This window comes from Trichosurus vulpecula, chromosome 2 (genome assembly GCF_011100635.1).
Source record: "Trichosurus vulpecula isolate mTriVul1 chromosome 2, mTriVul1.pri, whole genome shotgun sequence".
NCBI classification, from domain to species: Eukaryota; Metazoa; Chordata; class Mammalia; order Diprotodontia; family Phalangeridae; genus Trichosurus; species Trichosurus vulpecula.
Window position 1 is genome coordinate 192,983,419 of NC_050574.1, and position 72,089 is coordinate 193,055,507.

The following is a 72,089-nucleotide window of genomic DNA, read 5'->3' on the forward strand; positions in this document are numbered from 1 at the left end:
ATATAAAGGAATAAGAGCATGATGGCACTTGTCCCATGACCATTTCTATCTAAACACCATCCAAAAAGATGAGGTTGAAATAATCATGATATACCTTGCAAGGCATAAGCTGAGGACATCAGTTAAACATCAGAAGTTTTCAATTTTTCATTGATTTAACAGGAGACAAATCCTTGGGCTGCAGATACAGACTTCAAAATATCCTAGAGAACTCAAGCCATAAATTGTGCAAGAATCAGCCTTTTATCATAGAATTCTGTCCTAGCTCTCTTCTCTTTTGCCTCTAGACTGTCTCACTTGGTGATCTCCTCAGTTCCCATGAGTTTAATATCATCTCTATGCTGGTGATTACCAGATCCTTGTATCCTGTCCTGAGCTACAGCCCTACATGCCCAACTGCTTTTGGAACGTTTTAAACTAGATGTCTCCTACACATCTCAAGCTCAGCACACTCAAAACAGAACTCATTGTCTTTCACCAAAAATGTTCCCCCCTTCCAAACTTCCCTGTTACTGTTGAGGATGTTACTATCCTAATCACCTGGGCTCCCTAAATTTCATTGTTAACTTTTGTTTCATTGTTAACCTCACTTGCCCCACATATCTATTTCATTGTCAGATCTTGTCATTTCTCCTTTCCCAACTCTTTCTCCCTACTCACACAGCCACTTAGTTCATGCCCTTATTATCCTTCACTTGGACTATTAAAATAGCCTTCTAAATGGCATATCTACCTCAAGTCTCTCCCCATTCAATCCATCCTCCAACCAACTGCTAAAGTGATTGTCCTGGGTCTGTCTAGGTTTCTCCCTTTTTTGAGGTTTTCTTGGCAAAGATGCTGGAATGATTTGCCAGTTCCTTCTATAGTTCATTTTACAGATGAGGAAACTGAGGCAGATAGGGTTATGTGACTTGCCCAGGGCCACACAGCTAGTAAGTGTCTGAGGTCAAATTTGAACTCAGGAGTTTCTGACTCTTAGCTCAGCGTTCTATCCACTGTGCCACTCAGCTTCCTAGCTTGGGTGCTTCCTCCATTCCAGTCTTCTTACACTGTATTTCTTTCTACACACTACACTCCAGCAGCCCTGGTGTACTTGCTATTTCTCACACATGATATTCCATCTCCTGTCTCTCTGCCTTTTTATTCGTTCTTCCTTTTGCTCATTAATACTCTTCTTCCTCACCTCTTCCTCTTAGTTTTCCTGGCTTTCTTCAAGACTCAGCTAAAATCCCACCTTTTGCAGGAGGGCTCTGCTGATGTAGCCTAGCTGCTAGTTCCTTCTCCTCTGAGATTATTTCCATCTACTCTGTGCTACATTGTATCTGGATTTTGCTATTTGTCTCAATTAGAATTCAGTTCCATGAAGGCAAAGGTTATTGTTGCCTTTCTTTGCATCCCACGCATAGCACAGGATCTGGCGCTTGGGAAACTCTTAATCAATGCTTTTTCACTTCCAATGATCCATAAAAAGGAACAACATTTTTAATAGATGTTGCCATAACAAAACTTACAGCCTTCATATGAGATGGAATGAAAAGCTTTCAAAAGAGAAGAGACCCATCAGAAATCAAAATAATGTGGGAACGGGATGAGGGACATGTGATCCCTCCTCTTGTCCTATCCACTACTAGACCATGTTTTCAGTCAGCCTGCAGAGGACGAGTTTACAGCCTAACATTTTTATTAAACTTCAGAAAGTAGTGCTCCATAGTCTATAGAAGATTCTGAAATATGAAAGAATAATAGGGTAGTTATTTGTTCCAAGACTGTTTCTATCTGAATTCCATCAAAAAAGATGTTTATAGTGAGTTATAACAATAAACATTAATGTTAAATAGAACATTAGCTCATCCCAGAACCATTTCTGTCTGAACTTTATTGAACAAAGTCAAGAAGAATGATTTTTCTATTACTACCAATAAAAAACATTCACATGGTACTTTCAGAGTGTTTCATATACATTATTCCATTTGAGTTTCACAACAGCCCTATGAGAAAAGTAGAAAGGACTGGTATTATTTTTATTATTTTGCATATGAGGAAAACAAAGCCCCCACTTTAAGTGACTTGCCCACAGTCACATAGCTAGTAAATAGCAGAGGTTAGATTTGAACTCATGTCTTCTTGATTCTGTATACTATATCACACTGCTTCTCAGGATAAGGGTACAGTTTTTTTTCTACCATCTAGCTCCCTTTCACCTTCCCAGACTTATCTCCAACTATTCCCCTTCATAAATTACCTTCAAAGCTTCATTCATCAGTCTCAATGTCTTCATCAATTTTATTGATCCCTTTAGTTTGAACCCTCACTTCAATTTCAAGGCCCAGCACATTTCTTACTTCTTTCATAACCATTTTGGCCTGAAAGTTTTCTCCTCCATTCTCTGAATTCTTATTACATCGCCTCCACCACCACATGCTATTTTTTCTGGCGTTTATATATTGCCTTTTAGTCTTAATTACTTTTTCATGTACATCCTTCTTTTCCTCCACTAGATAATATGCTCCTTCAGAGAAAGACCAGAGTTTTATATTCCTTTATTTCTCCCTAGAAGTTGTTTTATACTAAATGTTTTCTGACTGATTGATTTAATAAGTAGCTGAAGCACTTTCTTAGGTCTCACTCCAGCCATGGGAAGCAAGACAAGGGAAAGAAGTTTGTTCCTAACAGGAACAAATCACATAGTTTTTCATTGATTTAAAGAAAAAAAACTGAACTTGTATATATGGAGTGTGTGGGTTTGGCTGCTGAAATAACTCCAGGTTATTGGCATGGCCTTGTTTGTTAAGAAGGCTGGTTCTAACATCAGGAAGGAAACCATTGGCAAGCACAGGATGGTCAAAGGGAAGGGTAGGGCTGAGCCTGACCTTTCCCCCCAATATGAACTTTTTATGGGGGAAGAGGTGTTTTTCCATGCTATGTGATCCTCCAGAACTCGTTAGTCCACTAATATTGAGGGCTGGTGGTGAAGAGCACTCTGGGTCAAACATATACTAATTTAATATTCATTTAGTTACTGTTTTAACCAATGTATCTGTCAAGGGGTGGTGTGGACATATATGCACCTATAGACAAAAGTGACCAAAAACTAATGATATGCCCCTAGAAGATTTATGTAAAAACCTTAATAATAAAGTATTAGTGTTATTCTTGTGAGAATGATAACTGGAACAGAAGACACAGGGTTAAGAAATCAAGAGATGGTGCCTCCTCACTGACAATACACCCCGGTTCATGCTCCAGGGTGAACTGCAACTGTCATTAACAAAAGCACTACCATTAGTTTGTTAAGCATTGCCATAGGGCTCAGTTTATCTAAGGAAGGCAGAGTTTGGGGCTGGGGGCGAGCTGTTATTATAGTATCATAGAGCTAGAGAAGAGACTTTAGAAGTCATCCAGCCCCACACCTGAGTCCCAAGAAGGTAAAGTGACTTGCCCAGGGCCCCAGAAATCATACCCAACAGAGGAAGAACCTGAACCCAGGTCCTCAGATTCCAGACTACAGAGAACTTCATAGATTGCACCTGGAAGTAAGTGGGACTCGATCTCCAGGTGTAATCGGATGTCCATTCAGCACCCTTAAGCAAACAGGCTGGTGTGTTTAATCAGCTTGTTTTTACAGCAATCTGTTTGTGGAAGGTTAGAGACCAGCTGTTGAGTGGAAAGAGGCTGCTCCATATACTTCTTTGTTGCTTATTTTGGGGAGAAATCTTGCAAGAAATGCACACTACCAGAAAAATAACTGAAAATGACTGAATTATATAATATTGCCAGCTTGTGTTCACATGTTGAAATTTAAACTCAAATTTTTGTTTTCCCAAATCCACAATTCAGATCCATAGTCTATGAAGCAAAATGTTAATTTTCTTCAATTCCAACAGGTTTTGAAGGTGTATTGAGACAAAAGTTTTGTTTTTTCTTCTCTGTGGGCATTTTCACTTAGCAATTTGAACACATACAGGTTGTCCCAAAAGTATTAGTGCACTTTAAGCCTATTCATCCTTGGAGCTACACTAAGACTTTTGGGACACCCTTTAGCTGGATCAGGTCTCACTTTGTCCAAATTCCTCAGGTGTCAGGAAGGGCTTGAAGATGGTGTAATCTGTTGTAATACTTTTTTAAGTGTTTGGGATACATTGAAAGAAACTCTTTAAATAGATGTGTCTCCTCAAGTATCATGTCCCCTGCTACACATCTCAGTCATCCTAAGAATTCCATCCTGTTGTTCAGTCATGTGACCCCATTTGAGTTTTGGGGGGTTTGGGGCAAAGATCCTGGAGTGGTTTGCCATTTCCTTCTTTTTTATGGATGAGGAACTAAAGCAAACAGGGTTAAGTGACTTGTCCAGGGTCACATAGCCAGCAAGTATCTGAGATGAGATTTGAACTCAGGAAAAGGAGTCTTCCTGCACTTTATCCCTGCACCAGCTAGCTGCCCAAGAACTCCAGACTGGGAGAGTTCAAATTAGTGGGTTTACTCTTCAGTAATACTTTCAAGAGAAGTGAGCAGTTCATTCAGGGCCTTCAGAAGTATATGATTTTAAGAGTTTCCTGTGAATTATAAATTTAGTGCTCCTGGGGAAGTCCTAGAGGGACTACTGGCATTGACTGAGGTAGGCAAGGTGCAAGTCCCACAAAAGTAAATGTATGCATCCTCTCCTTCCCCCAAACTCCATGCAATTTAGTCTTGATCACACACCTGTTAACCTAGAAAGCCCGGAGCAGAATATTCCACAGCAGGCATTGGACAAGGCACCTGAGCAGCAGAATTCTCCAATGAGAATGCTTGAATCCTTGGCTTTCTCCAAGGTTATTATCATACCTACCCCCCAATGAGTTTGAATCTGCACTTGGTACTTTTCTTTTTGAGAGATTTTCATCCCTCCATTCTGTCTTAGCTTTATAAGTCACACATTTGAGTAAAATATTCCCAACTTGGTAAGAGATCCTTTCCTTCTTCTAACTTCGGGGCTCTGTGGTATCCTGAATGACACTAGCCAAGGGATGCAGTGTATTTATTTTCCAAAGATGCCCACTAGATTTTGATGTTGTCGTTGTTCATACCTTTGAAGAGGACCTAAGACTTCACAAAAGATGTCTTGACTTGCAAATGAATTGGATTTAAATGAGGCACTAAACTCTGAAAGTCTTAATTGTAGCTAGACCAAGTATTTGAATAGAGTGTTGGACCTGGGTTCAAATCCAGCCTCAGACACTTAACTAGCTGTGTTATCCTGAACCTGTCTGCCTACCTCATTTTTCTTATGTATAAAATGGGGATAAGAATAGCATCTAGTTCCCAGGGTTGTTGTGAGGATCAAATGACATATTTGCAAAGCATTTGCAAACTTTAAAGTCCTATATAAATGCTAACTGTGATTATTATTAATTACTGCTTTAGGCCTGTGGTTAGAAAAAAATCTAGATTAAAAGCTCTCAAAGATTGTATTTTCTGTATGATCTGTTACTAGTTATGCCAACCTCTCCACATAATGTGCTGTGCTGTTCACTTAGCTGGGCTATGGCTTTGGGGCTTTCATGCTTTCAATAATTAACCCATTAGAACCAAAAACTAATAATAATACAATAATAATAAAGTATTTACACTTTTAAAATTCATTTTTCACCTTTAGGCTCAGACTTGGAAAGATATTTGTAAGGATTATTCAATGACTTGGGAGATTTGATGAAATAAAATCAGCTGAAGTTTTTTAAGTAAACATATTAGACTATTGTGCATGTACTTTTTATAAGGTAGAAAATTATGATATTGCTAGCTCTTTCATTATCATTTTTGTAAAGTAATAAAGCCTAGACTTCTTGTGTTATTCTTTAGCAAATATGCTCCTTTAAAACTTTTGCATGGCTTAAAGGAGAACTTTTTTCCTTTAAAAAATATTCCTGTCTTTTGATTTTATATCATCGTTATGTATATATTGTTAGACAGATATTGTCTTATTGGAACCATATAACAACCCTGGGAAGTAGAGACTACAGGTGTTATTATCTGTGTTTTACAGATGAAGAAACTGAGACTCAGAGAGAAAAAGGTGCCATGTCCATGATCACACATAGCTAGTAAGTGTCAGAGGCTGGTTTTGAATCCAGGTCATTCTTTGTGACTCCAAGTCCAACATTAGATCGACTACATCATGTTGCTTTTCAGTTCAGAAGGAAAAAACCTTCAAAGTCAGACACATTAGTGAATCTTTATTTAAAAAAAAACTTTTTTGCTTTGTACTAAAATTTTGGTGGGAGGTGGAGAGGAAAAGAGAGAATTTCAGTCAGTAAACATTTATTAAGCACCTGTGCTATGCTACGGGGCACCTAGATGGCAAGGCAGGTAAAGCACTAGGCCTGGAGTCAGAAAGACTCATCTTCCTGAGTTCAAATCCAGCCTCAGGTACTTACTGGGTGTGTGACCCCAGGAAAGTCACTTAACCCTGTTTGCCTCAGTTTCCTCATCTGTAAAATGAGCTGGAGAAGGAAATGGCAAACCACTCCAGGATCTTTGTTTAAGAAAACCCCAGCTGGGGTCACAAAGACTCAGCTATGACTGAAAAAAAAAAAAACAACAAAAACATTATACTAGGGGCTAGGTATCCAAAGAAAGGTAAAAAACACCGTCCCTGCTCTCAAGTAGCTCAGTCTGATGTGGATGACAACATGATAACTAAGAACAAACAAGGTATAAACAAGATAAATTGGAGATAAAAGGCGCTAGAATTTGGGGGGATTGGAAAGGTGTTTTTTAAAGGTAAGATTTCAGATAGAATTTAAAGGAAGCTGGAGAAGCCAGGATGCAGAGATGAGGGGGGAGAACATTCCAGGCATGGTTTAAAACAACTTGAATTCAATTAAACAAACATTTATTTAAGTACTTTGTATGTACAAGGTACTGTGTAGGCATTTGGTATACCACTGGTGAAAGATGACACGATTCCTGCTCCCTTATGATCTGTTTGACGCAGGATATGCCTTGTTGAATGTTGTTTTTCAGTCATGTCTGAATCTTTGTAACCACATTTGGGGTTTTCTTGGCAGATACTAGAGTGATTTGCCCTTTTATGACTTTCCCAGGATCACACAGCTGGTAAATGGCTGAGGCAGGATTTGAACTCATGAAGAGGAGTCTTTCTGACATCAGTCTCAATGCTCTATCCACTTACACCACCTAGCTGCCCTTCCTGAATGTAATATTGCAAAAATGACTACTTACACATTAGAAAAAGAAGAAAAGAAGTTATTGTATGTTAATATTAGGAGGTTTTGAGTTTTAAATGAACATTTTAAAAATTCATTTTTCACCTTTAGGCTCAAGTTTGGAAAGATATTTGTAATGATTATTCAATGACTTGGGAAATTTGATGAAATAAAATTTGCTGAAGTTTCTGAAGTAAACATATTGGTCTATTATCCATGTACTTTTGATAAGATAGAAAATTACAATATTGTTAGCTTTTTCATTATCATTTTTTGTAAAGTAATAAAACCTGAAATTCTTAGTATTGTGTTATTCTTTAGCAAATATGCTCCTTTAAAACTGTTTGCGTGACTTAAAGGAAAATTATTTTCTTTAAAAAATATTCCTGTCTTTTGGTTTTTTGTCACCTTCATTTCCAAATATGTCCCCTTACTTTTTTCCTATCCAGAGGGCTGTCCTTTGTAACAACAACAACAAAAAAATAATAAGAGAAAATCAGTTTAGTAAAACTGCATTTTCTTATCTCTTCAAGGCCAGGTTTTTGGTCATTGTAATTACACAGCATCAGCTTTGAGTTTTTGTCGTTCTTTTCAGTGCCTTTTTAGTAGTCATTGTTTATGTTGTTTTCCTGGTTCTGGTTTTCTCACTTCGCATTAATTCATATGAATCTGCTGCTTCTCTGAATTTTTCATTTTCGCTCTTTCTTACGGTGCATCGATATTCTATATCATTCATGTACGACACATTTTTAGTCATTCCCCAACTGATGAAGATCTCTTTGAGTTTTTTAAAATTTTGTCACAGCAGCTGTTGGAGTTTCTAATGGGAGTGGCAAACACTAGATTTATAACTGCTTCAGTTATTAGCTTTACTCCTCTCACAGTTAGAAAACAAAGGTCATGAATTAAGGTCTTAGCCGATGAGTAAAGAGAAATAACCTAAACATGTCCCATCTAAAAATCTGTTTATTCTCATTTTAGATCCATAGTAGCTGTATAATTTTTTTTTTTAAATTTGAGGCTTCCCCGATTCCCCTCCTCCATTTAAAATCATTCAGTTCATCATTATACAAATGCTTTAATTATACATTTTCTTCCTAGACTTTATAAATGTTAAAGGTTTTATTTTAACCAGTTAACCTATTTACTCAGTAAACTTCAATAGTGTTTTTGAAGCATTTCCATCCAGTTCCTTGGGTAAATGATGCAACTTTTTCAATGGGGGGATTCAGGGAGGGAGAACTAATCATTCTATTTGCTTAATAGTCTTGAATGACAAATTCCAAACCCATTGCCTCAGGAAAAATATCTAAATTAAAGAACACTTCCTTTTAATATCTAATCATATACATATGACTAAGAAAAGCATTCATTTGCTTTAAAAATAAATGCTCAGCTAAAAGCAAATTTGTAGTCACGTCAGGATAAAAAAAAGCGCAAGAAGGCTTGTAACAGGACTACCAACGTGTTTTTCCACTTAACACCCTTTAAAGCCTTTTAAGCCAGCCAGAGTATGGCAGGAGTTAATCCTCTCGTGCTGTTAGTCAAAGGTGTTCCTTTGTCCAAATGAACAAGAAGTGGCTGTCTGCCTTAAGCCTGGAGCACCCAAGCAGTCCAGCAGCATGAGCCTCACAGTGTGGATGGTCTGGTCCCATTTCTTCTTAGATCAGATCACCTTGACACAGAGCCTCATATGGGGAACAGCAGCCATACTTTGGCCTCACCCTGACAGTTAATGAGGAGCTAAAGTCACCTTAATAGTGTAATCAATACTGGGTGGAGCTCTATGTATATGTGTATGCATGTGTGCTTGTGTGTTAATTGATTTTTTTTTCTGGGCAGGATAACTGCTCTTTAAAGAACTTGGTATCTTTGTGTAAAAACTATAAAAGAAGTGACATGAAGTAAATGAAGAATATGACATTAACATAACATTCATACAGCAAAGATGCTTATTGAGTTCATGGGATGTGTATAAGGTTCTGTGCTAGATGGTATATAGGATGTGAAGGTACAAATCCACAGTGATATACTCCACATCTTATTTTTCATCAGCAAAACAATGTCGTTGCTAACATAGAGGGGAAGGAAGGGGAAGGAGTATTGATTAAGCACCTACTATGTGCCAAGTACTATGCGAAGCACTTTACAAATTTTATTTCATTTGGTCTTCACAGCAACCCTAGGACATGAATGCTTATCCCCTTTATACAGTTGAGGAAACTAATGAAGACAGAGGTTAAGTGATTTGTGCAGGCTCGCATAGCTAATAAGGGTCTGAGAACTATCTGAACTCAGGTCTTCCTCACTCCAGGACCAGAATTTTATACATTGTGCCATTTTGTTTTTTATAAAGAAAAAATTGTTCTCAAGGGCAAAGTTCTTAAGCCACTATGCCACAGACAGTATGTGGCCTATTGTTGTTGAGTTGTTCCAGTTATATCTGACTCTTTGCAACTCCATTTGGGGTTTTCTTGGAAAATATACTGGAGTGGCTTGCCATTTCCTGGGCCAACTCATTTTACAGATGAGGAAACTGAGGCAAACAGGGTGAAGTGACTTGCCTAGGGTCACACAATTAGTAAATGTATGAGAACAGATTTGAACTCATGTAGAGGAGTCTTTCTGACTCCAGGCCTGGCACTCTATCCACTGTGCCATCTAGCCACCCTTTATGTGGGATGAGTGTAGTAAATCTGTCATGTCCACATGAGAACCCACAATACTGTTTGGTAAAGTGGAAAGAACAGCAGATTTGGTGTTTGGATCACCAGGTTTGAGTCCTGGTTCTGCCACGTTTTGCTAGCTAGGGGACCTTGGACCAGTCACTTGTTTTCCCCTCTGATCTTTGTTTTCTTACATCTGAAATGGGGATAATGATAACTGCCCTACTTGCTGCACAAGGTTATCGTGTGAACCAAATGAGATAATGTCTGTGAAAGTGCTTTCTAAACACTAAAGTCTATACAAATGAAAAATATTATCATTTGTTGTTTTTATTATTCAAACTCTATTGTAATTCATTGTGCTATTTGCCAGTCACACATAATTATGAATCTACCCACTATTAATACTGAATGTGGTCATTTATTTTCACTGATAGCAGTGAGGATTTATGCTGCACCATGACATGTACCCATGGTCTCTTTTAAGATCAGTGGCGTATTTAGGTTGCTCTGAAGTCAACTGATTCAATTCATAAGTTGCCACATTTGGCAAGAACTCATCTGAAAACTTAGCACAGGCAAAGGCCTGGACTACCTGTCCAGAAGCCAGTATTCTAACCCTTTCTGTCTGTCTTGACTCATCAGATGACACTGGGAAAACCATTTGGTCTTTCTTTGCATTCTCTTCTCCAACTGTAAAGTGGAAAAAACTGATGTGACTGCCACAGGGACCTAGTTAGAATAAATTAGGTGGATAAGAAACCCTTTGAGGTCCTTCTGAGCAAGACTCTATAATAATAACAATAATACATGTATTATTATAAAATATGTAAACATTGTGTGGAGAAGAAGAATTAATTAGGACCACATATAATGTTGAGTGCTACAACAAAACTACATTGTTCAAAACTGGAATAAACCATAAAAACCAAAAAAATTCCCTGTATTTTCTTTTGTTGTTGAGTCACCCTCAACCAAAATAAATAGAACCCCACCAGTTTCAAGGAGAAATGGTGCCAAAAGGTAATTATTTTAATAAGAATACCACAAATCAAAATGATATAATTATTAAAATAAAAGACAATAGTCTGCAGCTTTGGATGAATTATAGCATTCCATTTTTATATAATTGGTCTCTAGCATATTTTGTGCCAGCATTCTTTTAAAACTTTAGAACCTGGCCTTTTCCAGCGGACTGAAATACTTCAATAAATGTGACTCCACTTCTTGAACAGTGCATACTTAACCTTGATTCATCCTTGTAATGATAGAAATTATTTTAATTGGCAACAAGTAAACACCTGATTTCATTTTCCAGGGTGGGGAAGAAATGGGAAAGATGACTGTCTCCTTCACAAGCACCCTAAAATGTATGTGTAAAATACAAAAGAACCACACTATGTAATTGGGAAATACTTAGCAAAATAAATAAAAATACAGTAAAACATAGATAAAAGTACATTTTAAAACTAAGTCAATATGCAGCCCCTGAGGATGCTCATTATGAATTAGTGGCCCCATTTCTATGTGAGTTTGACACCACTGGTCTATCCCAATTGATCTCTTGTTATAGTCAACAACTTGAGTAAAATGAAGCCTTCCCACAGAGCACCCAGATTCCCAGGAACATCCCACTCCAAGGAATTTAAATGTGGTTTTTATTGAGAAAAGTTTGTTGATAAGGGCCAGGCAGTATGATCTACAGATATGAAACCAGGTCTCATCATGCCAGAGAGGCAAGTTCAGCAGTTGACTTAGGTCAAGTGTTCCCTTGGGTAGGTATGCTATCACTGCAAAGCATCCTCCCTGTGTGGGAAGAGGGGAATGTTGTTCAATACTTGGTCACACAGCTACTCGAGGGGTAGAAGAGGCTCTGGCTTAGGGATCTTATGAAAATAATATTCAGGGAGAATGTTTGGGTTTTCATTCACCCAAAAGGTCCTTTTAATTTATCTTAACTATGAAAATAACAATGGGGAGGAACTAGAGATTGAGTTTGGGGTTATGAAAGGAGTTTCTTTCTTATCCTTAGACACATTTTCACATGTGTGCGCACACACACGTGACAGATCCCTTTTCTTTTCCCTTTCCCCATTGGCTTCAGGGTTTTTTACAAAGACTGAAAAGAAAACATCAGAAATTAAAATGGAGAGAACAACAGAGGAGTCTTTCCCTCTTACTGACTTGAAACTACACATAATCATTTTGCATTATAGGAATGTTTGCATAAAGGAATGTTTCAACTCTCAGGACTCTATCTTGTAAGACCTTTTAAGTGTTTTTTTTTTAAACATCTAGCTATTCTATTAATTAGCTGGAGAGGAGCAAGAATTACACAAATATGAAATCATGAGAGTCAGATAGAAAAGAGGCACTGTGAACCATTCCCCATTATTTATTATAGCGAGAGAAGGGAGTTAAAAAATTAATTCTGACCTGCAAGGCATTTTTTGATTATACAAGTCATTACTGTATTGGTGGTTTCAGCTTATTGGAAATATGGAACCTTGAGACATCCAGGGGAGGGGAAGAACCTTACGCAAGATCACACAGCTAGCAGTGTAAGGTATTATTATCATCATCATCATTATTATATTTAATTATTTATTTAAGTAGTTTGTGGAATTATTAAATTAGCTGCATGAAAGTATAAGTTAATAGTTCTGATTGATAGAATATTATAATAAAGGGCCTAATACAGGTTCATATGTGAAATATTAGTAGAAAATTTTCAGATTCATTGTGAATTCAGTATGAAATTACATGTAGTTGCCAGAGGTAATACTGTCTTGTATTTATTTTAGGATTTTATTTTTAAAAGTTGAGAGTCTATTACTTCATTAACCCTTAGGGCTTCCCCATGATGCAAGTTGGAACCATCCCCTTCTAAAGAGAAAATTTGAAGAATGGGTAGTAATACTCAGTGTTATTATGTAATTATTGACATAAGTATTTAAAATCGCATTATGTTTTACTATTTGTGATCAAAGAGGAAAGTTTTGTAGATTAGACTAAGGCCAAAGTTCTAATTGAAAACAAACCCCAAAATACAATATTCACTTCAGTAAGTTACAAAAATTATCTTATTTTAAACATTATATTTAAAAGAAGTGTCAGAGAAGTAAATATTGATATTTTTCACTCTTGGCACCTTTTTTCCTGTGGAAATGTCTTTGATTGGCATAGAGAGGACCTATTATGTACAAAGTCCTGTGAAGGTTATAGAATTGTATAAGCTCCCATGAGTTTGATTACTATCTTTTTGCTGATGACCCCCCAGTATACAACCCTAGTGATCCTCCCATGCACCAATCACACATCATTAACTGCCTGACAGTTCACACTGGTCATTCCAATCTCACTATATCAAAAACAGAAGTCACCATCTTTCCCCCCAAAACTCACCCCCTTTCTGAAATTCCCTCATACTATCTAGAGCTTCTCCATCCTTGTAGACTTCCAGATGGATACCCTTGGTGCCATCCTCAACTCACTCTCACTCACCTTGCGTATCCAATCAATTGCCAAATCTAGTCCCCCATGCACAAAACTTGCTCTCTCTTCATCTCCGCTTCTCAGAATCCCCGATTTCTTGAAGACTCATTTCATTTACAAATTGTGTCTGAAGCCTTTCTCGATCCCACCAGCTGCTAGGGCTCTCCCTCTCAAAACTTTTCATTTTGTATATATTATGTAATATAGTTGCGTATGTACAGGTTGTCTCTCTTGTTAGAATAAAGCTGCTTGAGGACAGGTACCTTTTCCCTATTATCTTTGTATCCTCACCCCTTATAATAGTCCTTGGCATATCTTAAGTACTTAATGAATACTTGTTGATTGAAAGACAGTTAATTCCTGCCCTCAGAAAATTTACTCTCTAGGAATATCAGCATGGTGCTGCAGACTGGATTGAGAGTCAGGAGAGGTGTTCAAGGCCCAGCTTAGCACAGACTAACTTGTGGGCTGAGTATTAGACATGGAGTAAGGAAGGCCTGAGTTCAAATGTGGCTTCAGACACTTAATTACCTGTGTGGCCCTGGGCAAGTCACTGGTCTTCTGCTTGTCTCAGTTTTCTCATCTGTAAAATGGGGATAATAACAGCACCTACCCCCAGAGATGTCAGGATAGAATGAGATAATTGTGAAGTGCTTAGCACAGGGCCTGGCACAGAGTGAGCACTCTGTAAATGTTAGTTGAATATAATCCTTTCCACTTCCAAAATTTTCTGACTCTCATCTCCAGTACTGTGGCAAGTTCCATAGGAGGGATCCACACGGCTTTAGGAGTAAGAAGGATCATGCTCAGCTGTGATCGAGGAAGGCTTTTGTGAAAGCAGCAGAATTTGAGCTGGGCCTTGAAGATACAGAATTTTCAGTACATAAAGAGGAAAGGAATATCCTTCACAGCCCCTGGCTAGGCACCGGGGCCCAGTCAGATTGAGCTCCAGAGGAGGCAGTGTTAGAAAAGTCAGCAATGATGTTTTTCAGTATTGCAGGTCAGACCTTTTTGTCCCAGCTTCCTCTTGTGACCTGCTTCTTGGACTGCTTTTTCTCAGGATGCTTTCTAGACACCCTTTTCTGCCTCCATTATGCTCCCCATAGCTTAATGGGGACTTGGGGGGGCAGCATAACATAATGGAAACATTGCTAGATTTAGAGATGGAGGACAAATCCAGTGTCATACCACTCACTACCTGTGTGTCATTGGGCAAATCACTTAACACCTCTGGACTTCTTTCCTTATAAGGGGGTTGAACTTAATGACCCCTAAGATCCTTTCCAGGTTCAAATGTATAATCCTGTGATCTTTCTGGTTTTTGGGAGATTGCTAGTCTTCCTGTTGTTCAGTCATTTCAGCTGTGTCCAAATCTTCACAACCCCATTTAAGGTTTTCTTGGCAGAGATACTGGAGTGGTTTGCCATTTCTTTCTCCAGCTTGTTTTACAGATGAGGAAACTGAGGCAAACAGGGTTAAGTCACTTGCCCAGGGTCACCCAGCTAGTAAATGCCTGAAGCCAGATTTGAACTCGGGAAGGTGAATCTTCTTGACTTCAGGCCTGGCATTGGTAACAGGGTCCCCCATTTATAGTTCTATTGGACCCAAGCTGTCATGATTTTCTTCAGATGATACTTTATAGACCAAAGTAATGTCATACAACCCAGAGTTCCTTATGATAAAAAAAACAAGCAAAGATACAGAAGTGAAAAAAACCTAATGCATACCTGGGGAAAAGCAAGCAGCTCAGGTTGGCTGATCCAGAGGCTTCATGATATGACATAAGGTTGGAAGATAAGTTGGGGACAGATTGACATGGGCCTTGAATCCCAGGCTAAGGAGTTTGCACTGTTTTGGGTAGATGGCAGAGAGTCATTTGGAGGCTTTTGAGCAGAAGACTGATATAATCAGAGCAGTGTTTGAGAAGGATGACTTGGGAAGTTAAGGATGTGATGAATTGAATAAGAGTTTGTAAACAGAGAGACTAATTGATATTATTGAGATAGGCTGAGAAGTCAGGAGAGCTTGAACTAGGGTAGTGGCAACAAAAATGGAAAAGGGGAAATAGATTAGAGTTTGAGAGTAATTATAACCCCATACCATATTGGGACAATATCCACATGCCACAGATTTCCTTTTTTCATTCTTAATACCATTTGCTATTTGCTATGTACCAATGGTGTGTGGTATGCTGTAGATAGAATCAAGGAGAATTCATTCAACAAATATTTATTAAGCACCTATCAAATGCAGGGTGAGGTGAGGTGACAGGAACAACAACAAAACAGTCCTTGCATTCAGGAGCTTGCACCCTACTTGAGAGATATGTTATGTCCACAGATAAACAGAACTCAGTTTAAGGAGGGGGGAGAGAGAGAGAGAGAGAGAGAGAGAGAGAGAGAGAGAGAGGGAGAGAGAGAGAGAGAGAGAGAGAGAGAGAGAGAGAGAGCGAGCTCAAAACTGGGGAGATAAGGAAAAGCTTTTTGGAGAGGTAGTACCTGCCAGGCTTTGAAGAAGATAAGAATTCTCATAGGAAAATTTGAAGAGGGACTGGGTTCCACAGAAGATCCCTTGTGTGAAATGCTACAAGATGGAGAGACAATATTTGGGAAATAGCTGGTAGACCTGTTCATCTGGAATATAGACTGTGTAATAAGGCACATCTGCACCAGATCGCAGAGATCCTTGAATGCCATTCTAAGGAGTCTGCGTTATTTGTATTTTATCCTTGAGGGCATAGGAAGCCGATGAAGGTATTCCAGCCAAGATGTTTGACAATCTCAGAAAGATCAGCTGCTGTATGGAGGATGGATTGGAGGGAGGGGGAGAGAGAGAGAGAGAGAGGAGAGGAGAGAGAGAGAGAGAGAGAGAGAGAGAGAGAGAGAGAGAGGAGAGAGAGAGAGAGACTGGAGGAAAGGAAACCAAGAAGCAGACGATTATGAGGTTAGATAAAAGGAGGTGATTGCCTGAACTAGAGTGGTGTGAGTGGAGATAAAGGCATGGATAGAAGAGATATTGTGGAGGGAGAATCAACAGGACTTGGCAACTAAATGAATATAGCTGATAAGAGAAGGAAGAATCAATGAGGACACTGGGGTTATGATGCAGGTTATGACACTTGCAAATGGTTGCACTAGTTGGACCTAACTTCTCAGAGATTTTTCAGAATCTCTGGTTGGTTTTGCCTACTGCTCCAGTGTTTCAGCACAAGGTTGTATAGTTTTCTTATTTGATAACCATATCCATTCAAGTAGGCATTACAGGAATCTGGAAGAAAGCATCTGTTTTCAAGAAAGCCACTTCCTGATTTAAAAAAAAACATATATCCTTATCATAAATTGTAACATATTAGATTGAGAGCATCTTAAAGGCAACGACTGACTTTTGCCCCTTTTTGTATTCCAGTACCTGGCACATAGTAGGTTGTTAATAAATGTTTACTAACTAACTATTGACTATTTTGTTGTTCAGTTATTTCGGTCATAAAAACTTTTCATGATCCCATTTGGGGTTTTCTTAGCAAAGATACTGGAGTGGTTTGCCATTTCATTCTCCAGCTCATTTTACAGATGAGGAAACTGAGGCAAATAAAGTTAAGTGACTTGTCCAGGGTCACATAGCTAGTAACTGCCCAAGACCAGATTTGAACTCAGGAAGGTGAATCTTCTTGATTTTATCCAAGGTGCCTCCTAGCTGCCCTGTTACATGACAACAAGGCCCATCCCTTATTCAAACCAGAGGAAAACTCTCCCAACCTAGCATAATGCTAGATATATACTAGTACTTGTTAAAGATTTGCTGAATTAAATTGAATGACAAATCTGTACTGAACACCAACTATTTGCAGGGTAATACTTTTTTCCCTTGGGCTAGAACACAGTACTTGACCTCAAAGAGCTAGCATTCTAGCAGGAATTTTAAAGAAGAGAAGCCTTTTTCGAAATAGTTAAAGTGGTCTCTGTTTAATATAATACAAATGTTAACACAAATTCAGCTATATAGTTTCCTTCACATTCTGACCTCCTTCTTGTCCTTGGCACAAGATACTTCTAGTTCCATGCATTTTCACCTTCCTTCCTTCCTTCCTTCCTTTCTTTCTTTCTTTCTTCCTTTCTTCCTTTCTTTCTTTCTTTCTTTCTTTCTTTCTTTCTTTCTTTCTTTCTTTCTTTCTTTCTTTCTTTCTTTCTTTCTTTCTTTCTTTCTTTCTTTCTTTCTTTCCTTCCCTCCTTCCCTTATGTTCCTTTCCCTCTCCCTTTCCCTTTCTTTTTCCCTTTCCCTTCCCTTTCCTTCCCCAGTGCTTAGCACGGTGCCAATCACATAGTAGGCACTTCATAGATGTCATTGTAGTTATCATAAGATAGTCTATAAGACAGTTCGGTGCAGTGGAGAGAATGCTAGGCTTGGAGTGAGGAGAGGGCTAGGGTCTCATCCTGCATCTGGCACATACTGACTGTATGAGCATGAGCAAACCATCTAACCTAACTGAACCTCAGCTTCACATTCATAAAATAGCAATCATGCCTATTGAGCCTATGCATCAGGGTTCTTCTAAGACTCAGGTGAAATGACATCTACAAAATGTTTTGTAAAATACTAACATAGGAGGCAGCGTGTTATAGTGGAAAGAGGGCTGGACTTGGAGTCCGGAGGCCTGGATTAGAATTCTGCCTCACATACTAGCTGTGTGATCACACAACTGCTCAGAAATTCAATTTCCTAATGTGTGTGAGCAGGCTATTTGTACTAGCCACCTCATATAGCCCTAGGTAAACGTGAATCATTATACAGTCAATCATATTTAGGTAAATATTCAATTTATTACTCTTTGGTGGAAACATATTTGAAAACCAGAAGTAAAAAAGAGTTTTTTTATTGTTATACCATTATCTTGTTAACTGTATTGGGCCAAAAAAGAGTATAGACAGGAAGAGTTTGTCTTTGTTAAAGTTCTTTTGCTAAAGACAATGTTGGGCTGCATTGAGAAGCCTCACATCCAAGGCCAGGAAAGCGCTGATCCCACTATTCCGTTAAGACCAGACCTAGATTCTAGAGTATCGTGTTCAGTTCTGGACACCGTATTTCAGGGTGTATGGTGATAATGAAGAAAGCACTCTGGTGAGGGTGACCAGGCTGATAAAGAAACTTGTTTATGCTCTCCGAGAATCTGTTGAGAGATCTTCATTTTACTAGTCTAGAAAAAGGGAGAGGGATTAAAAAATTCAGAGTTGTTAATCATTTATGTTTGTATTGGACTTTATGAAAAACTTTCCAGTGTATTAATTCATTTGCCCCCTAAAATAGAACTGTGAGGTAGCTTGGGGAAAAATGAGAAAGAAGAGAGGTTAAATGGTTTGCTTTCCCTAGGTTTCATTAATAAATGAAAGTAGAATAAGAATTCAAACTCAGGTCTTTTGACTCCAAGTCCTTTTTTTTTTTTCAGTGTTCCACAGAGCCTCTCATCTACTAAATGTATCAGAGGCTTAATTTTTTTCCTCCTTCTTCTTTATGGTGGTAATATAGGAGGGTAAATGTAATTTTTCTGTTAAAAGACAGAAAAAAATTTTCTTTTAATTTTTTTCTTCCTTTCTTGAATGTCTTAGAAGCATTGCTTTGGTCCTTTGAATAATGCCACCTAGTCGGTTCCAGAAGTACTCATGGAACAACTGCAGGAAGTGAGGGTGTTTTGACAGTCTTCCAGATCTTTGATAAGTGCTGAGACAAATAGAAAACATGCCACTTGGGTGCTGGGGGGAAAAAGGGATACCGGATTGTGGATTCACCCTGGCCTCTCTTGATTGCAATGATAGAAACCTATTTAAAGGTAAGAGTGGCAGGTTTGTACTCCTGACGGCTAGATGAACTGCTTTGAGACAAAGAGCCAGCAGGAACTAATACGCAAAGGAGTTGCTTCAGGGTGGAAGCACCCTGCCTGGTCCAGTGGTTCAGCTATGATGCTGCCATCACAGAGGAATTTAGAAGTTTCACCCGTGCCATTCTGAAATGGACATCCCCTCCCCTACTCCCAGCAGCAAAGAAGCTGGGGGGAAAAAGGGGGGCTAGTGGTGCCACCTGCTTGGAGCTGTGTACAACTTCTGGCAGAGTAACCAAAGAGCTACATGGCTGGAAGAGTCGGAGGGGTAACAGCCAAGTGCCTGAGAGCAGCTGCAGATGAAGAATGAGAAAGGCCACCTGCTCGATGCTAGAGTAGCGGAGAATTGCAAGAGGAACAGTGAAAGAAGCCTTAGTGCATGACTGCTTCTAAGGGACTGAGGCCATACAGGTCACTGGGGAAGGGATATTCACTGGAGACTTTCAGTATTCTCCATGGGCTCTGAGAAAACAGAGATTTGTTTCCTTCCACCTATAAAGAATCTTTTTTTTTCCTTTTTGAGATTTATAAACTCTTCATTCACAAGGACAGTTAGTGGCAGCACCCTACCTTGGGGTTGCATGGTGATGTTCCCAGAATATTTGGGTGGGGGAACAAGGTAGAAGTGTGTAAAATCCTACAAAGTGTACCAGGTTCTTTTCTGTCACATAAGAGCCTCTGACCTAAGAATTGCAAGAATTATGCCAAGTGAATTAGATATTGGGCTTTATCATTGTAAAAGTGAATGAGCTATTTGCTTTGGGAGAGTATAGTCATTGACTCTTTCAGGCTCCATTTAGACCCTATTGACCTGAAACAATTGAATTTTCCACTCTAAAGAAAATAGGACTCATCGTGAAGGCCAAAGTCTGTAATCCTCTTGTATTTGAAGAAAATACATACTTCCTGCTTTGTCCAACGTGACAGCAATTTTTCAAATCACTAAGTCAGCCTTTATGACTAGAGAAGATGCCAAAGCCCTCGGATTGAAAAAGAGGAAAAAGGGAGACAGGAATGTCTGGTGGGAATCCTGACTTAGTCAGTGACTTCTGTAAGAGAGATCTTAATGGTAATAACAGCTAGCATTTATATAGCGCTTTAAGGTTTGAGAAGTGCTTTACAAATATTATCTCCTAATATCTCATGGCTCATTTTATAGAGAAGGAAACTGAGGCAGACTGGAGGTTAAGTGACTTGCCTACGGACACAAGCTAATAGTTTTAGCTGGATTTCAATGCAGATTTTCCTGACTCCAGGTCCAGTGCTTACTCCACTGTACCCCCTAGATAACCCAGTACTTAAAAACATATGTATTCTTATATATATGTGAAGGGGCCTATGTGATCTTATATATATAAGTGAAGGTGGTAACATTGCCCTATTCCTCCAAGAAGGGCGTAAGGAATAATTAAGTTCTTCCTAACGCCAAATAACATCTACTTGTCTTAGTTTAGTGTAGTCTGGAAAAAGGGCTATTTTCCCCACTAAATAGGAAGCAGAACAGGGACATTAGGAAATATGCTGTCTTCTGAATAAAGAAGTTGATCCCAGTTACAATTATAGTTGTATAACACTTTGTAATTCATATAGCACTTCCACATAGGCTCCTAACCTGTCTCATTAGATCTTCTTGACAACACTGTGCCTTAGACAGGGCAGGCATTCATTTAGGAGCCTTACAGATGAGGATACTGGCGGTCAGAGAGGGAACTAACTTGGTAGTGGTTTCAAGGCTAGTGACTGTCAAACCTTACTCTTAAGTATTCTGACTCTTAGTCTTGTGCTCTTTTCGTGAATCGCATGACTTCAGCATTTATCTTTCTATCCCATTATCCTAAATTGCCAATATCAACTTTCCAACATAGACCAAGGATGTTGTTTGGTACTGTCAGTTAAAGCTTTGGTACACTCATTAGTCAGGGATAAGGCTTCTATTTCTGTGGCCTTAAGAGGATTTATCTCGCCAACAACATGTTTGTGTTCACTTACATAGGCTCAGTGACCCATAAAGCCAAGTCATATGGAGGACAAAGCTTGCTCAGAAACAACCTAGTGAACTTTGCTTAATATGATCTCCTTGTAGAGTGTGACATAATAAAGGGCTTGTACAGAAGATCTTCTTGAGTTAGAGGAGTTCCACACACATTTACTCTTTTTGTGAAAACTCCAGATTAAATTTTGAAGAGTGGACCAATGTTTTCATTTCAGTTTGTGTAGCTTATGTTACATGCATCCTTTTATTAGAAGACTATATACATATATGTGGGTTTGTAAATCAAAACCTGTGAGAGATAAAAAGGTTGGCAGCACAAAATAAATTTTCATTTTACAGTGAAATTCACAAATGTTTCCTTTCAAGAATACATTTTAAACTGGTTTGTTTAAAAAACTAATCTCTTTTGTATATGTCAGGAGCTCATCTATTATACTATACAAAGTGAATAGTGGTTTTAGGAAAGGAGGGATGAAGGAAGGAAGGAAGTGTTCATCGAGTCATTATTTAAAGACCTTTAGTGGGTAGGAACCCACTCCCTCTCAAGGTAACCTGTTCCGCTGTGGGGCACTCTAGTTATTTATGAAGATTTTACTCACATCAAACTTAAATGTACCTCTCTACTGCTTCCACCCTAGTGCTCCCAAGTCCCCCCTCTGAGACCAAGCAGAATAAGGCCAATCTTTCTTCCCGTTGGAAGTGTTTTTCAAACTGGACTCTAACCTAAAGAATCATATTTACTCTTTTCTCTCCCCAGGATAAAATTTAATAAGAATAAGTATAAGTTTCTATACTTGGATTAAAAATAATTAACTTCACAAGGAAATGATGAGGAAGGCATTGCTAGACTACATAAAAAATAGGTATTTTACCAGAACACAATTTCGATTTCAGTCAGCAGTGTGACAGAGCAGCCAAAAGAACTAAATCATCTATCCAAGACTGCTTTCAGAAATATAGTTAACCTTTCATTCATTCAAAAAGCATTTATCAAGTGTCTACTGTGTGCCAAGAACTGTGCTAGGTTCTGGAGGTTCAAAGACAAAACAAAGTCCCTGCCATCAAAGGGCTTATGTTATTTTGGAAAATGGAAAACAACATAAACTTGGGTAAATACAAAATATATGCTATGTTACTTGTAAGGGAGTAGAGGTGGAAGGGATACTCCTAGCACCTTGGAAGATCAGGTTACATCCAACATAGGAAGGAGATGATACTTTAGTTATGGGCAGCTAGGTGGTGCAGTGAATAGAGCACCGGGTTTGGAATCAGGAAGACTTTTCTTCCTGAGTTCAAATCCTGCCCCAGACACTTACTAGCTGTGTGACCCTGGGCAAGTCCCTGAACCCTGGTTGCCTCAGTTTCTTCATCTGTAAAATGAGCTGAAGAAGGAAATGGCAAAACACTCCAGTATCTCTGCTGAGAAAACCCCAAGATGAGGTCACAAAGAGTCAGACAGGACTGAAAATGACTGAACAAAACTTTAATTAGGTCATGAAGCATGGAGTGGAATGGTTAGATCTGTTTTAGGGTTATCACTTAGAGCAGTGTGGTGAGAGGAGAGACTCAAAGCAAGAAGACCACTTAGAAGGCTCTTAACAGTAGTCCAAATGAGAGGTGATGAGGGTTGTGTGGTTGTGGTGTAACAACTAGTAACTGTGGGAGGTGATGGTTGCCAAAAAATACCATGGAAGTAGAATGTGGGGGGAGAATGAAAAGTTGATGACTCCAAGATTTGCTAACCTGAGAAACCAGAGGGACTGATTCACTCTCCAGAGAAGTAAGTTAATAATAGAATGTAAAGGTTTGGAGGTAAAGATGAGTTCTGTTTTTGACATGATGAGGTGATGTTGCCTAAGTATATTTAGTTATAAATATCCAAATAGAAGACAAGAGCTCAGGAGAGAAACTAGGGCTGGATATATATAGTTCTGTAGGTTTTCCGCATTAGTTGATCCCATGAGAAAATAGAAGAGAGTTTTTGGTACACCCGCATCTTGGGGTAGGACAATGATGATAATACATTAAAGAGGACTAAGACATTATGTCCAGACAGGTGGGAGAACCAGTAGGAAGCACTGTCACAAAAACTCAGGGAGGAGAGGGTACTCAAGGGAAGGGGGTGATCAGTAACATCAGATGCTGAAGATGAGTCAAGAAGAATGTGTCCTGAGAAGAAAACCCCTGATTTGACAGTTAAAGAAATTATTTTTAACTTTAAAGAGATGCGTTTCATTTGAATGATGAGGTTGTAAGTCAGATTGGAAGGAGTTGAGAAGTTAGTAAAAGGAAAGAAAGTGGAGACAATGAGTGTAGATGGACTTTTCTAGGAGTTTGGCTGAGAAAGAGAGGAGATATATATGGGATATATATTCAGAGACAGAAAGGCAACATTCGTGAATACTCTGTTCAGTCCTGGGTACCACTTTTTAAGGACAGTAAGAAGGCAGAAAGCATGGCTGCCTCAGGAGGTGGTGAATATTCAAGAAAAGAAAGATGGCCATTGTCAGTTATGTCATAGAGAAGATTTTGTTCAGTTAGAGAGGAACTTGCTGACCTGTGAAGTTACTTCCAATTTTTAGCTTGTCTGTTTGTAATTCATCCCTTACAACTAATAACTCACCAAGTCATATACCTTTCTCCTCACATTCAAACTTTCCTTTTCACTCCATCTACTATCACCCTCACTCACATACCCACTCATTCTTCTTTCTTCCCTTCACTATTTAATTAGTACCTCATTCTTCAGCATCCGTCTTAAACATCACTGCCAGAGTAGATCTAACCAGATCATTTTTTAAAACAGTTTATGCAATATAAAATGTTCTCTGAGTGTTTGTTAGAATTCATCTGATCCTAGAATTTTTGGAAGGGGGAATTCATTTAGAGATTTTTCAGTTTCTTTCTCTAACATTAGGTATTTTAAATGACATATTTGTTTGTCAACCTGGGCACTTTATATTTTTGTAAATATTCATCCATTTTCTTTAAGCTTGGTTATCGTGTAATTGGGTAAAATAACTCCTGTGAATTTCCTTTATTTCCTCTCTAGGTGCTGTGAAGTCTCCTTTTTCATTTCTGATACAAACAATTTGGCTTTCCTAGCTCTTTTTAAAATCATATTGGCTAAGAGTTTATCAAGTTCTTCAAAATAAGCTTTAATGTTACATATTTAATCAATTCAATGTTTTTTTTTTACTTTCAGTTTTTCAAATCTCTTTTTCAATTTTTAGAATTTCTACTTTGTTGTTTCATTGTAGATTTTTAATTTAGTGTTTTAGGTTTGTTTTTTTAGTTGTGTGCCTAATTCTTTTCTTTTGTTGGTGAAGCATTTAGAGATGTGAATTTTCCCTTAAGGAAGACTTTAGCTTCATCCCCTAAGTTTTGGTATATTGTCTCATCATTGTTATTTTCTTTGAAGAAATTTTCTATTGTTTCTATAATTTATTCTTTGCCTCACCAGTTCTTTAGGACTAACTTATTTATAAATGTCTCGAATTAATTTTTAATTCTTTTTTCAAAGGCCTTTTATTGAATATGATTTATCACTCTCCTATTTAAAGCAAGTTGCTCCCTACAGCTTAATAAATAAAATACAAATTTTTCATTCTATCATTTAATAAAAACTGAATTGTTCAGCCAACTTAACATTTACCAAAGACAAATTATCAAATATACTTACATGATAAGTAGTAGCATCTTACATAAAACCATTAATACAAAAGGTTGTATTAATACAGTATAATATCAATACATTAAACTAATACATGCAATCACACAATCCATTTTTATTGTTCGGTTGTTTCAGTCATGTCCAACTCTTTGTGACCCCATTTGGGATTGTCTTGGCAAAGATACCAGAGTGGTTTGCCATTTCTTTCTCCTGCTCATTTTATGAATAAGGAAACTGAGGCAAACAGGGTTGAGTGACTTGCCCAGGGTCACACAGCTAGTAAGTGTTTGAGACCAGATTTGAATACAGTAACATGAGTCTTTCTGACTTAAGGCCACACAATATATTCAGTACCCCACACTGTATCTAGCTGCCCATGTAATACATATTGTATTGTAACACATTATTGCACTCTCAAAGGGCACACATTCTAAAGAGGCAGACAACATGTAAATATCTAGCTACATAGAAGATGGTCCATAATCATTTCTCTACTATTAAAAAAATGTCTTCATGTGACCCCAGAGAATTCTCTATGCCTCTTTTTTGAACCAAAGAGACTTCCTTTCTCTTGTAAGACTTGGATTCTCCCAGTTCCTCAGTGGCTCAGCAGAAAGAGAGAAAAGCCTAGCGTCTCTCTTTCAAACATCTCATTTGAGCCAGGATGTTACTACAACCAGGAAAAACTTTCTCTTGGTTATCATGCTTTACGTCATTTCTCACAGATGTTTCACTGTGTTTCCTTCTTTAAGATTCTTGCTTATGTACAAGTTAGTTTTCAGGTAATGGCTGAATATTACTCTTTGAAATGTCAACTTCTATGGTTTTTACAACCCGGCTGTCTGATTCTTGTCCTTAAAAGCCCAGGGTTTTGGTTTTTTTTTCCCTTGAATATTTTAAAGTTCCATTTAAACACAACAGAAGTTTCATTAAAAATTATCGTAAACTTAATAACCATTTCCATAGACAAATCATCAAATACAAACACAAAATAAGGAGTAACATCTTATATAAAACCCTAAATATTTAGCAAAGTTAGAACCAAATGAATTAAACACCAAGAAAAAAAAAGTTTTTGTTGGATGTTCCTTTCTGGGAATGGGGTGGGGGTGGGAGTGAGGGTGTTGAGATAGTTTTCAAGCCTTTAGAGAGTGATCCTATTACCTTCCATTCTGAGCCCTGCAAATGACTGAGACTTTAACCTTTTCCCTTTTGGCACATATATCCTGACAGAAAACTTCGGGTGTCAAATTGCATAATATTTTACAGGGCTTTTTTTTTTCATTTTTTGTTTGTTTCTACAGAGCATAAATTGGCTCCTTTTATATGGAAGCTTCTTCCTGGTTGTGAAATTCCAATTCTCTGATGTTATCCTTTTACTTCTGCTGTTTGGGGGCCATTTTGTAATGGCAGAGCTTGTAAGTGTGGTATAGGAAGAAACAATAAAGAGAGACACAGATAAAAGGAGTAAGCAACAAAAAACAAGCCCCAAAACTCATAATTTCTTTTTTAGAAAAACTATTTTTTCCTCAATTACATGTGAAAACAATTTTCAACACCTTTTTTTATTTTGAGTTCCAAATTCTCTCCTTCCTGTCCTCCCTCCTTAAGACAGTAAGAAATATGATATAGGTTATACATATACAATCACATAAAACATATTTCCATATTAGTCATTTTGTAAAAGAAAAGTTGAACCAAAAAAAGTGAAAAATAATATGTTCTGGTCCGCATTCAGACTCCATCAGTTCTTTCTCTAGAGGCAGATAGCATTTTTCATCATGAGTCCTTTGGAATTCTCTTGAATCACTTTATTGCTGAGAAAAGCTAAGACATTCACAGCTGATCATCATACAATATTTTTATTACTGTGTACAATGTTCTCCAGACACTGCATCAGTTCATATAAATCTTTCCAAGTTTTTCTGATTATCCCACTCTATTTTTATTATCCCGCACTATATTTAATTTCTAAAAAAGTTATTATGGTAGAATGTATTTATAACTTTTCATTTTTTTCAAAGAAAAGCTTGCATACATCTCAATCATATTATAATGCTGATTCTTTGCTGTGTTGAAATAGATCTCTATTTGATGGAATGAGAGAACAAACATCCCTAAAACAAGCAACACAACTCCCTATGGCAAGCTCCTTAGGGCAGGGACTTTATATGTTTGGCACAATTACACTGATTGCATAGCAGTGTTATATAAATATTTAATGACAGCACCTCCCACACTTAAACCTGGCTTGTCTAGTCATCCCAATTTATCCACAGTCAGACCCAATGTGTATTGTGCATTAATCATCTGTGAGGTGATGCCAGTTTATAAGATGGGTTTATATGTGGGTTGTTTGTCTTCATACCGTCCTCTTTGGGGTTAGGTATAGAACAATTAGCAAAGACTATCTTTCTCTGTCAGCACCTCTGTGCTGTAGACAAAAATGGATCATTCTCACTACTGCCCAACCCCCCATTTATTTGAGAAGAATTTAAAAATCCTTCCTCTTAAAGTTTACTCTAAAAAAAAGTACCCCCCTTTTTTTTAGATAGTTGCTACTTCCAGGCATATCGTTTGCATTTATCTAGAAGAAATAAAGATACGCATTTTGAGATCATATCTTTTTTTTTAAGATCATATCTCTTAATGACAGTATAGGTCAGGTTAACCTTGGAGTCTGGAAGTCCCAGGTTCAGGTCCTGCCTGTGAAACATACGGGTTTTGTGACATTCAACAAGTCATTTAACTTTGTAAAAGATTATCTAACAGACCTGCTAGGTGAAGCAAGAAATAGAGCATTAGACTTTAAATCAGAAAGAAGAGCTGAATTTGAATTCCGCTTCAAACACTTTCTCTTTGATCCACCTCCCCCCAGGGTTGTGAGAATGAGGATTGAATGAGATACCATAGGCAAAATACTTTACAAACCTTAAAAAGCTATATAAATGCTAGCTATTACTACATTTCTGAAATTTAGTACTACAACAAACATAAACAGCCCTCCAAATTTTTTTTTATTTTTAAATAAAGCACAGCTCAAGTCAAATGTGTTCAGGATGGGCACCGAATAAAGATTATAGGGCTGGACAAATTCTGATGTTAATGCCAGTTTCTGCTTTTATGCTTCTCTCCTTTGGCCCTTGGATTCTCTCCTTCTGCACAACATTGTGTATACAATCTGTGAAAGAGGTTCCTATGTGTGTCTGATATTTCATATCTATGGATTTTTAAAACTAAAACAAAGCCCCTTGAAATGCAGGACAAATGCACAATCAGAAAAAGAATTTCTATTTCAGGGAGTTTTTTTTTAATTTCTCTCCTACCCTTCCAAATGCCATATAAATATCACCTAATTCCCAGACTATCCTGTTGACTTAGACAGGAAGCAAAGTCTATTATCATCCCTCTTAGCAAAATGATTGGTCCAGGGTGATTCAGTACATGAGGGAAAGTCTATAAAAAGCAACCAGGGCTCCTGGTTCCCAGACAGGCTTTGTTCAATAGACCAGGGTACCTATGGAAATTCTGTGGGTGTTTTCTCCAAATGGCTGGTTTAACAGATTTACAGCCATGTGGATATGTGTTTGTACCCAAAATGACAGTTTAAATGTTACATTTAAAGATTATGAGAAGATAATAGGAAGAGGAATTTCAAATAGTTCTCATTCCCCCTGAAGCCACTGACCTTTTCATATATTTCTGCTTCTGTACACCAAGATCCAAGTTTATATCATGGCTAAGCAATCTGAGTTTTCATGCATACAGAAGGAAGTAAATATGAGAGTTTATTTTTAGCCTTAATAATCCTAATTCATTAGCTTAACTTTAAACAGTTGAAAGTACCATGTGGAAGCCTAGTTTTTGGAAACTATTTTCAAAATAATTGAGATATGCTAACCCCTTGTTGAATTGTGGTGCAAATATTAAACATGCACCTAATAATTTTTGAAAGATAGGTTTGTATAATCTATGTAGGCCTTTATGCCAGTGGGAAGAAATTCTTGGCCTATGGAACATAACAAAGAACCAGTATGATAGAGGGGACATGAGAGCTGGGGTCATGTCCTGCCTTTGACACATACTAGCTGTGTGATCCTAGACAAATCACATTATGTCCCAGGGCCATTGGCAACTCTCTAAAATTGTAAGTTAGAGAATTTCTGATCCACATTAGTGGAAGAAGTTCCAGTATAGGGCATTATCCACAAGGATTAATCACAAGTCCAGGACAAAAAATTGAACATGAAAATTTTAGAAATGAGCCACATGACCTACAGATGATAAATCTCATGTGCTTCTGTAATTGGGGGAAGGAGGTGTACTGTAACCACTTGGGATGACTGGATCCTTTTCAGAAACCTTTCTCTAAAACCATATCCTCATGTTCTTCAGCAAAACCCATTAGACTTGATATCACCCTTGAGCATTACAAATTCTTTTATGTGCTTGAGTTCTCCGGGGGACAATACTACCTGATTGCACTGTTTTGGGATTTCTCTCTCTTCTCCACCATGATCCAAGAATCTCATCATTGGGAAACCTCATCATTCTGCAAGATCAAATCAGCCATTATACTCATACCACTTCCCTATCCTCTGCCACTATGATTGGAGAAAGACACCCCCAAAACTCCCATCTGGCTATATACTTTTAGACTTCCCTGACTTTTCCATTGTGCCCTGTGTCTTCCTTCCCACCCCCTTCAGCTTCTTTTTGTGTTTTGTCTTCCCTTATTAGACTGTAAGGTCTTTGAAGGCAAGGGTTCTCTTTTTCATATGTGTATCCCCAGTACAGTGCCTGGCACAAGTAGATGTTTAATAAATGTTTACTATTGACTGTTTAAATACTAAGCATCAGGTTTCCCATCACTATGATATCATTTCTTGAATGATGAAGATGTAGCCTAATATGTCAGCAACATATTACCTCCTCTAGAGAATGAATCAACCACATTCATTTTAATGTAGGCTATGATTCAATGACAATTTGTACTGTGATTTACTCATACTTAGAGTTATTTTTGCTACATTTAGAGGGGCCGATCTACTCACTGGATTATGCCTAAATATATTTTAGAATCCGATCTAAGAATTATTCAGAGGCTCAACCGTAGAGTAGAAGATCTTCTGACACCGCATTTTAAAAAGATTATCACACTGGGCATGCTCAGACATAGATCTTAGTTATCTCTGGTGAACTCCCTAGCTTGTGAAAATACTGGTTCAGATGATAAAGCTGACTCAATGAAATTGATTCAGATGATATATATGTGGGTGTAGATATGTTTATGAATATATACTTTCATATATTTGTATATATGTAAATTGCCATTTGTACTTGAAGTTACTGCTGTTTATTTTATAGTCATATTATGTTGTTGAAAGGTCTCTGTTGAAAAGTTAATTAGTACCCAGTCATAAGATCATAGTTCTAAAGCTGGACGAGACTCAAGTCTCACCTAGTCCAACTCTCATATTTTATACATGAGGAAACTGAGGCCCAGAGGGTTGATGTCATTTGTCCAAGGTCACATAGGTAGTTAGTAGCAGAAATAGGATTTGAACAGTGGAACCCTTGGCATGCTGAATCCCACTAAAGCACAACTTTTTCTTGAGGGAGATATTAAATGCATACAAGTGAGTACATGAATTTAGGGGGAAATTTCCAGCTCAGTACAAACTCAGAAATGCAATAAAATGACTTCTGTAGGTTGGAAATATGATCATCATTAACAATAACCCTAAAGACACAAGACAAACACATACTCTTGAATAAAAGATAGCAATGGACGATCTTTCTTGGACCCAGTCATGCAAGAAATAAGGAATAGAGCTTGGACTAAAACCCAAATCTCTTGACTCGATCCACTGCCTCTAAATATTTTTTTAACCTACCACCCTTTCCCAAGACAGGCTAGATAGAACCAACCAGAACAGTCAATAAAGCAAGTTGCCTCTACTAATTGTGCTGCAATAAATTGTCATTGACATTAGGCACAGAGGAAATTAATTGTAAATAATGTTTATTTAGAGGCGTCTATGTACTAGACACATAGGACCTGTGGGAAATGCAAAGCAAATAAGACATAACCTAGACTTGCCCTTTAGTAGCTTACAATGCAGGAAGAGAAAATTCTGCCTGCAGACTAGGTAAAGGAGTGTGTTTCAAGCATGGTGGACAGTCTTCAGAATAAAGCTACAGATCTAATAGCATTTGACAAGAAGTTTTCCTGTAAGCATAACCTCTTGGAGGTTGAGTCAAGATGTGCACGTATGCATGTACACACATGCATATACATGTTTATATGTATACATACACGCATACACATATGTGGTGTGTGTTTGCCATTTTCTGGACTTTCTACTCTTAGGACTTGGGCCAGAATTGTTTTTTCACAGGAATCACATCTGTTGTCCCACTGACACTCCATTTTTTTCTATGTCTGTGGTCCAGTTGCACCAAAGGCAGGTGGCAAAGACAGGACAATGTAGTTGAGAACAGTAAACATACTTTCTTCATTTGTTGTTTTGAGATGTAAAACAGCTGCTCTGCCTAAACCCACTTGGTTCACAATGTAGAGTGGGAATGTTGCATCTGTTATAACAAGCATGAAGACTTGGCTGTCCATCCACTAGCCTGAAGTTGGGGTGATGTGACTGGGCGAAAATGATCACATGGGGAAAACCCAAAGTGAAAAGTCACAGACTCCACAACATGTGAGTTACAGGACTGAAGAAGATGGGCTAAAGAGAAAGTTAAAAGAAAGTAGAGAATGGGAAGATGACAGAAACCAGTGCTGAAGTACAGGTTAAAAAACAGTATTTGTGTTTGTTCCATGGTAGGTTTTATAAGCTGGATTAGATATTTCCCACTTATTAAAGTCTTAGCCCCTGGTTTGAGTAGTCTTTCATTTTTTCCACTTAGTCTCAAAGTTTGTTTCCTGGTTTTCATAAGATTACAAAACACATTATTTTAAGACTTTCCCAAGTTAGGAATTCAGATTTTCTGACATAGAATATCTTCCTATCTTTTAGTACATCCTATCATTTCTCACATGTTACGAAATTTAATTTGAGGTTCATTTGACTTCAGAAATTCTGCCTGAAAATCCTTCTATGAGGTTAATTTTAGCATAAAGGAGAAAGTCCCCATTTGGAAAAACTCCTAATTTGTGCATTGCTTCATTTTTGAGTGATATCATACTACATATATGCACACACCCACACATACACAGAGAGGTACATACAAACACAACCGTATTTATATTATTTAATGGAGTTTAGTAAAGGACTATGGCATGCTTATAATGTCAGACTAAAGTGGGGCAGGAGAAGGTGAATGAGGGTTTATAAAGTGCCTACTATGTGTCAAGTAGTATACTAAGCACTTTTTACATATAATCTCATTTTAAAAGGCCTAGTCTGAACTTTGCCTCACAGAACCATATGTAGCTTCAAATAAACACTTTTTTTCATCAAAAGTCATAAAAGCATCTTTGAAAAATAACGTGACTCATTTCTATAGCTACCTTTAAAAGTACTAAAGTTTTAACCTTTTTTGTAATGTTGACCCCCTCTTAGAGTCTAGTAAAGCCTATGGATCTCAGAATAATGTTTTTAAGTGCATAAAATAAAATATATAGGATTACAGAGGAAACTAATTATGTTAAAATTCAGTCATCAAAATATATTTAAAAATAAAAACAACTTCACATACCCCAGGTTAAGAGCCCCAGTACTTTCTAGTACTAACCGTCCTCTGATCCTATGAACCCTTTCTAACAATAGTCATTTAAAATTTACCAAATGTGTTTTATTGACTGCCCTATCCTCCTGACAATTCCTTGAGGTAGGTACTTACTACAGGTGTCGTCAACACCTTATTAGAAGATAAAGAAACTGAAGCTCAGAAAAACTAAATGATTTGTTCTTGGTCACACAATTAGTAAATGTCACAAGGAGATTTTAAATCCAGGTCCCTCCTGACTCCAAGGCCAGCCCTCTTTCTATTATACCACACTACCTATAGTATTAGACAATTAATTAGATTAATTAGATCCTGAATGAATTAAGTCTTTATTATTTCATTAATCATAATAGTGAACACTTATATGTTACAAAAACCTAGTGATTTACACTCATTTCTGCTAATTATAGAAAATTTTATTTCCTTCTCTTCTGAATAGCACATTACTTAAAAGTAAAAGTTGCCTCTAGTCATAAGCATAACAATGTCTTGTATAGACAATAAATGTTTATTGGATTGAATTGAATTTGGGGTACAGATTTTACTTTTGAGAATGATAAGAAAACACACCATCCACTTCCTGCCAGAGAGGTGATGTACTTAAAATGCATTATGAGACATACATTTCCAGCCATGATCAATGTGAGGATTCATTTCGCTAGACTATGCATATCATGAGGTCTTTATCTTTCAGTCAATATATAAACACTTTTTAAATGCCTACTATGTGCTAGGCACTGTGCTAAGCACCTAGGACACAAAAAGAAGCAAAAGATGGTCCCTGCCATCAAGGAATTTACAGTCTAATAAAGGAGACTTTTTAAAATTATTTCAATGAAGGAAGCAGTGGCAGGGAAAGATAATAAATGCTTGTAAAATTAAACATTTTTAAAAAAATAAATAACATCAAACATAAATATTGCTTTATCATAGATGGTCTTAGTAAATCATGTCAGAGCTGTTCAGTGCAACCCTCAGTCACCTTTCAGTTTAACCATTTGCTTGATTATTTCAGGAATTGAGACACAGATACTGGCAAGGAGAGCACCAAGTGGCCCAGACAAGTCAGGTTTCTACAGTAGCATTCTATTCTGCTCAGATCATTTTTCTTTTAGTAAAGCTATAGAGGACTATTCCCTGGGCTCAGTTAATCTCTCTCTCCAGCATCCCTAAGCCTGCCCTATAATTTACATGTCCCCTGGCTTGCAGGTCCTAGAACTTAAGGTGTTCTGTGACACTGAGCTAAGCGGAGAATGAAAGAAATCGTGTTAACTGTCGTTTCTTCCTAGTTAAATGAGCAGTTCAGTGATTTGGGAAGATAAACGTTACCCTTACCGCAGCCCTCCCTGCAAACACATAATTGTTCTATTGTCACTGAAAACTTTTCCACCTGAAAGTTACATAATGTGAGGTCATATTGCCAGCACATCAGTGCTCTGTAATTACTTTACAAGCTTAACTCCGAAGGATAGCACTCAGAATTTTAAATCATTCGTGAAACAACTTTGCGAGAGCTGTGGGTTGTTGCTGTTGTCCTTGGGATTTTTTTTCCATTTTAAGAAATTTTGCTAAGTATTCACATTTTACCAGTGTAAAAGAGTGTTTAAGATTGTTATATCGGATCCCAGAAGGAAGTATGCTCTAGTAATAAGAGCACTGATGTGGAATCAGCAGACCTGAGTTTGAATGTTGCCTCTGCCAAGTACTACTGTGATGACCCTGGGCAAGTCACTGAGACTCTCTTGGCCTCTGTTCTTCATCTATAAAATGAAGGGATGGGGAAATTAGAAACTCTGCTAGAAAAATCACCCTTTGACTCAGCAGTACCATTTCTGGGAATGGAGGTCAAAGGAGGTCAAAGAAAAAGGGAAGATCCCATATATTTGAAAATAGTCAAGACTGAAAACAAAGTGGGAACCCATTGATTTGGGAATGACTAGACAAACTGCAATATATGAATGTAATGGAATAATATTGAGCTACAAGAAATAGCAAATGGAAGGAGTTCAGAGAAACTTGGGAAGGCATATATAAATTGATAACATACACAATGACAACAGTAATGTTTAGAAAAAAGCAACTCCAAAAGAAATCAAAACTCAGATCAACATTAATAAAATATACCTCTGTTATCTTGGTAGCAAGGTGAACTGCAAGCACAGAAGAAAACACAAGCTCTCATACGCAGTCAAAAATGTATTTGTTTCACTCTGCTATGAAGAAAGAAGGGTTCTGTTGGGTGGGAGTGAAACATAGTTTTGGGGAGTAACCATGATATAAAAAACTCAATAAATCATTTAAAGAAAAGCAATAAAATTGGGAATCTGCATCTTCTATCTACAATCCTATTCTGTGTCTTTCTCAGTGATCGTGGATAAGCGGATCCCATTCAAGGATTAGTCTCAGTTCCACATCCATTAAAAGAATGAGGTTGGACCATATGATCTCTCAAGTCTCTTTGAGCTATAGAATTCTATGAATAGAGTAATAATTCCAAAATATGTATAATATATTCACTCTACATAAGGCACTGTGTAAGGTGCTGGGAATAAAAGCATAAGTAAGATAGCCCTTGCCCTCCAAGAGTTTACAATCAAGTTGAATATATCAATCTAAAATACAAATTCCAGTATTTAAAGATTTGATTTTATCTCTGTGGATACTCCCACACTTTAGAAGATCCTCTTCTTGAGTTGCTGTGGCTAAAAAATTTACTAATGAGTGGCCTTCTAGCAATGAGGCTCTGTATACTTAGCTAGGCTGCTCTTTTGACTTCAGAGGCTGAATCCATCATCAGCTAAATGCCTGAACTTGATAGCCCTTGAAAACCTGGGGTCAGTCAGTCAGTAAGCAAGTATGTATTAAGTGCTTATTATGTGCCAGGCACTGAGCTAAGAGCTGGAGATACAAAGAAAAACAAAAATATCATCCATGCCCTCAAGGAGTTCACACAAGCTTGGTCCTAAATAAAAAAAGAAAATTTGCCTCCCACTCATCTTCGTAGAAGTGTAAGACTGTAGGCACTGAGTATGACATGCACTATCAGACTCTGTTGATATGTTAGTTTTACTGAATATTTTTTTCCCTCTCTTATTTTTTACTATGGGGGATACCTCTAGGGAGAAGGGAGGGAAGAGAGAGAGAGAGAGAGAGAGAGAGAGAGAGAGAGAGAGAGAGAGAGAGAGAGAGAGAGAGAAAAGAAGAAGAAGAAGAAGAAGAGAAATTAAAGGAATGTTTTTTTTTTAAATCAACAGTTTTTAAAAGAAGAAAAAAGATTACCTAGAGTCACCACCATGACATGCCAAGGCATCACTCTATAATAAATAAGTATAATATTATATAGATACCTATAATTTTATAATAAGAATGTGATAACGAGGCATAAGAGATCATGGGTCTAGAACTAGAATCAACTTTAGAAATATCTCATCCATCCACCTCACCTTACAGGAGAAGAAACTGTGGCAGAAGGAAGTTAAGTACCTTTCCCAAAGCCATACAGAAAGTAAGTTTCAGAGGTAGGATCTGAATCCAGGGCCTCTTACTCCTAGAGTCATGTTCTTTTCCAGTGCCCCACATTACCTGATCTGAGGAAAGAGAGAGATTTCTGCATAGAACTGCTGATGGATTCTAACCTTGCATTTTTCTTTAGGACAAGTACAAATGCTGTATCAGTTTGGCCCAGTTTTTTTGCCTGGTTGCTTTTCAATCACATTTCCCATCTCATTGAATCTTGTTCCTCATTGAGTGAGTCACATCCCTTGGTTCCTTGGAAGAACAAATAATTTCCTCCTGATTCATTTTTTTTCTCTCTTCTTCACATTGGTATCTTGCTTCCCTGTAGCTTTGTAGCCCTTCCAAAGAGATGGAGCTGTTAGGGAGCCCCACAATGGAGGCTGCTGCACACCCCCTGACACTTTGATCCCCCTCCTGAGCCCTTTCCCCATTACTTCCTTCCAAATCAACTCCAGGACCCGTTTCTCAGTGAAAGGGCTAACGAAAAAAAGTGAATCCCCGAACTCTTCAGGTCAGTGTCAACAAGTCAGAGGCATTTTCATATAATACACATATGTGTGTATATATGTGTATGAATACATAGGTGTGTATATATATACACAAATATTCATATATACATATATGTATGTACAGATATTTAGCTATAGATATATAGAATTTTTATATGCAGATATAGCCATGTGTCAGGTTATCTCTCCCTACCTACACATATACATACATATATATATATATATATGCATGTACTATATGTGCATATATAGATATAGTCATATGTGAGGGCTATATAGCTGTAGAAAGAGAGCCATATGGAAGAGTCATGTGTTAGGATATATAATAAAGATATATCCACATATGAGTATATGACTATATAGACATACAGGCATGATATAGAGGCATATATAACCCTATATTTAGGAGCAGATAGGTGGTGCAGTGGATAGAGCACTGGGCCTGGAGTCAGGAAGACCTGAGTCAAAATCTGGCCTCAGATGCTTATTGGTTGTATGACCCTGGGCAAGTCACTTAACCCTGTTTGTTTCAGTTTCCTCATCTGTAAAATGAACTGAAGAAGGAAATGGCAGATCACTCCAGTATTTTTGCCAAGAAAACCCCAAAATGGGGTCATGAAGAGTCGACCACTACCAAAACAACTGAACAACAAACCATATATAAATATAGCCATATATTAGGAGACATACACACATATGGACATATACATATACCTTGAGAGAGAAATAAAAACATTCCTGTTCCCGTGTTCTTAGTCTTGATTTTTGTACAGGGAGAAAGTTCATCAAATTTTTACTTCCACTTCCATTTTACTTTATATAGTAATGTCACCCTTATCATAAAAAGGTATCATAGAAATAGCACTGAATGTAGGGTCAGGAGGATTAGGTTTGACTCAGGCTTCCAACACTGTCAGAGGCACAGTCCTTGCAGCCTGTCATAGTGAGGAAAGCCCTGGATTTCAATTCATGTGACTGGAATTTATTTGTATGCCAGTTGTGCCCTTCACTAGCTGTGTGGCCATGAATGAGTCATCGCTCTCCATCATTAATCTCTTTGAGCTATTAAGTCACTAATGTCTCTGACCTCATTTTTCTTATCTGTAAAATGTAGGTACCAATTGTTTTACTACTTACTTTATGAGGTTCTGAGAAAAATGTTTTGAAAATCCTAAAATACCACAATAGTGTGAATTTAACAAATTTAACCCAGTCCCTGGACCAGCACCTCACGTTTAGTGAAATGACAATATTTATACATGATCCCTCAAACGCTGCAATTTTAGCACACTCTTTAACATAGAGATGGAGTATTACCTGGTTCATTGAGGGGTGTGCTGGTCCTCATTGCAATAAGCTCAGTGAGTGCCGATCCTTAAATGCTCAGGATGAACATTTACAATTCAGAAATGAGCAAATAGTACAAATCAAGAAATGCTTTACTCTTTTGTTGAATTCTAGAAAGTGAGGGAAATATGTTAATAGTGTAGATCAAACTGAAAAGTGTGTCATAGGTGTGTCATTTTTTTTTCTTTTGAAGAACTTCAGTCCCTCAGGCTCACAATCTAGGAGTCATCCCAGATTCCTCACCGTCTCTCACCACCCCCATATCAATCTGTTGCCAAGGCCTGCCAATTTCACCTTTGCAAGATCTCTCTTCAAATACACCTCCTCCTCTCCCTTAACACGGCTGCCGTCTTAGCGCAGGCCTTCATCGCCTCATGCCTAGATTATTGCAATAGTCTGCTGGTAGAGCTGCTTGCCTCAAGTGTTTCCTCACTCTAATCCATCCTGCATTCAGCCACTAGTGATGCTCCTAAAAGACAGGTTGGGTCATGTCACCCTCCCACTCCACCTTCCACCCTCCACGTCCACCTCTCTAACTCAGTAAACTCCAGTGGCTTCCCATTGCCTCCAGGATCAAATACAAAATGCTTTGTGTGGCATTCGAAGCCCTTTGTAAACTTACCTTCTCCTACCTTTCCAGTCTTCTTACACCTTACTCCCAAACACATTCTCTTTGATCCAATGACATTGGCCTCCTGGCTGTTCCACAAACAAGATGGCCCATCTCTCAGCTCTGGGCATTCCTTCATACCTGGAACACTCACTCTCTCCTTTGTTCTGACTATTGAAATCTCTGCCCTGCTTTAAGTCCTTATTAAAAACCACCTTCTACGGTAAGCCTTTCCCAATCTCTCTTAATTCTAGTGCCTCCCTTCTGCTAATTATTTTCTGTTTATCCTTTACATAGCTTGCTTGGTGTATATTTGTTTGCAGGTTATCTTCCCCAATAGACTGTAAGCTCCTTGAGGGCAGAGACTTTCTTTTGCCTTTTTGTATCCCCCAGTGCTTTTAGCACGTAGTAGGCACTTAACAAATGTTTATTGATAGAATTATTGATTGGGCTGGTGGATGAACATTTGCCAGCACACTCCTGGTTGTAATTATCTGGCAATATCAGCTATTCAGAACAGAGCCAAGTCAAAAAAGGATTTATTCAGCACTCACTTTGTGCCAGGCACTGTGCTAAGCCAGAAACTGATTGGAAAGCAAAATAGACTTCTGACCAGCCAAAAGAGAGGCAACCAAATTCATGTGATAAAGCTCATGAACTTCTTGTTGAGACGTTCAGTCACGTCTGACTCTTCATGACCCCATTTAGGGTTTTCTTTGCAAAGATACTAGAGTGGTTTGCCATTTCCCTTTCCAGCTCATTTTACAGATGAGGAAACTTGAGTCCAGCAGGGTTAAGTACTATATAACCAATAAGGGATTTAGTTTTGCTTTATTGATTTAACCTTTAGTTTAGACAAAATGCCAGTAAACTTGCTTATCCGCTTATTAGGACTACTAAAACCGGAAGCAGGAAATCTGATGGAGCACAGGGTGGGAGTCTAGGGGGAGGGAATGGTGATCGCTTAGAGACAAGCACAGTGACAGGAATAAAATTCCGACAGTTGAGAAGCAGGGCAGGACACCAAAACTATAAAAACTGAGAGAATGCACATGCTCACACTTTGGCTCTGCCACTTACTATCTCTGTGACCTCCTAGAGGTGGAACCATCTTGCTAGGCCCTTTTCCTCAACTATAAAATGAGAGCAGTGGATTAGATAGAGTCATCAAACAAGCAGGGACATGCTGCCTGTAACACTAGGAATGTGGCCTGAACCAGATTAAAATGCAATTGGAAAACGTTTAACAAAATAAATAAAAATACAGTGTAAATAATGTTAATCTGTGGTTTTCTAAGCCAATATGTGGCCTGCAGAAATCCTTATGCATCATTTAGTGGCCTCATTTCTATTTGAGTTTGATGCCACTGAATTAGATCAGAGGTGTCAATGACATGTAGGGTGCATCAGGGCTGGGAAGTGCTTCGCATACTAGATTAAAATATATTTGGGAAATGTTTAATAAAATATACAACACAGATAATGTTGGTTTGCGGTTTTTGAAGTCAATAGGTGGCCAGCGGGGGTCCATTTCTACTTGAATTTGATACCACTGGATTAGATAATAATAATTAATAATAACAGTGACAACATTTATATAGTGTTTAGCATGTTCCAGGCACTGTGCTAAGTGCTTTACAATTATTATATCATTTGATCTTCATGGTAGATGGAAGATAGGTGATAGTATTATCCCCGTTTTACAGTTGAAGAAACCAAGTCAAACAAAGGTTAGGTCTCTCGCCCAGGGTCACACAGCTTAGTAAATAACTGAGGTTGAATTTGAACTCAGGTCTTCCTCCAGGCCCAGCACTCTATCAGCTGTGCCACTAGCTGCCTCTCTTCCCTTCTAGCTCTAAAACTGATCTTAAGAATTCAAAAAATCATTTCACCCAGGGCCAGATAGCCCTACATATTTCGGTAACACCTCACCCCACCCCCAAATGAGTCAGAGTGTCACAGCAAAGTATTGTAATTGAGGTTCTTATTGATCATGAAGTCTTAAAATCTTAGAGCTTCTGGCAAAGTTAGAGGTCACCTAGACTAGTAGTGTCAAACTCAGATAGAAGCAGATCCCTGCCGGCCATATATTGATTTAAAAACCACAAATTAGCATTCTCTGTGCTGGGTTGTATTTTTATTTATTTTGTTAAACACTTTCCAATTACCTTTTAATCTGGTTCAGCACACTTGGGAGTTTGCTGGCCGGCCCAAAGTCTGACACCTCTGATTTAGACTGTATATTCAGAAGCCTCTTGCTTATAAAGGCTTTCTTCAAGAAGAGAATCAGAAAGTGTTGGACATGGGAAACATCTAATGACATCACAAAAAAATGGAAATCTCTATGTCAACAAATGGAAAATGCTTGATTACAAATATAAGAGTCACTTCAGAATCAGCATATATTATCAAAGGGTTGGAGCACAGGTCAAAGTAATAAATTGTTTAATTGCAATTATAGCATCTCCAGTCAACCTATTTGAACAAGTTTTTTGACAGGATGGACACAAGTAAAGACATTGACTCAACACGTTTTCTTTTTAAAAGAATCTACTGAATAGTTGTTATAATGAAGTCAGAAATACTGCAGAAACTCTTTCAGCCATCATTGCCTAGTGAAGAAATATGGTGGTCAAAAGCAAGAAGCTTTTTTGGAAAACATGATAAAGGAGGAGAATGAAAGATTGTAGGCTTTATAAAACATCATCAGAAAAAAGGGCAGCTGAGAAGACATGCCCACAACTTGGGTTAATTTGGCTTAAAGATCCCTCTAAGCCACATCATCCCACAACCTTTATAAATTAAAATTAAAAGGTCAACAAATACATAGGAAATGCAACAAATTTTCAGACATTTTCTGTTGTGATCTATTCTTATTAGAATTGGTACTAGAAGCATCGTGCCACTTCAGTACCCAAAATACCATGTCAAAAAGTGGTATTAGTTGTTTAGATGAAACTAGGATGAGCGCCAATGATTTTACCCAAAAAAAGGCCACCAACAGGAGTTCAACAATTACCAATCCAAATACCTGCATTCTCATCTCTACAAAAATATTGATGAAAATGTGAAAAGCCTTTGTCAACAGTTTTCTAGAGCAGCCTATTACTTAATAGTCAATGAACTGCTTGAGAGGTGTAGAAAATATAAGATCTTTGTGTCTATTATTTGTTAATTTTAAAAACATTTGGTTTGGAAGACACACGCTGACTTTAAAAACTCCTCAAACAAGGTGCTCCTCATAAAAGTCCTACTGTAATACCTCATCATGGTGTGAAGATGAACCTGGTCTCTCAAAGGCTGTGAAAACAGAACATAAAGTGTGGTAGGTTCTACCATATTAGAAAGGCTTTTAGTGTTGTCCAGACTGTCAGCTGTCCAAAGACTACTCCAGCTAAGTACAAAGAGGATCATCACCAAATTTCCCACATCTGTTCTCCTATACATATAATAAAATTACTCAATTCTAAGATACGTGATCACAGGGATAACTTCATTTAACAAAACACTGAGAATCAGCATCAAATAAGGTATAAAATAGTGAGGATACTCGTTTAAGGTAACCTGTATCCTGGAAGATATTCTATACAGAAATCAACTTACTGATATTAAGGTTTTCCAAATGTTCCTATTTATAGGGAACACGAGACTGATTCTATCAATCCTCAGAATTCAACAAAACCTCTGGTCACATGATATCTTGAAAACATTTCTCTTATCAAGGACTCTTTGTTTTTTTCATTCTTGGTGGTCAAAATTTAATATTACCACAATTATTTAAATGTTCTTTTGAATTCTTGCAGTTACAGTGCTTTTTTGAATAAAGTTTATCTCCATCCTATTAAAAATGCCAGAATAATTTCTAAAAGGTAGTCTCTGTAGTTAAATTATAGGTATGGTTATTTTGAATGCATCCATTTAACCAGACACTTCGGAAAACAAAATGGATGAAAAACATCCATTACCCAATTTATGACATTCAGTTGGACAGACAATCCATTGAGCTGAGTTGGTAAACCAAAACACATATCTATAGATATATGTAGATAGGTAAATTTTGAATAGGTGTTAGAGTTAGACCATGACTTAGGGCCAGAGTTGATTAGAGCAAAGAGAAGGTTATGTCCCACTTAGAAAATTACATAGCAGCACCAATTATTTTAAACATTTCATTGCTTAAAAATCCCTTTTCTTTAATACCAATATTCTCTCAGTGATGTCATATGACTAATATTATGGAACAATTAAATTAAAAGTAAATACTAAAATTAGTTATTAAAGAAAATTTCAATTCCAGTAAGCTCTTAGAGTTATAAGGGACCTCAGAGGGCCCTTCATTCTGAAAATTAGGAAATTGAGACTCAGAATAATGGAGAATTTAGGAAGTTGCACAACTGGCAAGTGAAGGACCTGGGATTTGAACCCAGATCCTCAGATTCCAAATTCCAGAACATTAGAATTGCAGATCAATTGCAGGACAATAGGAAGATGCCCTGTGTGTATAATTTTTAAAAAAAAGGAAATGGGAGGTGACGGGAAAGAGGCACTGTATTTACCTAAAGAGAAGGTGAAATTTGTGGGGGTTTTGTTATGTTTGCCCTAAGTAGTAGGGGGAAAAAATCTATCAGAATATTCTTAAATTTGTATACGAATGCCACCTGGTGGTGAGCTGGGTAACTGCTACAGGGTAACTGCTTTGTGTATGGATTCAAATGTCATGGGATCACAGAAGGCCAGAAGTTTTCAGTAAGTGTCAGCAAGTATTTGTTAAGTGCTTGTTATGTGCCAAACACCATTTTGTGCCCAGTAGATGCCCAAAAAGGGCAAAAAAATGCTGTTCTCGAGAAGCTCACGTTCTAATGGAGGAAACAACATATAAATAACAGTATAACTGAAGATTCACTTTGGATGTTCAGAATTAGAGAATAGTGAAGATAGGAAAAATGTGGGGGAAGTTGAAGATAAAAAAGTGACATCGTGGAAATGTTTGAGCTCTGTTATAAAAACTGAAAAGCAAAAGTAGAGTAGAATTTCAAGATTGAAGAGGCTCTTAGAAGTCCAACCTACAATCTAAAGTAGGAATCTTCTCTATAACATATCCTTGGTCAGCAAGTTTCTATTTGAACATGTCCATCAGTACTTTCACAGTGAGACAGTTTTATTTATGGGAGATTTTAATTGCTAGAATATTCTTCCTTATGTTGATTGGAAATCTATTTCCACTACTTCCCCATAATTTCTGTCAATGGTCCTGTTGATGTCCTCTGGAGTCACATAGAACAAATCCAAGTCTTTTTCCACATTACAATGGACCTTTAGATTCTTGTGTCCCCCACCCCTTCTCTGGGCTAAACATTGTCATTTCCATTCCTCAGATGACATGGATCCTAGACCCTTGACTACGCGGGTCACTCTCCACCAAGCACATTATAGTTTATCTATGACTCTCTCAAAGTGAAACTAAACACAACATAGATGTTATCTGGTCAAGAACTGTAACATCCCTTGAGGTGAACTTTTATTAATTAGTAAAAAAGATTGTGACATAGTACTTGCATAATAGATTTTTTTACTCTAGTTGAAGGACTTTACATGAACTTCTGTTCAATTTCATCTTATTTACTTTGGTTGATCATTACAGTATTTCACTTTATTTTAAAATCTTAATTACGTCACCTAGTACTGGGCCTGCAATCAGAAAGACCTGAGTTCAAATCCAGCCTCGAATACTTATTAGCTTTGTGACCCTGGGTAAGTCACTTAGCCTCTCTCAGCCTCAGTTTCCTCAGCTGTAAGAAGGGGAATAAAAATAGCATCTACCTCCCAGGGTTGTTACAAGGATCAAATGAGATCATATTTGTAAAATGCCTAATAAAGTGCCTGGCACATAATAGGGGCTGAATAAATGCTTGTTTCCTTCCTTCCTATAGTTTCCAATTTATGTCATCTGCAGCTTTAAGAAGTGACAGAATCCTGAGACACTCCTCCAAAGACCTCTTTCCAGGTTGACATCAATTCATTAACCCATACTCTTTAGGTATGGTTGTATAATCAGCTATTTATTTTATTGGTTCATCTATCCTACCTCTTACAAAATTTATGATCATAGGATCATAATTGATAGTTAGAAGGAGCCATATAGGATGTTGAATCCAACCCCGTTATTTTATAGATGAGATCCATGGTGGGTCAGCACCCTTTTGGTGCTAAATGAACCTTCTTCTGCTTAGATAGTTAGCAGCAGAATCCCCAGCGCAACAATCAAGGAAAACCCCCACAGATAGGGATGGAGAGAGTCAGAGGCTGGGCAAGTGGTAGCAGAGGAGGAAGCTGAGTCAAAACCAAGAATCTATAAGGTCCAAGAAGGGAGTCGAGGAAGACAAAGTCCATGATTCCGGCTGCAAGAATTGAGCACCAGATAAGAAGCAAGGAGTTGTCAGTTCAACAAAAAAGTAGCAATTCAATCAATTCAGCATGCTACTGAGACTTCATACTCTTCTGCATCCTGTGCATCTGCCACCTCTGTTAACCTCCATGTGTTCTTCAGGGCAGCAAATCTGAATTCTTCACAGAGGCATGCTTCCCTAAAGCATACTTCTGTTGGTCTAATTTAATAATAATCATAATCATAATCCAGGATCCCAAAAGTCTTTGTGCAATTTTAGGCTGTTATTTAATAGCTTAAAACTTTTAAAGCTTTTTAAGCTACTAAAAAGCTATTTTAAAAAAGCTTTTAAAAATTTTTAAGTTCTTAAAGCCTCAAATTGCACCAAGACTTCTGGGACACCCTGAATTTTATAAGAAATTTGGCTGATTTGACATGATCATCATAAGCCCATAATGACTTCTAATCATTACTGTTTGCTGAACCATCTACCTTTTAAATTATCTGCCCCTAGCATTATACAAACCTTTTCTCTGAATTAGTACTAGGGTATTGGAGAAAAAGTCAAACAGCTTTTAGTAAATCATACTGAAAACTTTATATCTTTATTCTATATAATTTTACAACTTTTGGTATAATGCTTAGCAAGAGTTTTAAATTTAGGGTAATTTTCCTCTGTGTGTGTGTGTGTGTGTGTGTGGTGTCTATAATATGCGTGTGTATTATTCCAGGGTATCCCAAAAGTCTTAGTGAAGTTTTAAGCATTTACATTTAGTATATGCATTACACACATACATACATACATGCACACATGTATATATATGCATATATATACAAGATATCTCCAAAGTTTTAAGTGCAGTTTTAAGTTTTAATAACTTTTTTTTAAAATTAAAATTTTATAGATTTTTAATAGCTAAAGAAAAAGCTCTAATAGCTTAAAACTGCACTAAGACTTTTGGGACATCCTGTACATCCAATGAGTTGTAAGTATAAAATAATAGGCTTTTTGGATTAGTTGGGATCTCAGAAAATGTGGGTGTGCAATGGATCTGAATTAGACTAGAAGTCAGAAAACCTGGGTTTGACTTCTAGTTGTTGTTGCTGGTCATCCTTAGTTCTCAAAAAGGACCAGTGACATCACAAGGATAATGTCTTGACTTGCATGTAAATTGGATATGAGTGGGGCAGAGCTGTGAAAAGTCATCAGCCTCACTGTCTCCTCCAGAGTCATCAAGGTTCAGTGGCAAGACAAAAGTTAAGATGACTGGCGATGGCCCAGGATGCAGTGGGTGATGGTCTATTTCTGACACTGATTAGCTGTATGAGTTTGGGAAAAATCACTAAACCCCTGTAGTCCTCAATTTACACATCTGGAAAATGAGGGAATTCAACTTCTTGATCTTTGAAATCTCTTCTAGCTTAGACATTCCATAAATCATTGAATCTTAATTAGCCATCTGACTTTGGGCCATCTGACTTTGGCCAAATCAGTTAAGATTTCTGGGCCATAATTTGTTCTTCACTAAAGTGGATATAGTCAAGACTTGTACCCTCCTGTGTCACAAAGACTATTGTAAGGAAGGCATTTTAAGCCCATTAAAACTCTACCAAATTGTGAGATATTATCGGGGTTTCTTGTTGCCATGCACCAGGCCAATGCATTGGATACAATGTTTTTGATGTGGTCTAAACGTGGCAGAGTACAGTAGCTGGGCTCACTTCTGTCTCACTACCTGGACCCTCTCTTTCTACTTTTGTAACCTAAGAGCAGGTAAATCTTTTTAGCTGCCATGTGATACTGCTGATTATCTTGAATAATGAAAAGCGGTATTAATTTTACTACTAATAATGATATAGAAGATGCATACAAGCTGCCTCAGTAAAACTCCTCCTATATTATGTGTCTATTAATACATAGGACTTCTTTGCAAAAGTGGGAGACTAGATATGGAATATTTCATATACCATAACACTTGATTCATGTGTGTTTTGTTCAATGTTCTTTTTTTATTCTGTCACAAAGAATAGCCAATAGAAGGGGTAGGGGAGGCATATATTTAGAAATGAATGTGTTGATATTGATAAAAAGCTTTTAATATCAATAAAAGCTTGATATAAAAAACATCAAAAAAGGGTTTCTATTTAAATTAAAAGACTGTCAAGGAGAAAGAATGGAAACATGTCATTGTGCAAGTTAGTTTGGTCACCAACTCAAGATCAGGATGCACGTGGGTTAAATAGATGAAGCTATCCCTTGTTTGAAGTTGTGTCAAAAAAAAATTAACAAAAAAAAGAGAGATGCAGGTGCTGTCCTGATTATCCTCCAAATCTTTATCCACTCCTACTAGAGATTTCAAGTGCCCAAACAAGAAGGAATTATTTAAAAGGTGAATTCTATCAGTTCCTCTGATAGCATTAAAAATTTCTAACATTGCAGGTAATACAGAAAGGGTGGAAACAGAAGAATGCTAAGGAGGAAGAGTGGGTTATAGTACTTTATAAGGAAGGAAAAAGGGGGTAGTAATGCTGCTTCTCTTGTTTCTTGAAAAGAGTGTCAAGCATCCAGAATAAAAAAGGGAAAGGGGCCTATTTGTACAAAAATATTTATAGCGGCTCTTTCTGTGGTGGCTAAGAATTGGAAGTCAAAGGGATGCCCATCACTTGGGGAATGGCCAAGCCAGCTATGGCATATGATTGTAATGGAATATTGTTGTGCTATAAGAAATGACAAGCAGGATGATTTCAGAAAAAACCTGAAAAGACCTACATGAACTGATGCATAGTGAAGTGAACAGAACCCGGAGAATGTTGTACACAATAACAGCAATATTGTTTGATGAAGAACTATGAATGACTTAGCTGTTCTCAGCAATACAGTGATCAGAGACGATCCCAAATGATTAATGCCGAAGTGTACAATCTGCATCCAGAGAAAGAACTGATATTGATTGAATACAGACTGAAGCAGGCTATTTTTCACTTTCTTTTTTTTCTTTTATTGTAGTCTTCTTGGACAAAATGATGAATGTGGAAATGTTTTATATAGTTGCACACATATAACTTATATCTTATGGCTTACTATCTCAGAAAGGGGGGAAGGGAGGGAGGGAAGGATAGAATTTGGAACGCAAAACTTAAAAAATGTTTGAAAATTGGGGGAAAAGTTTTAAAACAAAACTATAGGATTTGTTAAAGACTGCATTTAGCAAAGTTATAATTATTTTTTTAAAAAATGTACATTATGTGTTAAAAAAAAAAGTTAAACCATGGGGCTAGCTAGGTGATGCAGTGAGTAGAGCACCAGCCCTGGAGTCAGGAGGACCTGAGTTCAAATCCCAGATGCTTGACACAATTACTAGCTGTGTGACCTTGGGCAAGTCACTTAACCCCAATTGCCTGCCTTCCCCCTTCCAAAAAAAATTTTTTAAGTTAAACCATAAAAGCAACGTACATTATGTAAAAAAAGTTAAACCATAAAAAAGAAAAAAAGAGGGTCAAGGCCAGGTGGGATGAGCACAATAACAGAAGGCACCTGAACAAACAAGCATTGAAATCAGAGAATGCCTGCAGGTCTGGGCTGGGCCAGTTTCCCAAGGCAGACTCTGAGGTCACCTGCCCTGCCAAGTACCAACTGATCCATCCTCCTCCGAGGAGAACATTTTCTCTATGACTGTACAAGGTGTCACTCAAAGCCTTCTAGTCTGTTTTTGCCACATGCTTCACTGGCAGTGTGCTAAGTTTTGACTCATCATATTAAACAAGTAATTGATGAGGGGAAAAATTAATCCATGGTTGAAAGAAGCTGTTATAATAGTTTCAGGTGTAAAGGAAATGCACAATAAACTTGATCAGGGCGAGTGTGGCTAAGCGATCGGTGTCAGCTTCTCCCTACAAATCATGTGGGAGGCTGTTAATTCAAGGTGAGTTAGAAGGAGAATTGTGGGGTGCCAGCTGTGATAGAGGAAACAGCATTGTTTTTTAGACTCAAGACTTCCTCCGGCCAGAACAATTTTTAGAATAAATTACTTTGGATCTTTTTGTTGTATTATGTGATTTCATTATTTCATGTATATGGGACACACACGAGATTCTAGGGACTTTACTGCTATGAACTCCATTTTTGACCCTTCGGGTGATGTCAATTTTCTGTGTGCCAAGATTGGTTCTTTTTTCTTTTAATCAGGAGATATTTGTTAAATGCCAATTAAGATGAGCACTGTGTTAGGCCCAAGGAGCTGGGAGAGTGACATAGAAATGAATGTCAGTCTCAGGCAAAATGCTTCAGAGGGCAAAGTTTATGCTTGGGACCCATTCTTTCCCCTTTTCCTCTTCCTTCTCCACAGTAAGTAAGCAGAAAAAGAACGATTTATACTGTAACATCGATATTATGAAAATGAACAATTCTGAAGATTTGTAAGATAAGAATGAAATGAGAAAACCAAGAGAAAATTTATACAATAACAACAAAATTGTAAAAACCACCGACTGTGAAAGTCTAACACCCAATGTCCTCCGGTTTTCTCCTTATCCAAATCAGCTGTCAAGAAACTTAACTCAGAGACCATTTCATTTGATCTTTCCTTGTCTCTCCTCTTCAGCCTCTCTTTCATTACAGGGACCTTCTCTTCTACCTGCAAAATACTCATTTCTCCCTTATGCTAAAAAATAACCTTCCCTTGACCCTGCCACCCCTTCAAGTTACAGCTTTATCTCCTTTCCCTTTTAAATTCTTGGAAAGAGAGTCTCCACTCCTTGTCTCCATTTTCTTATCACCCATTCACTGCTCAGCCTCTTTCAATCTGGTTTCTGAACTCACTGTGCTACTGAAAATGCTCTCTTTGAGCATCCTCATAATTGCTGGACCCCTCAATAAAAGCTATATAGCTTTGATCAACCTCTACTACTGCTAGGTCTATACCCAAAAGTGATCAAAGAAATAGTCAAAGGTCCCAAATGTGCAAAAACAAAATTTACAACAGCTCTTTTTTGTTGGTACCCCCAAACTGAAAACTGAATTGATGGATGCCCCTGTCAACTGAAGAATGGCTGAATTAGTTGTGGTATGTGGATATGACAGAATCCTATGGTGCTATTGTTAGAAATGAGGAAAGAAATGATTTTAAAAGAAACATGGAAAGACAAGTATGAACTAATGCTAAATGAAGTAAGCAGAACAATATGGTAACATCAATATTATAAAAAATGAACAATTTTGAAGATTTGTAAAATAAGAATGAAATGAGAAAACCAAGAGAAAAATGTATACAGTAACAACGGAACTGTAAAAACTGTCGAATTTGAAAGATCTAAGAATTATAAAAAACACAGTGGCTATCCATGTTTTCCAAAGAATTGATGATGAAACACAATCTACCTCCTGAGAAAGTGGTAACAGATTTAAAGTATGGAATACATATCATATCACATCATGTAATATAAAATATTATACATTATGTGTAATAGTGTGTATATGTAATAGAGCATATTATATATTCTGTGGGGGGGAGAGATAGAAGTAATTTTCAATCGTGTCCAACTTTTTATGACCCTTTTTGAGGTTTTCTTGGCAAAGATACTGGAATGATTTGCCAATTCCTTCTCCAGTTCATTTTATAAATGAGGAAACTGAGGCAAACAGGGTTAAGCGGCTATGTAGGCAATCAGAGAATTTTGTTTTGCTTTACTAGCAATTTTTTTTTTTTTACTGTCAGCTAGGTTGGTGAAGTAGAGAGAGCTGTGAGCCTGGAGTCAGAAAGACCCAAATTCAAATGCAGCCCCAGTTGCTTACTGTCTGTATGAACCTGGCCAAATCACTTAACCTCTGTTTGCCTCCATTTCCTCTTCTGTGAAGTAGGCACAGTAATAGTATCGACCTCCTGGAGTTGCTTGGAGGATAAAAAGATAATAATTGTAAAGCGCTTAACATAGTGCTTAACACATAGTAAGTTATATAAATGTTAGCTATTATTATTATACATATTTGCTTTGCTTTTCTCTTCTTTTAAAATGAGGTGGGAAATAGGAAGGAGAGAAAATAAATTTCAGTTCATTGAAAAAAAATTACTTTTAAAAAAATAGATGAGAGGTGCAGCACTACAGACGTGGAATGTTGCAGGCACTTTCAGATGAGATCACTACATTGTAAACTTTTACTAATTATTTTCCTTTATTACCAGAGAGCTCCTGTGGGATTGGGATGATTTGTAAATGTTTGTAATATTTTTAGAAAACACACATTAGTAAAACTTTTTAAAAAAATTCTAATGACCTTTTCTTCATTCCTTTCCTCTTCTGCCATTTATTCAACATTTTGATGCTCTTGATGGCCCAGGACCTCTCTTCTGTATCTCGGCCATTAAGTCAGGGTTCTCTTCTAGTTGTCATGTCTTACCCCTCTTTTCAGGTCTACTTGGCCAATTCATTGTTTTTCTGCTGTTTTTAACTCTTTGCTGGATATCTCCATCTGGATGCCTTGAGTCACTTCTAAACTGATATGCCTAAAATGGAACCCTTCATCTTCCCTTCTACAACTGCCCCCTCTTCTTAACTTATCTATTTCTGCACTATTTCATCCTCCAACTCATCTAGGCTCAAAACCCTGCAATTATCTTTGGATTTCAGCACTGAGGGAGAAGGAAGAGTCAGTTAGTTGTAAATCCTGTTAATTCTTCCTCTGCAGTATTTTATGACTGTCTCCTACTCTCCATGCACACTGCCACTGCTGTGGTTCAGGCCCTTATTACCTCTCACCTAGACTCCTTGTTTTAACTTCCTGATTGATCTACCTGCCTTCCACCAGGCTCCTACTTCTTTCATCCATCCTCTGAAAAGCTGTCAAAAATCATCTGACCATAGCACTGTCACTCCAGAGCTTAGTGCCGTGCCTGGCACATAGTAGGTGCTTAATAACTTGATTGATTTACTCTTGTGCTCAAAAATCTTCAGGAGCTCCCTTTTGCCTTTAGGGTAAATTATTAATGCTTTTTCTTGCCTCTTAAGACTCTTAACAGTTTGTCCCCACTCTTCCCTTCTAGCCTCATTTCTCCTTGATCCTCTTTATACTTTCCATTTTCCAGCCAAGCTGGGCTACTAGCCATTCCCAGATTTCATCCACACTCAATCATTCAATCAGTCATCATATATTAAGAGCCTACTATGTTCCAGGTATCATACTAAGTGATGGAAATACAAAGAGGCAAAAGACAATCCCCGCGCATTCATGCACATTGTCCCCCATGCCTGGGTTGAACACCCTCCATATCAATACCTACTGAAATTTTTGTTTCTTCAAAACCTAGTGAAACATGTCCCCAACTATAAGTGATCTTTCCTTTCTCAGACTGTCCTAGCAAATTTTATCTGACTCTCTGCTTTGTCTTATCACCTTTTCCCTTGTTATTCTTATACAGGGCATATTCCCACATCATACTGTAAGCCCTGAAGGGGAGTGATTGTGTTACATTCCACCTTTTTTATCCCCAGCAACTAGCGTCATTCGTGACACATAGTAGGAGCTTAATAAATGCTTGTTGAACTTAAATGAAATGAACAAAGGAATCTGAAACTGAGTCACACAAAATTGTATTTGCTAAATAACAGTTTAAACTGTAGCCCTTCCTTAGCAAAGGATACTGTCAGCTCCCTGCTCAAAGGCTTTCAATGACTTTTCATAACGTATTGAATGAAATCCATGTATTTAACTCAGGCGTTCAAGGACTCCTCAACCACACAATTCCCTTATGCTCTGGAGCCTGTATCCTCATCTATAAAATGAGACAGTTGGATATGGTCTCTGAGGTTACTTCCAGTTCTAAAATTTTTATCCTATGATCAATCTAGACCCAACTCATCTTTCTTGCTTTCCCTTCCTCTCTTCCCATAAATCAGAACATAAGATCCTAGAGTTAGAAGAAAATTTAAAGGTCATTAATTCCAAACCATTCGTTGAGCAGATGTGGAAACTTTGGCCCAGAGGAGTTGACTATCTTGCTCAAGATTACACAGCAGAGCCAGCGCCGTGACTTCTTGTCTCCTGACTGCTAGTCCAATGCCCTTTTCCTTTATACATCATGTACTCCACACTTTAGCCACATGAGACTATGCCGTTCTTTAAATAAATGTTCTGCTTACCCAACTCATTGCCTCTGGTTATTGCATTCCTTCTCTCTGGAATACTGTGCTTGTATCTCCATGTGACAAGATTCCACCTATACTTCAAGGCACAGCTTCATCTCTCTTCCTCCCTAAAGCCTTCCCTAATTGCCTCTTCCATAAATAATAAATACCTCCCTCATCTGGGCTTCTGCAGCATTCTGTTTATAATACTTATATAAAGTGCTCTAGAGCTAGAAGAGACCTTAGAAATCATTGAAGCCAATTCTTTCATTTTTCAGAGGAAGCAATTATATCTTATGGAGGTCAAATGGCTTGTCCAGGGTCATACAACTAGTAAGTAAAAGTGCCCGACTTAGAACCTAGGTCTTCTTACTCCCAAATTCAGTCCTCTGTGCGTTACACCAGACTTCTGCCTACCTGTGTGCATGGATCACATGTCTTTCTCCTCTACTGGAGTATAAATTCTTTGTTGCTAGGAATTATAGCACCATAGGCTTTTGCTTTGGAGCTGGAAAGGATCCTAATAATCATCTAGAAGACTATTAATCTTTGTATCTTGTACAGTGCCTAGAAAGTACTAGAACATGGTAAGTCTCCAATAGTTTGGTTTTTTTAAATGTGTGAATGAATGAATGAAGTGAATAGGTACAGGATACCGATTACAAGGAATAAATTCTATAGATTCTTATGAATAGAAGTATCTTTGAGTACCCAAAATATTTTGGGGAATTTTAACGCAAAGAGTCATGTGAGAATAGGATTCTAATCGGTGCTGGTGTACATCTCTCTTTCCTTCCATGTTCCTTATCCTCTCTGCAAAAGAAAAAAAAATCAGTTACTTCACATTTGTTAAATTAATGAAAATAATTGAAACTAAGTAAGAGTTACCAATAGTCTTAAACCACTTCTCCCCCAAAATGTTCAAGTTCCAAAAGAGGAAACCTAATTAACCCAAATGATCTCCAATGGATGGAATGTGTTGGAGATTTCCTTGAAGGTTTCTCCCCCATAATCCCTTCCAAAGTACATAAAACTAGTTACCTCAAGAATAGTAACCATTGAACAGAAAGTCTTCCTCGAAGTTGTGTATTCTTGCAGGCTCAGTAAGTGCAAAACATCATTGATGAGAAAGATATAGCCAATGTGAAAATCCAGTGAATTGAAGGGTCTCTTTAGCACGTCATCAGAATATTGATATCATTACTAGTGCCTGGACCACAATAATAACAAACTTCTGTGATAATAACAATAGTAATAATAAACCACAGTAATAATCATCTTATGCAAATGAAATTTCATAAGAAACTAAGATTTCGTAGATGGAATTCTTGACTTGAGTAGGGGGTTGGGATAGCAACTAACCTGTGAAGTCCCTTCCAATTTTGTCTGTGGTTCTGTGATTCTCTAGTCAGACTATCTTTCCCAGAAGGAATATATGACCTCTGTGGAGAAAGTTAATTATTTAGCAGCATAGCCTGTCATTTTGCCCTATTTTAGATTGTCACCATGGTCCAATATGGATAACTTAAAGATATTTTGAAGACTAATTTCTCTAGAAATGTAAGAAGTCCATAAAATGAAGCATTAGTAGAAAGAACACTGAATTTGGAGTCAACAAATTCTGGGCTTGAGTCCCAGCTCCTCCACTTGGTAGCTGTGTGTCCTTGGCCAAAGCACTTGACCTCTGAGCTGAAATTTCTTCATCTGTGATATGAGGATATCAACTCTTGCACTACCTGTCTTACAGGGCTGATTTGAGAATCAAATGAGATGAAGTATATGAAACTCTTTGTAACCCTGAAGTGCGAGTTATTACTGCAAACCCATTCATATGGCATCATAATACTTATTCAGAATAGTAGTATGTAATTCGAAACACTTGCCGTTTGACATACAGCTGAATCATAACAATAGCCCACCTTTAAATATTGCCATAGAGTTTTCAAAGAACCCTTCTCTTTGGTTAAAGCAACGAGGAAAACACTAGATAATCTGAATCGATGCAATTCAAATTCTCTGCCTCTCTATCACCACCCCGAGTCCTTTGCATTTCTAATTAATGAGGTTTTGCAATATCTGAAGCAACATGTCATGAGAGAGATGATTTGGCAGACACCAGACACCAAACAAGCATTTGTGGTTGAATTTAAGAGAACAGCTGGGTTTAGAAATGTGAACATGATGTTTTCTTTTTTCTAACACAGATGCCAGGGGTGGGGAGTACAGTGAATTTGACTGTGTCCACTTAGCCTAAAAAAGTACATCACAGAAACATGTAGGGCCCAATGCCTGGTCTCCTACAGGGCAATTGAAAATCTTATGTGTAAGAATGCTGGTCTAATCGAAAAAGATTAAAATGTCACCAGAAGAAATATCCAACAGCTGCCTTAGGCCAGTATTTATGTCTAGTACCTGGCACATAGACACTTAGTAAATGCTTATTGAATTCAATTAAATTCCCAGATCTTAGCAAGCCTGGCCCTCTAAATTGCAAGAGTGAGCACAGCTGGCACAGCCCAACTCCCTGTTAAGTGGAAGCTAGGCAGAGATAGGCACAACCACATGCCACCCTGTCTTCTTCCCTGTGTCTGCTCAAGCTTCATGCACACCTGAACGATGCCTGAGTTCTGGCCTGCTGGCTTCCGTGTTGGTTCCCTGCTTCATCCCATCTGTACTGCTGGCTTGATATATAACCCCAGGTTTCTTGACTCCCTGACTACCTTCAGATCTGGACCTATCCCAGGTGCCAGGCTGCTGCGGTTGACTGTTAATTCTTTGCCTCCCGATGCCCCACAGTTAGCATGGGACAATACAGGCCCTGATGACTAGAGAATTTTCCTACAAGCAAATAGGGTTAAGTCTGAGACTAGGAAACATTCCTACAAAGAGGACTTGTTTAGAAAGAAAAGAAATAATGGATTTAACAATCATTTATGCTCTTAAAAATGACATTCTTGCCACTCAGAAGAGAAAAGGAATTTATTTTAGGTAAATTAATTGGGTAATCAAGAAAGATATTGTGGAAATTTTGATGACAAGATATAAAGGGCATCTGAGATGTCAAATCACTTTATCTCCAGGTAGAATCTTTCCTGTGGCTTCTTTATTCCTTTTATTTTTATTTTATTTATTATTATCTCCCCACTAAGGGAGAATGAGCTACTACAGGACATGTATATGGAAGACAGTGAAAGCAGTGCCTCAGTACCAGAGAGACTGAATTTGGAGTTGTAGGACCAGGCAGTGAATAGAGTGGATAGCGCTCAGTGGATAGAGAGCTGGGCCTGGAGTCAGGAAAACCTGAATTCAAATCCAGCTCAGACACTTACTAGCTGTGTGACCCTGGGCAAGTCACTTAACTTCTGTCTGCCTCAGTTTCCTCTTCTGTAAAGAAAGGCATAGTAATAGCACCTACCTCCAAGGCTGTTGTAAGGATCAGTAAGTCAGTCAATATACATTTATTAAATGCCTGTTCATTTCTTACCTAGCCTTTAATTCCTGGATGGGCATTGGCTCAGACAGGCTGAGAGCTGGGAAAGACCTTCACTTAGAGAGGCCGAGGTCTCCCACTGCATCTGGGGCCATCATCAGTCATCCTGACCTGTGCTTTGCCGCTGGACTCCTTTGACTTTGGAGGAGAGAGTGAAGCTGATGACTGTGCACAGCTCTGCTTCACTTAAAGCCAGTTCCCTTGCAAATCAAGACATCACCCTCCTGATGTCCTCTTCAAAATGAAGGAAGGACAACAACAAATGCCTGCTAAGTGCTAGGAATCCAAAAAAGGGCAAAAGACAATCCCTGACTTCAAGAAGCTCACAGTCTAAAGGGGGGAGAAAACAAGCAAACAAATGAAAAAATAAGCTATAAACAGAATAAATAGGAAATAATTAAGGGAAGCAAAGTACTAGAATTGGGAGGTATTGGGAGAGACTTTCTGTCTGTAGAAGATGGTATCAAATGAAGTAATATTTGTAAAGCATTTGGCACAAAAAAGCAGACATATAGTAGGTGCTTAACAAATACTTATTTCCTTTCTCCCTCCCTTCCATCCTTCCTTCCTTCCTACCTTCCTACCTATCTATCTACCTACCTCTGCTACTTACTATCTGTGTGACCTTGGCCAATAGTACATATGGAACGAAGCAGAGAACCAGGACAAAACCCAGCAATCCAGAACTAGGGCATCAGTCAGGTATACATGAAGCTTTAGCAAACATGGGGAAGAGGACAGGGTACCGGGCAGTTAGGTGCCTGTCTCTGCCTGACTTCCACTGAATAGTCAGTTGAGCTAGATGGCACAGTGCATTGAACCTGGAGTCAGGAAGACTCATCTTCCTGAGTTCAAATGTGGCCTCAGACATTTACTAGCTGTGTGACCCTGGACAAGTCACTTAACCCTGTTTGTCTCAGTTTCTTCATCTGTAAACTGAAATAGAGAAGGAAATGGCAAACTGTTCTAGTATCTTTGCCAAGAAAACCCCAAATGGAGTCACAAAGAGTTGGATGTGAGTGAAAACTCCTGAACGACAACAACAAATGCCTGGACCGTGGTGATTAGAAGACTAAAGGGAGCTGGACTTCCAGTACCGTGGTAGACTTAAGAGTGGGACAAGTAGAATTCAGTCGTGTGAGGTGTGCTCAGCTACGCCCACACTTAAGGTCCTTTTCGGTTGTTAGTCTACACCCCTCTGATGCTTTCCGAGCTCCTATGTCATATCTCCAGTCCTTGGCACAGTGCCTGGCATATAGTAGGCACTTTGTAAGTGCTAGTTGTCTGAGTAACTGAAAGAGATTGCCCAGGAGCTGTCCCTGTGCACTAGGAGCTGCTTGGTAAATCAGAGGTTGCTTTTTTCACTGGCAGTTCTGCCGATGGTAGCAACAAGGGTATTTAGAAGTGAGCAAAGCTGCTGTACCGTTGATCAGACTAGCATATGTACAGTGAGAAATGGAGAGGCTGTGTTGAGAGTCTAGAGGGACTAGGAGAAATGTCAACAGCTGTGCCTGTGGTGTTTTTCTCCTCCTGATGTTTTTCTCCTCTTTGTGTCTTCACTGTGGCTCCTATGAGAAATTCACGAGTATCTGTATTGGTTTGGGGGGTGTGATTTGTACAGCTCCAGAGCCCAGAAACAGCCTATACCACCAGAATAGGAGGGAGCAATGATAAAATTGTTCCATCTGTAGCCTAGCACTGCCTACCTCACTGTCATCAGTGAGCTTCCCTACATTCCCTTCCCTCCTACCTTCCCCTCTCTACCAGAAATGGGACCAAGCAGCTGGCACTGGGACCTGACAGCCTGCACTTATTGGCTTCCCCAACCCAAGGGGAGTCCTGTGGGAGAATATTTTGGTTTCACATTGTCCGCATTGAGAAAATTCTGTCCATCTCTTTACTGTAACAAGGCACTGCACATTCTGATCATGGAATTTCTACATCACTTGGGTCATCTTGTCTGGATGAAGGGATCATTATTTTGGACCTGCTGTTAGAACCTTCTTAATGGGTGTCACAGATATAGATTGTGGAAGCCGTATATCCTTTAAGAATAGTTACTACTACTTCCCAGATATGCTCTTGAGGTGACAAAGTGTCATAGGCCATTTTCCATCAAGACCTCACATAACTGAATTTTACTTGTCCCACTCTTAAATCGAGTGCAGTGCTGGAAGTCTAGCTTTTTTGTTGCTCTTAGGGAATCTTTGTACAGGTGTCCTGTTCATCAACACAGCATGAGGTAGTTATTGGCTAATTACATAGTGAGCCCTAGAAAGCCTATGCTGCTGCTTCCTACTTGTTTTAGCCCAGCTGGCTTCTAGCCTGTATGTTCTTGTATGTATACATTTAATCAGTCAAGCCACCAATAAGCTTTCTTTGTGCTTGCTACACATCAGTCACTGTGCTAGTTTCTAGGAATACAAAGAAAGGCAAAAATAATCCCTGTCCTCAAGGAGTTTATATTCAAATTTCTCATTCTAACCCTTTTATCATTTGTACTTTTTGTGTGCCATAGATAGCTAGATTTAGATTTGAGAAACTGAGTTTTCTAAAGAAGTTTTTCCAAAAAAGAAATAAGATGACAAAAGCTTTCATCTCATTTAATTCAAATTTTGGAGAATGTCATTCCCCTAATTCTAATGCATATTATCAACATTTGAGAAAATCAAAATTGGATTCTCTAATATAGAATTGTAAATTATTCCAGGATAACCTGGGTAATTTAATTCCAATCTTCCTTTGTGCATTTCATCAGCCTTTTCTCTGAGCAGATATTTTATCAAAATTCCTATAGATATAGAATTGAGTAATATGCCAACTTTTCTGATCAACATGCTAAGAAACAGTGTCTGAAGAGATGAGCAACATAAGGAAAGAAAGAAGACGGAAAATTGAATAACCTAAAATGTATCAATGAACTCCTTTTAAATTAAATTTTATTTTTTGCTCTAAAAGTCACTATCGATTAGAGAAATGCAAATTAAAACAATTCTAAAGTACCACATCACACCTATCAGATTGACTTAACATGACAAAAACAGGAAAATGGTAAATGTTGGAGAAGACGTGGGAAAATTGAAACACTAATATACTGTTTGTGGAGCTGTGAACTGATCCAACCATTCTGGAGAACGATTTGCAACTATGTTCAAAGGGCTATAAAACTGTACATACCCTTTGATCCAGCAATACCACTAGTAGGTCTGCATCCCAAACAGATCATAAAAAAAGGGAAAAGGGCCCACATGCACAAAAATACTTGTAGCAGCTCTTTTTGTGGTGGCAAAGAATTGGACATTGAGGGGATGCCCATCAATTGGGGAATGGCTGAACAAGTCATGGTATATAAATGTAATGGAATACTGTTGTGCTATAAGAAATGATGAGCAGGTGGACTTCAGAAAAACCTGGAGAGACTTGCATGAACTGATTTTGAGTGAAGTGAGCAGAACCAGGAGAACATTGTACGTAGTAACAGCAACATGGTGTGATGACTGACTTTGTTAGACTTAGCTCCTTTGAGCAATGCAAGGATCCAAGATAACTGTGAGGAGGTGGGTGGAATTCTTCACGATAGGTGCTCTGGAATCATGGTTGAATGTTGCGTTGATCAAAGTTTTTTAAGTCTTAAAGTCATAAAATCATTTATCTTTACATTGTTGCTAGGTGGCACAGTGGATAGAGCACAGGCCCAGGAGTCAGGGAAGACCTGAGTTCAAATCCTGCCTCAGACACTTAATAACTGTCTGACCCTGGGCAAGTCACTTCACCTCTGTTTGCCTCAGTTTCCTCATCTATAAAATGGAGATAATAATAGTACCTATCTCCCAGGGTTTGTGATGATCAAATGAGATATTTGCAAAACACTTAGAATAGTACCTGGCATACAGTAGGTGCTTAATAAATGCTTGTTTTCTTTCCTTCCTTCCTTGCTGTTATGGTATAAATTGTTTTCTTGGTTCTTCTAACTTCATTGCATCAGATCATATAAATGCTCCCAGGTTTCTCTGAAACTCTCATCATTTCTTATGGCAGAAAAGTAGCAGTATTCCATTAATACCATAATTTGTTCAGCAATTCCCCACTTGATAGACATCTTATTTTTTTATCTTTTTACCTCCACAAAAAAGCTGCTATGAATATTTTTATGCATATAGGACCCTTTTCCTCTTTCTTTGATGTCCTTGGAGGATGTCAAGTTGTGCTATTGCTGGGTCAAAAGGGTATGTACAATTTAGTAACTTTTTAGGCACAGTCTCTAATTACTTTCCAGAATGATTGGACTAATTTACAGCGCTACCAGCATCCTATAATGTGCCTGTTTTCCTTCAGCCCCTCCAACATATATCATTTTCCCTTTTTTGTCCACTTCATAAATTTAATTTTCATGAGGTGTAACCTCAGAGTTACTTTAATTTGTATTTATTAGTGATTTGGAGTATTTTTTCATATGGCTATCAGATAATTAGCTTTTAAAAACAGAATTATATGCTGAACTTGCAGAGACTTTCTCATGGAAATATAATTTATCATTTCAATGTCAGCATTTATTAATTGCTTGTAAGCAACCTGGGTCCATATTCTGTATGATTGTGATCTATTTTAAAGTCATGCTGGAATGGATTAGTGGATCATAGAACTTTAGATTAGAATAGCCTCAGAGACCATCCAATATAATCCATCCTTGAACAAGAGCCCCCTTTACCACAGACCCAATAAGTGATCGCCATGTCTTTCCCTAAGACCTCAGATGAGGGAAATTCATGATTTTAATTCTCCAACAACCCAACCTTATTTTATCAAAGCAATTTGACATACCTGTGGATCCTGTGCAAGGAAATATTAATTTCACCTTGTATTAATGAAGCATATTTTTCTAAGGATCTGAAAGACATTTACTGACTTACTCTAATCCAGGAAATGTTGCCTTTCTTGGAAATAGTCAAAGAAGTTTACATTCTATAAAATAAAGTATAGTAATAATATTGTATGTATACATATCATTAAAAAAGCACCAATCCAGCTCATCTGCTACTTCCTCTATGTAGTCTTCTTTGCCCATCTCAATCTGAAAGTAATCTCTTCTTCCAGAGGAAGTACGGTGTAGAGGAAAAAGTCAGTTCCTCTTAGAAGAAGCAAAGACTTCAGTTTGAAAGCTGTCTCTGAGGTTTACTAGTAGGCAATTCACAACCTCACTAAGTATCAATTTCCCTTCTTTAAAATAGGAATACTAGATCGTTTTTTTTATTACCTTTCTTTGTATTCCCTGTGCTTAGCACAACACCTCACATACAGTAAGCGCTCAATAAGTGCTTATGGACTGATTGTCTGTATGATCTACCTGACAGGGTTTTTGTGAGGATCAAATGACGCATGCTGTTTTGCAAACCTAAAAGCACTAGAGGCATACCAACTACCAGTTTTTTCCTCTACCCATCTTTGAACACAACATTTATTCCGCTGCCTTATTTTGTCAGTTTCAAATGTATGCATCTCATCCTGATCCAGCTGTAAGCTCCTTGTGAGCAGGGACCAAGTTCTTTGTAAGTTCCTCCACACTTAATATAAATTTTTTTTGTTGAATCATTTGTAGGCTGGTTGATTGCAAAGAGGATCCTACAGTATATTCAAGCTAATAAATATTCACATTTGTAGAGGTTTTGTTTATGTTTTGATGTGATATATATGTGTGTATATACGTGTATATACATATATATTAGAATTATTCACTACCTGCTACTAAGAGGGAGGAGGGCAGGGGGAAATAATTGTCTTTTTTCCTGTAGTCAAGGCAGGCATCAAAGAGAAGTGAGGTTTCAAATGATCTTTTAAAGATAGAAGGGAGGCTGTTTGGTATGCATGTACTTCAGTTAAAAGAATCAATTAAACGATTAAGCAATTAAAGTAATTCTTAAATTAAGAAAGGTGTAAGAATAAGAGAGTAATACCAAAGGGCTAGGAATAATACAACAAAATGTAAGGAGATGTAGGGTGGTCTTGGATAGCCTGATGAAGCTCCTTGAAGATTTTAGGTTTGCTGCACTGCACAATGGGAGATTATTGTAGGGTTCAGGGTCAATATGTTATCATTAAAGTGATGGCACCAACAGTCACAATCTACTCTAACTCACAGATCCTACAAGTGCCAAGGGTGGAGTCAGATAGAGAAAACTCACTTAGTTTCCAGTTGAATGTTCAGTCCCTAGTGGGGGCGGGGCTGACTTTTATGATGCTCTTCCTTCTCAGCTGCCTTGAATTATAATTTTCATGAGAGCAGTTTGAAGAAGAGTACAATCCTCATCTGGAAGGAGGGAGTACACTTCCTAGGGGATCTCCCAGAGGCTGAGGGGAGGAGACGCTGACTTTTATGATGCTCTTCCTTCTTAGCTCCCTTGACTGTTGGTTTCCTGTGATTGATTTGAAGAGCAGCACAGTCATCATTTGGAAGGAGGGAGAACACTCCCTAGATAATCTCCCGGGTCCCAACTCTTGTTCTGTGGCCCCTGCTGGAGGTATCCCAGAGCCTCATTCCCTTCTAACTCTTGGACCTTTGATCTTCTTGGAAGGGGAGCATCTGTCCTACCATTCCTCCCTGAGGCACTCAGAGACTTGCCATGTGCTGTGGCCTTTCCATCTGCCATTAACCCAATATGAACATGAATCCTTCTTTATTTGTTGTCTTCCTTAATGGGGAGCTCCTTGAGTTTAAGAACCATCCCAGTTTTGTTTGTATTCTTTGTGCTCAGTGATGTTCCACACTAAGTTAAGTGGTTAATAAATGTTTTTTTCTTGACCATTCAGCACTTGCTACCTTCTGACTCTGGGCAAGTCCCTTGAGGTCTCTGAGCCTCAATTTCCTTTACTATTAAAAAATTGGTCCTTGAAGTTCCTTCCAGCTCCAGACATAGAAACATATGATGTCTCTTAGTCCCTAGTGGAGGTATTATCAGTGGTTGCCATTAGACGTCACTTACAAAGTTAGGGGAGTGGAAGCTCTCTGCTGCTTCTTCCTCTGGACTGGGGGTGGGGGCAGAGGAAAGGACCAGGCTTTGTCCTGGGGACCTGTAGGATGATATCTGGGTCCTGGGACATCAGAATGAGCATTGCTGCTTCCCTAGGAGGTTCCATGATGTGGAGCGATCTTGAAGACTCATGTTCCTCTAAAGGTCTGGACTGGGCATGGGCTGACTGTTTCAGCTGCCTTGAGGAAAGTACACTTCAAATTTCATTTAGGTGGCAGAAGATAGAGGGATGCTCTTATCGTGTTTTGCATCTCTTTCATTAAGATTACTTAGCCTCATTTATTTTGGCAAAGATCCCAAAAGTAAGGAGGTGTAGGGAAAGTTTTGTTTGTTTTTGTCCCAGTGTTCTCAGCATCACTGAGACAAAAGATGGAGTAGTATGAGAGGCCCCATAGGACAGTAGAAAGAACACTGGATTGGCCACCAAAGGATCTAGGTTCTAGGGCTCATTGCTCCCATTTGCAAGAGACTATGGGGCAAGTTGTATAATTTCTCTGAACCTCAGGTTCATCATTTGTAAAATGAAGGATTTTCTTTTGTGGAGGGATCGCTCAGAGCCTCATTCCACTCTAAGACTTGGACTCTTGGTAAGAAACCATCTGCCTCTCAGGAGTCTCCACATGTCATGTGTGTTGTTTGACACTCAGTATGAATCAATCAATCAGTAAACATGTATTAAGTGCCTACTATATGTCTGGCACTGTGCTAAACACTGGGGATGTAAAAAGAGGCAAAAGGCCATCCCTGTCCTCAAGGAGCTTACATTCTAACGAGGGAATGAAGTTTTCATTCGCCAATTCAGACTAGTCGACCTCCATGGTGCTTTCCAGCTCTAGATTTATGGTACTATGAAATTCAGAAGTCCAGACCAAGGGTTGGGGCAAGTTATATCTCATCCCCTCTCTGTAGGCCATTTATATTACTTTCATTCTTCATTGGAGAGGACCACATACATGCTGGGTACATGGGATTGATTTCTTCTGTCTTCCTTCTTTGTACTAAAAAGATTAAATCTGTAACCAAACCAAGTGTTTTTTTCCAAAATAAATGTTCTGGTACCATAAAAATTCCTACCCTTCCTTTCTCAGCACTTCCCACCCTTACTATACCATGAGATTTGGGGCCCAGGCCTGCTGCATTTGTTTGATAGAATTTTTTAAATGCATATTCCAAAGACTAAAAATAAGAGTAGTGCTAGTGATGGTGGACCTGTGATAGGTTGCAGCAGGAATCAACCAGGTAATGTTTTCTATTTGTTAGTAAAGGCATTGTGAGGCCCTGAGCTTCACAGACAGTCTATTTCCTAGCCTTACTCACTGTCCTATCTTTTCATTTGCATCTGTTCAGTTTTGATCACTACTAACCTGGCTCAGATTTCCACACTTTCCTCATATTCACCTCTCTGACATTCTCTTCCCGGAGTTTGTTTATTTGTGTGGAGAACATGTCCCCACACCCAAGATCTTTCTTCTCTAATCCTCAGAGTCCTTGTACTTTTGTAAGCAGATCTTTGTGCCAGATAAATGTTCTGAAGTTTTTGGTTTATTGTTTCCTTGGGTAAAGTGACTACATTTTGGGACTGGGAAGAGTCCTTATTCCACATATAGTATTTATAAGTAGATTGGTCTCTATCTTGTTGACACTAGCTTGGGAAGGTTATGAATTTAATTTGCTGATAAGTCTTGGATTTGTATTTACAACTTAAATGCAAAAGTCAGGTATTTAAATTTGCTCTTGCATGTATGTTTCTAACCATTTCTCTTCATCGACACTTTCCTGTACTACTTATAATCAGATCTTTTCTCAAGAGAGCTGTGCAGCACTGTCAAGAAAGACCTGATTTAAGTTTGTTTTAATATATTAAGACTATATTTGGCCATGAAGAGATCCTGCCTAATGGTCCTCTCAGGAGCCTCCATGTGTCTTTACTTGACCCTCAGTGTAAATCAGTCAGTAAATAAACATTAACTAAGTGCCTACTAAGGGGGAAACTATGTGGTACAGTGGATAGAGTGCTGAGCGTGGAGTCAGGAAGACTCCTCTTCCTGAGTTCAAAACCATTTTCAGACACTTACTAGCTGTGTGACCCTAGGCGAATCACTTAACCCTATTTGCCTCAGTTTCTCATTTATAAAGGAGCTGGAGAAGGAAATGGCAAATCACTCCAGTATCTCTGCAAAAATATAAAAATGGGGTCATGATGAGTCAGACACAATTGGAAAAATGGCTGAAGCAAAAAGAGGCAAAAGACAGTCTCTGCCCTCAAAGGCTTACAATCTAATGAGAGAATGAAGTTCCTAGGCAGATGCCTATGCATAGTCTAAGTCTAAGAGAACATGATAGAGGCCTGGGAAGAAATGTGTGATAGTCCTGGTTTGGACATCATAGGCCTTTTCACTTGATGAGATGTATCTAGAATTCCCAGGATAGCCATGAGCAAGAACTAAGTTCAAATGCATGTGATGTATGTGTGTGTGTGTGTGTGTGTGTGTGTATACACACATACACATACCTCCATTTTATGGTTCTTCCTGGATTTTTATCATTTGTCTTCCTTATAAATAAAAAAGATTTTAATAACATAGTTGAGATTTAAATTCTGATTGGCCTTAAACTTTTTAGTCAGGCTACTGTCTGATAATGACTTTTGGAGCCTTTTAAAAATCCTTCTATTGCAGTTTGTCTATTAAATGAACATTTGCTGGTGGTGTATATCCATACTCATAAAAACAAATTAGCTTTCTCTTATGTCTCTGGAGCAGTGTTTTTTTTTTAATTGAGAATATTTATTCCCAGAGCTGTACTAGGCTCATCAGTACAATTTCTAATGCATGAAAATGTTTGAGATAAATTCATACAGGATGAAGAGATGATTCCAAACAAAGACAGAGGGAAAATATAGTTCATAGTTTTAATAACCACTTTAATTAAGCAGGATCCAGCCAGTGAACTGATTCTCTCCAGAATGCTTCAGAGTGGGGTGGCAGGGCTAAATTGCAAGAACACTATGTAGAACACTGAAAACCAGATCTGATCAGTTCGGTAACAGAATCTGCCCTCTGAAGATTCTGGACAGGGTGGCCTAGTTGCATAGATTTAGGATGCCTGTAGATCACCACTGAATAGTGACAGGAAGAATCCAAAGTGTCACTTCTGGAATAGACAGTGATCCAGGATGCTCCAGTTCTTACAGAAGAAGCTCAAAAGCAAGAAGTAAAAGGATAAGAAGTGATAACCAATGAAAATGTATCATCTTTCCTGAATTCAGTCAAGCCTTAACAAAAGGAGAAAAAAAGAAATGTTACAAGAAAGTCTCATGAAAGAGGCATTATTTTCCATCTCTTCCTACCCAAAACCAGAATTCAATTTGCACACAAGACCCTTGTTTGGATGGTGCTAGAGAATGGCAAAGGTCGTTTTTATAGGCTACCATTTTGGGGGGCACGTGAGTAGCACAGTGGATCGAGCACTGGGCCTAGAGTCAGGAACTGAGTTCAAATCCAGCCTTAGACACTTACCAGCTGTGTGACTCTGGACAGTCCCTTAACCCTGGCTGGCCTCCGTTTCCTCATCTGTAAAATGAGCTGGAGAAAGAATGGCAAACCACTCTAGTGGCTTTACCAAGAAAATCCCAAAAGGGGTCACAAAGTGTCTGAAATAACCAAGCAACACCAACAAATTTTTATTTTCTCTACAGAAAAAAAAATGCCCACTTGGGACCATGAAACTTTTATTCAAAAGATCATTTTGTAAGATGACAATATGTAGCATATATGGCCTCATCCATTTTAGTAGAAATTCTATCATTTAAGAATGATTCAGTTCCTGGTTAAATGTTCCTGTCAGGCTCAATTTACCCACACCATATTTGAGTCCTAAAATTCAATATGATACATTAAAATAGCTATCTTGAAAAAACACATCTTTGAAATAATAAAATTATATTAGTTTAATGCATGGAACAGTACTTACAATTATTGTAATAATTACCTTTTAAATGAAACCGTTGTAAGCATTCAAAAAAATCAATGTATGTAATAGTTATTACTGAGTACTTATAATTTTACTTTTAACATTAACATTCCATCTATAGACTCATCTATACTTTGCATATGGATTATCCCTTCCTCCAACCCCCCCCCCCATATTTACCAGTCCATTAAATATTTCTGGAGTTTCTATCTGCTCAAAATGGTCTTCCTTTTGTCCAATTCTGTATTGCTTTTCTGAATCTGTGATCTGACTATCTAGACACCTCCTTGGCATGAATGACTGGATTATTGTATACTTTTGCCTTCTGCACTGAATTAATCTTGACAGTTTCAGAGTTCTCCAAATTGTCATTCATTGTACCAGCCTCCATTCAGTAATAATCTTTTGTTAGGATTCATTTCATGCATGCCTTTTTCATTATTTTCACATGACTCAGTTCTTGTGTCTACTTTACTGTCAGTTCCGGTGCTTTTAGATTTTATAATTCAGGTAGATCGTAAGCTTTTTGAGGGAATGGACTCTACCATACACATATTTCTGTAAAACACTCAGAAGCAGCACGTGGAAGATTACTCAGTGAATCTTCCTTGAGGATGACGGCAACTATAGTGATCTTTCTTTACTCTGCCTTATCCAGTTCACTGCCAAATCTTGTCATTCCTAAAGTCAGACCATCTCTCCTAAACACAGCCACAACCCTAGTCACCTAATCAGACCCTTGTCACCTCACCCTTGGACTATTTCATCAGTCTTCTAGCTGGTCTCCAACCTCCATTCATTTGCCAATGGGATTTTTCTAAAGGGCAGGTCTGACCATGACACCTCCCTACCCCCCACCCCTCTAAGGGCTCCTGTTCAATGAGCTCTAGTGATTCTCTGTCTCTTCCAGGTTCAAATAGAAAAGCCTCTGTTTAGGCATTTAAAGCTCATAAAAACTTGGCCCCTTCTTACCTTTGGATCTTTCTTACGCTTTACCCTTCTTCATGCTCTCAAGCTCCTGTGACACCAGCCTACGTGCAGTTCTTTGAAATAACACATCATCTCTTATCTTAGCCTCTTTGTATGGGATGTCTCTCATGCCTGGAATTCCCTGCTCTCTCACCTCCATCTCCTCCGGTCCCTGACTGCCTTCAAGATTCCGTTTAAATCTCACTTTTTGCAGGAGGTATTTACTAGTTCCAGCTGCTAATGCCTTTGCCTCTCAGACTGCCTTCCATCTACTCCCTATATATTTTATATAAACCCGATTATGCTACTTATGGTGGACCAAACCATTCCACTTTGCAAATTCACCAAAAGAGAAGTCTTAACTTCAACACCAGATGCAGAGAGCTCCAGAATCTCTAGCTATAGCAAAGCATTGAATCCAAGGAAACCAAGCAAGTAATGAGCAAATCTCATCCTTTACCATTTCCAGCTGCTAATGCCTTTCCCCCTCAGACTGCCTTCCATCTACTCTATATATATTTTGTAAAAAGCTGATTATGTTGCTTCTATGAACACATAAGTTACTTGAGGTCAGGGACTTTGTGTCCCCAGAGCTTAGCCCTTGAAAAAGGCTTGTTGACTGACTTATTGACTGATTCATCCTTTATATTCCACTGCAACCCTGTTGCTTTATTATCTCTGATTTTCATCCTTTCTTCAGTATTTATTGCTGCACATTCCAAAAACAATTTATCACATTGCATCTGTTAAGCTATCTTCCTTCTATGTTTCCTAACCCACTCATCATCTCCAAGATGCATTCTACAAGTACATGCAGCCCAGTAAAAATTCCCAGGTCTCCTAAACATCACTGACAGTGAAACCTCTGATAGAATTCAAAATTGAAGGAAAAGAATTTTAAATTGCAGTTATCTCTTTGGGATGTTGGGCTCTTTAAGGCAGAAATGTTGCCTTTTATTAATTTCTATAAAATATTCAGAATATGATGGATGCTCAGTAAATCTGAATTCATAAATAGTGATAGAAGTTGTTTGTTTTAAAGTGCAGCGAGAACCTGGAAAGACCTTAGCCTGAAAGGGCCCTTGATTAACTTCTTAAAGAGGCCTATTCAGTGAATGAGACTTACCTCACTCAAAGTGAGCACCTGAAAAGACCTTAGCCTAAAAGGGCCAAGGTCTCCCAATGCATCCTGGGCCATTTCCAATGGTCCTGATGAATATGGGGTCACTGGATCCAGGTGGCTCTGGAGGAGAAAATGAGGCTGGTAACCTTGCACAGCCCTCCGTCGCTCAAATCAAAGTCAACTGCAAGTCATGTCATCATTTCCTGATGTCATGGTCCTCTTCGAAAATGAAGGACAAACACAACAGTGAATAAAACAACAGTTTAAAAGCATTTATTAAGTACCTACTATGTGTGGGGGCACTGTACTAAACACTAGGTGTGTAAATACAAGTTAAAAAAAAAGACAGTCCTTACCCTCAGGGAGCTTACAGTCTAACGGGGGAAGACAATACACAAACAGAAGCTGAAAGATGGTGGATGAAGGCAAAGATGTTCAGCTCAGGAGCATCATAAGGAAATCAGAGAAGTCCAAAAGCATTGTAGCCAATAGGAAATGAGGAGACTGCTGAGCCCCTTTATTAAATAGAGGCCCAGGAGCCTGTGGCCAGCTTGCCCACCAGCCAGAGGGTCCAATCAGGGGTAGGCTGTAACCCAGGTCATGGGACTCCAAATCCACCCCTCTTTCTACAGCATCCCAATTCAGCCTCTGTGCCCCTCTTCATGCTATTCCACTCATACTTAAATATCCTTCTCTCTGCCTGTCCATCTTCTCTACCTGATTGCAGCCTCAAGCATCCTTCCTTTCTCTTGGATCTTCAACCTTTTCCCATCAGTTGGGTTAAAGCCTGGCTCTGCCATGGGTCACTTAGCTTTATGCCTCAGTTTCCTCATAGGTAGAATGAGGGGTTTAGATCAGATTTCTAAAAGCCTCTGAACCTGTGCATTAGTGTAGTTACAGATCCCAAAGAATAGAAACAATCTCACCTGCCTCTCATCTAACTGCAGAATGTATTAATATCAATCATTGAACGCACATTTATCAAGCCCTTTCTAAGTGCCAGGCGCCATGCTTCTTATTGGGAATAAAGAGATAAAAGCAAAGCAGTCCCCCTCAAGGTCCTTAACTTCCAATGAGGGAGACAACATGCAGGAGTGTGTATACAGGGCAGCTAGGAGGCACAGCAGATCAAGCACTGGGCTTGTAACCAGGACGACTCATCTTCCTGAGTTCAAATCAGAGCTCAGACACTTACTAGCTGTGTGACCCTCGGCAAGTCACTTAACCCTGTTTTCCTCAGTTTCCTCATCTGTAAAATGAGATGGAGAAGGAAATGGCAATACACTAGTATCTTTGCCAAGAAAACCTCAAATGGGGTCATGAAGAGTTGGACACAACTGAAACAACTAAACAACATATGTAGATATAGATATATACATACATACATACAGATTTATACAAAACACTTGCAAAGCAGATTTAGGGTAACCTTGTGGGGACCTCACTAGCAGCTGAAGGACTAGGAAAGGTCTTAAGTCTTGAAGGAAGCCAGGGATTCCTCAGGAGGAGATAAGGGGGTGGGGGAGGGGAATCATTCCAGATCTAGGGGACAGCGAATGCAAAGGGACAGAGGTAGAAGATCTAGGGTCGTGTGTGATGGACACTAAAAAGGCCAGTTTAGCTGCATTGAAGAGTGCTTGTAGGGGAGTCTTGTGTAACAACCTACAGACCACCAAGGGAGTATCACATATAAAGAATACAGGGAGACACGCTTCTGCCTCCCTACTGTTCTTGGGTCTGGTTCTTGGATATATGAGATTGCACATGAAACTATGACCCAGGAACTCAACTCTGTGCAGAAAATAGACTGTCCCAGAGTTTTTTAGTGAGGTAAATAAAGATGAAAGGAGATTACAACTATGAAGGGCTTTGCAAACCTTTAGCTATTGCTATTTTTTTCCTTTTTTTGCAGGGGGGAAGGCAGGACAATTGGGGTTAAGTGACTTACCCAAGGTCACAACACAGCTGATTTGAACTCAGGTCCTCCTGACTTCGGGGCCAGTGCTCTACTCACTGCGCCACCTAGCTGCCCCCCTAGCTATTGCTATTGTCACTATAGAGCACCACTCCCACCAATCATGAATAAACTAGATAAGGATAAGCACCAGGATTGTGAGTATTGTTTTCATTTCCTGGGCTGCACCTGTGGATCTACCAGTCATTCTAGTGGTTCTTCCCTCTTCTCCTATGGGAAAGGGTCCAGTCTTGCCAGACAGGATTCATGCAATCTGTTCCTGATCTCCCCAATGCTGAACCTGGAATAAACTATCTTACATTTATTTATCTGTGTATATGTAGACCCTTTGGTAGAATGTAAGTTCCTTGATGGGCTCTTCATTTTTGTCTTTGAATCTCTAGCACCTTGCTTTGCTCGG